Genomic DNA, 72089 nt, shown 5'->3' on the forward strand with positions numbered 1-72089 from the left:
ATTTCTTCCTGAGTTAGTTTTGGGATGTTATATGTTTTCAGAAATTTAACCATTTCTTCTAGGCTGTCCAATTTATAGCATATAATTTTTCTTTTTTTCTTAAATAATTCTTTATATTTCTGTGTTATTGCTGTTTTTCCTCTTCTATTTTCTGACTTTACTTGAATCCTCTTTTGTTTTTTGTTTTTTTCCTTGATGAGTCTGGTTAAAGACTTGTCCATTTTGCTAATCTTTTCTTTTTTTTTTTTTTTTTTTTTTTTTTTTTTTTATTGGTGTTCAATTTACTAACATACAGAATAACACCCAGTGCCCGTCACCCATTCACTCCCACCCCCCGCCCTCCTCCCCTTCTACCACCCCTAGTTCGTTTCCCAGAGTTAGCAGTCTTTATGTTCTGTCTCCCTTTCTGATATTTCCCACACATTTCTTCTCCCTTCCCTTATTTTCCCTTTCACTATTATTTATATTCCCCAAATGAATGAGAACATATAATGTTTGTCCTTCTCCGACTGACTTACTTCACTCAGCATAATACCCTCCAGTTCCATCCACGTTGAAGCAAATTTGCTAATCTTTTCAAAGAACTAGCTCCTGGTGTCGTTGATCTGTTCTATTGTGGGTTTTTTGTTTTATTTCTATTTCATTTATTTCTGCTCTCATATTTATTATTTCCTTCCTTCTACTGTTTTTGGGTTTTGTCTGTTATTTTTTTCTCTAGCTCCTCAAGTATAAGGTTGGGCTATGTATTTGAGATTTTTCTTGATCCTAGAAGTAGGCCTTTATTGCTATAAACTTCCCTTTCAGAACAGCTTTTGTTGCATCCCAAACATTTTGGACCATTGTGTTTTCATTTTCTTTTGTCTCCATGTATTTTTTAATTTTCTCTTTGATTTCTCGGTTGAGCCATCCATTGTTTAGTAGCATGTTATTTAACCTCCATGTATTTATGCTCTTTCCAGATTTTTTCTTGTGGTTAATTTCTAGTTTCATAATTGTGGTCAGAAAAGATGCATGGTATGACTTCAATCCTTTTTAATTTGCTGAGACTTGTTTTGTTGCCCAATATGTGATCTATTTTGGAGAATGTTCCATGTGCACTTAAAAAGAATGTATATTCTGCTGTATTAGGATGAAATATTCTCAATATATCTATTAGAGCCTTCTACTCCAATGCATGATTCAAAACCACTGTTTCTTTTTTTATTTTCTATTTGGAGGACCTTACTCATTGATATAAGTGGAGTGTTAAAGCCCCCTACTATTATTATATTACTATTGATTACTTCCTTTATGTTTGTTATTAGCTGCTTTATGTATTTGAGTGCTCCCATGTTGGGTGTGTAAATATTTATAATTGTTATATCTTGTTAGATTTTTCCCTTTATGATTATGTAATGTCCTTCTTTGTCTCTTGTTACAATCTTTGTTTTAAAGTCTATTTTGTCTGATATAAGTCTTGCTACACTGGCTTTCTTATCATTTCCATTTGTGTGATAAATGCTTTTCCATCACTTCACTTGCAATCTTCAGGTGTCCTTGGTCTGAAATGAGTCTTTTTTAGGCAGCATGTAAGTAGGTCTTGGATTTTTATTTATTCTGTCGCCCTATGTCTTTTGATTGGAGTGTTTAATCCATCTTCTTCAAAGTAATTATTGATGGGTATGTACTTATTTTCATTCTGTTACCTGTTTTATGGTTGTTTTTATCATTCTTCTCTGTTCCTTTCTTCTCTCACAGTTTGCTGACTTTCTTTAATGATATACTTGGATTCCTTTGCTCTTTGTTTTTTGCATATCTATTATGGTTTTTTATTTATGATTGCCATTAGGTTTGTATATAACATCTTATGTAGATAGCAGTCTATATTAAGATGATGGTCACTTAAGTTTGAACCCATTCTTTACTTCCCCCATATATTACTGCTTTTGTATTTTCTACTATTCCTACTAATACTTATGGTCTTGCTTTTCTACTCAGATTCTCCTTTAACATTTCTTATAGGACTGGTTTAGGTCATGAATCCCTTTAACTTTTGTTTTTCTGAGAAACTTTATCTCTCCTATTCTGAATTATAATCTCGCTGGGTAGAGTGTTCTTAGTTACAGATTTTTTTCTTTCAGCACTTTGAATATGTTATGCCACCCTCTTCTGGCCTGCAAATTTCTGCTGAAAATTCAATTGATAGCCTATGGGTTTCCCTTGTATGTAACTATATTTCTTTATATTTCTGCTTTTAAATTTTCTCTTTACTTTTTGACAATTAATTACCATGTGTCTTGGTGTGAAACTACTTGGGTTAATGTTGTTGGGGTCTCTCTTTGCCTCCTGGATCTAGATTTCTGTTTCCTTCCCTAGACTTGGGGAAGCTATTATCTGTTCAAATAAATTTTCTGCCTTCCTTTCTCTCCTCCTTCTGAGAACCCTATTATGCAAATGTTATTATGCTTGGTGGTGTTGCTGGGTTCCCTTAGTTTATGTTCCTTTTTTATTATTTTTTACTCTCTCTTACTCAGTTTGATCGCTTTCCATTACTGTTATCCAGGGTCACCAATCCACCCTTCTGCTTCTTCTAGCCTATTATATTCATCTAGTTTATTTTTAATTTCAGGTTTGAGTCCTTCACCTCTGTTGGCTTTTTAAAATATTTTCTATCTCGTTGTTGAGGATCTCCCTCAGGTCCTCCACTTTTTTCTCAAGTCCAGTGAGTATCTTTATGACCATTACTTTAAATTCTCTATCAAGCATATTTTTATGTCCATTTCATTTAGCTCTCTTGCTGTGACTTTTTCCTGTTCTTTCACGTGGGACATAATCCTCAGTCTCCTCATTTTGTGTAACTCTCTGTTTTTGTGTGTTAGGGAAGTCAGCTATGTCTCCTGCTAATGAAAGTAGTGGCCTTATGAAGGAGAGGTCCTGTTGCGCTCTGCAGTACAAGGTCCCGTATTCATCAGAACCTACTACTTAAGGGATGTTTCCTGTGTGTGCTGCATGGGCCCTACTGTTGCAGCTGAGCTGCTTTTGCCTTTAGTCCAGTTGTCTTCGATGGCTCTCTTTGTCTCTTGTGGAGTGGGTTTGGTTCCTGTGTTGTTATTCAGCTAGTCTGGCCCACCTTGGGTTGAGTCAGACCAGGTGTTTGCCCAAGATGCAGTAACACCAAATGCTGCCTTTCCCTGTGTTGTCCCCTGAGAAACTTTTGTTATTAAGTGGGATCTGACATTGGAGTAGATTTCTGTCCCCAGCCTACTGCTGGGCCTGCAGTAGGACTGTGTGTGTGGTTATGTTCCTTACTCCCTGAGGCACGAGTCATTTTGGAGTGGTGCTGTCTCCTATGGGGCTGCTTGCACACTGCCTGGTTTATGACACCATTCTGGATGAGTTCCAGTCAAAGCCAGGGAGGGCAGGAGGTCCACAAGAGAGCATGGGGGTAGAGAACACAGAGTGTTAGCAATGCTTCTGCTGGTTTATAGCAGAAGGAGACTTGCAGCCACCTAGAAAAACTCCTGCCAAGGCCAGTTGTGTTGGAGGGGGTGGATCAACAGAAGTGTGTGTGGGCAGGGCACACTTTTTAGCAAGCAAGGTAGAGAGAGTTGGTGCTTTACTGGTTCCAGCAATTGTCCATGGATCTAGGGCTGGATGGCAGGGGAGGGAAATTCCTCTCAGCTCTTTTATTCCTGGAGAAGTCTCCAAAGATCCCTGCCCCTCCAACACAGGCTCTAGGATTAGCAAACAAATCTCCCTCCCATATACCCCAGACATTTTTCAAACTACTGCTTCTATGCTCTGTCACTATGGAGCTGTTTGTTGTGCTGTCTTTTTAAGGGCGGGGACTGTTTTCTCTTGCCCTCCCTGTGCTCCCAGAGCTGAGCCTACTGATTTTTTTTAAAGTTCCTGGTGTTAAGCCCTACTGATTGTAAGAACTTGCAAAATTAGGCCGCTCTAGTTTTCAAAGCCAAATGTTATGGGGATTCACCTGCCCCATGTGAGTTACTTGTGTCTGGAGGGCCTAGTGTGAGGGTCCATTTCTTTCCTCTCTCAGTACTCAGTGTCCCTCCCTCCTGCAGACAGTTCCATGGGTCCATTTAGCTCCTAACCACACCTCTGCCCATCCTGCTCTCTCTGCTGTGGCCTCTTCTCTACATTTAGCTGTGGAGAGTCTGTTCTGCCAATCTTTGGGTCATTTTCTGGATTGCTTACATTGATGTGGGTGTTATCTAGTCCTATCTGTGGGAAGGGGTGAGTTTAGGATTCTACTCTGCCATCTTCTCCAGAAGTCCCTTGGCATTACACTATTTTTAACACCTTCTCTTCTATGTTCTTGGGCAGAAGATGTTGGAGAAAATAATGGAGTCTCAGGATAATCTGAGCAGCACACGTTGACTCAGTATGTATGGAAAAGAGAAACTTGGATAAGCAAATTAGAAGTAATCTCATGACCTTCAGAGCACAGAGGAAGCAACAAATTGGAAATGGATGGGGATAGATGGATTGAGAACATTTATGCATATCTTCAGATTTTGTTAAACAAGTGTTATGCTGAGTGTCTATTGCTTTGGGAGGAGAATTAGGAAGAAGAGGGTTTTTGTTTTGTTTTGTTTTGTTTTGTTTTTAAGATTTCATTTATTTGAGAGAGCAAAAGAGAGAGCTCAAGCAAGGAAGAGGCAGAGGGAGTAGGAGAAGCAGGCTCCCTACTGAGCAGGGAGCCCAGCATGAGACTTGATCCCAGGACCCTGGGGTCATGACCTGAAAAGGCAGACACTTAACTGACTGAGCCACACCGGCACCCCTGGAAGATGATATTTTCTTAGTAAATCCCTGTATCACCTGACACATTGTAGTGAGTAGGTACACAGTTTATGTTTGGAGGCTAATTTACCCTAAAAGACCCAAATATTATATGGATTGAATTAGCAAATTGGAGTACAAATAATTAGATATCTAGCCGATAAAGTTACATCAAGTAAATTAAAGTTTACAAGTCCCAAACACTTCAGAAGAATTTCAGAATAACTACTATTTGACAGGCTAAGACAATATCAGTTCATTCTCATTAAAATACTGAAATCAAATCTTGTTAGCTTTTTTAATAACATAAAATTAAATGTTTACTTTTCAAAATTTGTTGTAATTATTCACTAAAGAAAATTAACTGTTTCATTATTTATCATTAGTGGCACATTTATGCAATGTGACTAGTTGACATGTTTTGTTTTTCATCTTTGAAAAATTAACAATGAATAAGATTTCTTTCAATCAATAGACCCTTCTATTTATATGTGAAATGGTCCACAGAATCTAATTTATGCTATTCTTTCTGAATGAAATCTTAAATGAACATTACTTAGCACTTTCTTCCTAAAACCTTTTTATATTCTTATAAAATTCTTATCCAGATGATTTATTCTTTGCTGATTAAAAGTGAAGAAGACCATAAGTTTATTAATTGTGAGATTTATATCTGCTACCGGAAAGTGAGTGAATCAAATGTAAATTCCATGTCATATGCAAATGTACAATAGATTTATATAATCTAACAAATCATAAATGAAATTTAATGGTATGTACTAAAAATTATTTTGCAGCACACATAACATAAAATTTACATTGTAAACCAAGGTATTATCTGCGACTCACATATGCACAGGAACATGTCTGTAGTTGCCAAGCCACTCTAATCCTGCCACTACACATAGTGAGTTTTACAGTATGGAGGAGGCATTGCAACTCCTTTGAAGGAAAATTATTAATTTTAAAACACAAACCAAACCAAAGTCCATCATACAAAAAACCTAAAATTTAGAGGCCGTTCACCAAGTTTGTGCCAAATTCAAATATGACATGGCTGCATACATTCTCTTGTTTAGACAATGTATTCATTCTAGTATTATATTACGTGAGGGCCAATGTTCTCAGAATTGTACTTGCAATTTTCACACTTTTCTCACCTTTGTATTAATTTTGTTATGTCTGCTTTAGAAGTAGACAGAGGTGATCATTCAGTTAGATGATACCTAGCTTATTTAGAGCAAGTAATTTCATACTCCATGAAAATTAAAATATTGTGATTATGAGGCTTTTAGTCAAAATCAAGATCTATTGTTAAAAGACACTCAACTGACACCCTATAACTTCATAGTTATCCAGCCAAAGGGTAGTGGTTTCATAGATAACTCTGTTAATGATCATTTTAAATTTTCCTATTATTAGTGTAGCTTTATATTTAGAAGAGTTAGTGAAAAAAATAATTATCCATCTTGAGTTCAGAGCTCATCTTTCTAACTGTCCTACATAAAATCTTTAGACAGAAAAAAAAAATAAAAGCTTTGTAGAACAAATGAATTAATTGTGAAATTAATTGGGCCATGTTTCTACTTTTAAAAATCAAGTTACATTTTAGTAAGTATGTGAAAACTTTTACCAGAAAAATCTTTAATCAGGCTGAATATACTAATAAAAATCAACTCCCTGTACCTTTTGGATATAGTTTCTGCATCTTATCAAGGATGCTTAATATATTAAAAGGATAAGTCAAGAAAAAATATTGATAAAAAACCATGAAATACTTATTATGGTTTTCTATAGATGAGAAATATCAATTTGCTATGATTCAAATAGTTTTTTGATGAGCTTTAAGATCGGAAGGCTCAATTTCCAGACATTTCACATTAAGAAAATGTCCCGTTCCCATAAATACTAAATCCACTACAATAAGCATAAGAGAGTATGCTTTGCACCCAAATTGTATGATATTCCACTCATCATTTTTTTTCCTGATTTTTTCATCTTTCTTTAATATTTGCCTCACAGCCCTGGAGGAATTAAGTCAGATGCTATAGAAGAATTTTGCAACACTGTAAAATACTTCTACACTTCTTTTAAGAATGGAATCAGAGTGTCATTTTTGTGCCTTTTAATTAAGTAAACACATCATCTTTATTTTTTAGTGAGCTTCACGGTGCTGAGAATTAGAACGCTTACTTTAGATATAAAGATCAAGGTTATGGCATACAAAGAACCAGAGCTGTTACAAAGGGAGGAAGGAGGAGAAGGAGGGAGGAAGGGAGAATTTATTCCTTGTCAAAATATCTATCTTTTTTCTTACATGGCTACATATGGTGTTTTAATTTTCCTCCTTCAAATTTGTTTTCTTGCGTGATTTCTATAGAACATGTTCTCAGAGCAGCACCTTCCTAACAATCTCCTCCATTATCACATGCCCTAAAAATGTGATGTCTGGAATACTTTAGCACTCCCACATACACAAATGTAGAAAATAAATAACTCCCTATATTCATATAGTTAGAGTGCAACGATTCATAAATATTTATTGAGAGAGTGAGTAGAGCTTTGAAATGAGAGTGTGGTTTTAAAATTGAAGTCGATCTGAGTTGTGTTCTGGTGTCAGGACTTAATTGCAGAATGACTCTGACCAAGTTTATCATTCCCACCCCTGCTATATGGCAGCATCTCCCTCTTCCTGATTTAATTCTTGTTTTGAGTACAGTAGAAAGCCTGGGTCTCAGTAACTATTCACTGAATGTCTTAATGTAGGAATGCATCCCAAAGTTCTAACCCATGTAAGAAAAATATAACTAAAATTGTCTGTTCCAGACTTCTAAGTGGAAAAATCAGGGATTTCTGGGGGAAATAGTATTTCACGGTTAATAGGACTGGACCAAGAAGACCCGGATGACAGGTAAGGAGTTTTGGCTGCTGTCTTAGGCAACTTACTGAACGTTTTAGAATGTTGTCTTCATTTCTACTTCATCTGTTACTTTGTCGGGTGTGCAGACCCAGGGAGCAGAAGTGTCAGACAAAGAGAGTGAGGCAAGGGAGGAGAGAGGTCCAAAATGAAGAAGCGTGTCTGGTCAGCTTAAAAGAAAGAATTGCTCCAGCTTGCAGGAACTTCCTCCACCAACTAGACTACAAATCAGGTGAGTTGTGTCTACAGGAAGAAATGGGGGGAAATTAATCCACTTGTTCCATGAGTCGAAGGTGTGTCCAAGGCTCATTAATTCTCTTGAACTTCAAAGTTTAGCTGGCAACCCTGAGGGAGACAAGAAATATCTTTCACCCCTGCATTAACAGAGAAGCCCCGGAGCAGTATGCAAAAAGTGTGTTTGCCTTGCCTTGGAAATTTGCAGGTATTGTGTAGAGAAGGTGTATCCATGAGGTTGATATAGCTGGAATTACTGCATGAAGTGACTACACAGTCACTCCAGCTCTCATCTAAAATTTTGAGACAGAAATCAGATTTCAGGAATTTGATTCTACTGAGATTCAAGGGCTGTTTGCTCCTGCAGCATGACTTAGTTTATATCAACGAATATAGAAATTGCATGGGGAGAGGAATGTTCCAATAGCAGGAAATTAAAATATGAGGCATTAGCTTAGCAATTGGGTCGGGGAGGTAAGGAATCAGATATTGAAATTTGGAAATATGGCAATCCATATTTTGCAGAAACAAAATATTTGGCAAAACTATTGTATGCTGTGATTTGTGGAGTAGCCTGTGTGTTTAATGAACTTGTAGCATCAGAAAAAGAGTTAGAGAGCAAGCTGTTCAAAATGTACATTTTGTGCAAATGGCTGCATTTGGTATGATATTAGAAGAAGTGGTACCTTCAGGAAAGAACTATCTAGATCAAGGCAGAAGTGAAAAGTAATCAAGAGATTCCAAAAACTGAAAAACTCATAATTTTAGAACTGATGACTTAGAGAACAAAAACAGAAGGTCTTCACACAACAAAATCTGATTAAGTAATATTTTGTGACAAAGATCAAACTAAGGAAATTGCCTTCACACCTACTGTTAAAACAGCTCACACCGACTCAGGTAAAGCTCAAGCCAAGGAATGAGTTTCAGTCAGGAGCTGGATGGCCTCCGAGGAGCCTCCTCCAAATTGAGAGAGAAGTAAAGAGATGAGAAAGCAGAGAAATAAAACAGATTTCTGAACTATTTTAAAAAGAAATATTTGTGAGTGTGGTAATTGGCCTATGGAACTAACCGGAATCAATTTTGGGGGGAAGAGTTATACTGCTGAAGAAACTTGGAGCCTAGACTAAAACTCCTGTCTGTGACTATTAGGGATTTAGGTGTCTCAAGCTCCTTACCTTTCTGGAGCAACAGTTGCCTGAGAACACTGTTAAGCTATCAGGTACAGCACATTTCCCAATACCATTTTTTGATGTGGCCCAAAAAGATTAAAGAAAAGGAAGAACCTCTTACAGGGTGGAATTGTGGAATTGGGAGCCATGGAAGAACTTAGAAAAGTTAGATCCTCTCAAGAGAGTAGACTATGTCACAGTCTCCCCAGGAGGTCACACATTTGCTGTAGACCAGAGACTGCTGCTTGTCTGCCATCCTTCTCTTTCCAAATAGAGCATCCACTGCAACTTTTCTGCCCCATTGCATCATCATATATTGTGTACATGTGGAGAGGAGGCAGGCAACTGCCATATTGGTCCCCAGGAGTCACCCAGACATCCCAGACCTCAGTCTCAACAGTGTGACTGGATGGAGTTTAGGCATGGAATGTTGGGTGAGAGTTTCAATATTGTAATCAACTCAGTAGCATTTAAGTAGCAGCATGACCTTGGCCACTCCATTTATGAAACTTTCTAAGGTCACCAATGCCCTTCTGGTTTCTTAGTCAGATAAACTATCTATATTGTATCATTTGAAAAAAATGTCATGATTCCTCCATGTATCTATACAGTGTAGATGGCAAGATAAAATAAAATAGCCAAAGTCTCTGGTTTCTTGGAACTAAGATTTTTATGGGAGAAAGAGGCCACATGCATTTTTTTATAAATTGTATAATAATAACAACAATAATAATACATTTGTAAAAATACCATACCTGAATGGACATATGGGTGGGTGGATGGGTGCAAGTGTATGAAAGAATCAGTAAGTGCTGCGAAGATAAATTAAGTAAAATGTGAAGACAGGAGCAAAAAAAAAAAAAGGAGTCAGTAAGTCTCTGAAACTATAGTTGATCACATTTAATGTGACATTACACTTGTTTACTTCTTTTACTTTTTATATGGAGATTTTTCACAGGCATCTCTACCTTTTCTTTCTTTTTTTTTTCCTTTAGCTCAGTCTTCTTCTACATATTAGTGAGCCTTGGTGTTCTGTCCTTAGCCTATTTCCTTTTCTACTTCCATCTTCTCTCTCTGGTCAATTGCATCATGTATTTATTCATTCATTCTATAAGTATTTTTGAATTGCTACTATATGCCAGGCACTGTGCTACGCTCTGGGGAAATAACATTTGTTCTTATAATGTTTACAATAAAGTAGGACATACAGCCACTAAGTAAATGATTACATGAATAAATGTTTAATTAAAACTATAATAAATGATGAAAAGGAAAATGTATGGGCTTATCTGAGAGTGTGCTAAGGATACCTGGAGAAGATGAGGTGCTGAGAGAGCTTCACAGACAAAGAGAAGAGTCTGTGCAAAGACCCTGTGGCAGAGAGGGACATTTCTGGATCAGTAACCTCATGAAGGTAAGGATGCAGAATGCTTTTAATTCCTTTTTTTTAATTCCTTTTTTAATCTCCAGCATTGCCACAGCATTTGGAATAGAGCAAACACTTAGCAATTTTTTCTGAAGTAAATATTTTAAATAATTAGTAATGGGAGAGAAAAGCCAGTAAGAAGGTAACTGAGAAGTTTTCAAAGATTATATATAGTAAGATATATAGCAAAATTTGTGTAATATCAACTAATGAGAATCTGCTAATTCTTTTTTTAAGGAAAAAATATTACTTAAAGGCAAGTGTTAACTTTATGAGTAACCCATGTGCTGTATAGAACTAAACTAATTCTCAAGTTCAAATTCAATTCTCATGCCTTATAAAAGAATTACTTTTTCTTGCTATCTGAAATGAATGTATGTTAAAAAGAAATATGAGCTGGGTTTACTTATGTAGTACTTCTAATATAAAATTGGGATTTATAGCCCACATTAATTATATAAGCTATAAAACAATGGTTCTGTGCTCTGGTTTTAAAATTCACGTCTGCTCTAAAGCAGCATAATGGTTTTTTGTTGTTGTTCCCTTTTTTTTTTTTTTGGAAAGCCATAGGTAGATAGAATGAATTTGAGAGTCCTTTATTTTCCCAATCTGAGACCTGCTTATCACTTTATTCTGTGTCATAGAATTTCATTTAAAATTCTTTTTCATATATTTGTTACCTCAGTTAATCCCAACTTGGAAGAACAGTATATTTTTATCCTGTTTTATAGCATATTGTTTTATAGATTCAGATGGGGTTATATGTTTGCCAAAGTAAATCAATATAGTAATGCTAACTTCTGCATATCTCTTTGAGTTCTCTGCCTCCTATCATTCCCACTGCCCTATCCTGACAGATAACCAGCCTCTGGCTCCTAGACATCTGGATAAGTGTATTAATTCCTGTTTCCACAAGTAGTTTTGTTGCCTCTGCAACAAGAGTGATTACTTTTTTGACAGATACCATAGAATGTTACTATTCCTCTTGGAAATGTTCGATGGAACCAGGAACAACACACTCTGTATTGTAGGGAGAAGGGGAGAGGAGTCTGATTGTAGTGAGTGATTTTAAGTAGATGTTTATTTCCAGTATAGTGAGTGAGGAGTAGATCGAAAGAGCATGAGGACAATGGGATGAATTTGGGGTAAGTTTGGCCAGGAAGGAGAGGAGAGAAAATGGGAAGTGGATGAAACATGGAACCAAGAGAAAGATGTGTTAATTGTTGAGAAGAAGGTCTTAGAGGATTTGAATGAATGAGAGAGAAGGCAGAGATGGAGTTGTTAGTTTTAGAGAAGAATTTGGATAGGTTGAATATTTATAATGCTCATAGAAGAGAGAAAGAGCAAGAGATAATGGAATGACATTAAAAAATTGAAAAAAGACAAAATGAGGAAAATCGTGTTGGATGATCTTTATCCTCTCATTAACTAGGAGGCAAGATAATCTACAAAGATATATATAATAAAAACTGTAAATGATCTCTAACAACATGTATTATGATCCCCTAATATCAAGCAGTTGTTAAAATTGCACTAACTTGATTTTATAAACTGAACAAAATGTTTTGAAATTTTACTGAGACCGATACCAGACAACTTCTTCAGACATCTTTCTCAATAAACCTACATAATAAGGAACACAAACCATGAACATAATACAGTTAGGGATGAATTCTATACCTATGTCTTTACCATAAAAAAATAATCATTATAGAAGTCAGGGTTATGGTCAAAGACTTTGAGTCTAAATTGAAATTATGCCCAGATCAAATGTTGGAAACTCATAAGGTCATTTAAAATAATTTTAATGATTGCACTAATAGTTAACATGTTTTAAAATCTTATGTTAGGGTAAGTTATTTCTTTTGAAAAGGTAAAATTATTGCCATTTGTGTGATACAAAAAAAAATCGAACAACAAATTCTGAGGGCAATGATGATAGATGGTAATAATATCATTTAAATTAGCATAAATCATTGGAAAAATCTGATTATAAAAAGGCAAAGCAGTATAGCACATGGTCATATTCCACATCATAAATGTGAAATATTATAATTCTATTGTCTATTCTTTCTATGAAAAGTTAGCTCCTTCAGGAATGTCTTAATGAATAATAAAACTGACTTGATTTTTCCCACTGCAGTCAACTTTTCTGTCATGCTATTAATGATTAATAATGACGGTATGCTCAATCGTTTCTTCTTCCCCAGATAAAAGTAGTATTCTAACATAAGAATTTTTATTTTTTTAGTTGTATAAGGGGTAAAAAGAAACTCTGAATATACAGAACAGTTGAAATACAAAGAAAAAATGTCAGTCGATATCTCCATTTTACTCAAAATAGTTATAATACCGAGGCTTCAATAAGTTATTTTATCATGTTCTAGAAGAGATGGCATATTTTTTGCATGTATTACATTATCTTCATAGGTATTTATATATTATAATACAGTGGATTTGAACTTAGAGCTAGACTTTTTCAATAAGAAAATACAGTACCAATTCAAGAATATCTTCGCTGAATAAAAAATGACAACCCATATTTTTTAAAACTGTAGGAGTTCATGTATAAATGTTTCTCTACACATTTACAAGAACAGCATCCTTTGACAAAGGTCTAAAAATGCCTGTGAAAGCCAAACATAATAACATTGTTATTCTGCTACTTATTAACAGAACAACGCATCCTATAACAATTAGATATGAATATTGCAAACTGAATTTAATATTAAGCTGTCTTTGAAATGCCACTTTGCAGCAGGTTTTCAAATGCTTAAAGCACAGCAGGAGATTAACTCCGTCTTCAAATATTAAATCAAAACCTTTTTTTAACCTGATAAATCTTACTGAAAGCAAGGGCTCCTTTTCAAAAGAAAATTATTCAACCAGCAGAAGAGAAAACTAAACTTTCCAACTATTGCTGCCACATGGTCTATTTCCACATTGAAATACAAAGATAGAAAGATTCATGATAGATGATAAATAGATAATGATAGATGGTAGATAGATGATAGATAGATAGATAGATAGATAGATAGATGATAGTTAGAGAGGTAATGGTAATCATACTTCCAAATTGGTTTCAATGAACACTTTTGCGTGCACCTTTTTATGAGTGCAGCACAATTTTTGTCTAAAATGATAATTAAGTACTTCACCATTTAACTTTTCCTATGTTTACATGTTACTTCGCATCATAAACTCATCAAAGGTCTTATATTTCTTTGTATTCATCAGGAATGACCAACATTTATTAGTTTGATACTTCCTCATAAGTTGTTACAAACACATCTATGCTCCGTATGAACCTATTTACGAGGTAATTTTCAACCTACGTACCTACCTACCTATCTAGTTCCTATCCACCCATCTAGCTAACTAATTACTATCTACCTACGTATCCATCATAAATTTTCCCTTCTTTTCAAAGTGGAATTTCAGCCAAGGTGACAGTATTCAATTCTCTAATTCATCGCATAACTCTAAAAGTCAGCTGTCAATCACACTGCACATGTGTCAAGGGAACTGTCCTCATGCTGACCGGCAGCCTAATGTGGGTAGTGTCTCTGCTCCTATTAGTTAGCTCCCTGTGGAGCTGGGATTCTCTTCCTAAACTAGTCCTAAGGAGACAACCACTAAGAAGCTTGAAATAACTATTTCACTTGGATGACTGAAAAATGCAATAAAAAGCCAGAATAAACACATTACCAAATATGGCTAAACATCTTAAATAAGGAGTCATACCTAACTCATTTGGGTTTAGGGAGAATTGCTAATATAATGTTGCTCACCATCTAAATGGCACTATTTTTCTTTCTCTGGCTTTGCTAATCTTTACTTTTAATTTTTTTCTATCAGAGAAATGCCAAGTGTGGGCCAAACAAGAAATTATTTTTAAGTAGATGTTTATTTCCAAGAATTTATAATGAGATAATCAGTTTTATTTCTTAAAGCCAAGCAGCTCAATGATAGATAGCAACAACTCACCCCTAACTTATCAAATATAGAGAGGCAGATTTGCTCTCTATATATGGTTATTTGCTTTCTCTATTTTATGAGCATTGCCACTCTCTTTAAAATTGAGTCTATAAATAATATATAAGTGGAAATCTATCAGATGTTGCTTGTTTACTTGTATATTACTAATAATTCAAGATTTATATCTTGTATTTTAACTGAGAGAGTCTGATTAAATCATAGACTTACTGAATATAATTTTTCAATTCTATAGATTTGGCTAAAAAATTAAAGTTATAGAGACTCAATAGATTTACTGGTGGAAATAAAATGCTGTAGTGGAAATGTGAAAGTGGTTTCAGAGAATGTTAAATATGATTCCCAATCCTAGCAAAAGCAGTTTTCAACTGTACAACATGAGTCAGATTCCTTAACCTTCAAGAGACCCCAGTTTCCTTATCTCTAAAACTGGGGTACAAATCATATCTACCTCATGCAGTAGAGCTAAATATCAAACTTAGTAATATTTTAATGGAATATTGAATGGGATTTTTCACATCCTGGAACTGGCCATTCCTGTCCGATGCTCAGATGGATAGTCTTCTCAACTAAAAACAATCCCATATTTAGATTTTCTGTTATTATTTAAATTACCCCTTTTACCACCCTTTTAAGCAGTCATGAGCTCTTTTAAAAAGATGAATTATGGGAAGCCTGGATAGCTCAGTAATTGAGCATCGGCCTTTGGCTCAGGGTATGATCCTGGTTTGGGGACTGAGTCCTGCATCGGGCTCCCTGCAAGGAGCCTGCTTGTCCCTCTTTGTCTTTGCCTCTCTCTGTGTCTTTCACAAATAAACAAATAAAATCTTTTAAAAAATAAATTATTTCTTTCTTAAAATATTATTTTTCATTACTTTGAAAAAAAAGATATTTCCTGTTCTAGTGATTTATGGCATCAGAAGAGATCTCAGAATGAGAAAAGTGAGAAATTTCCTGGACCATTGTTTACACTCTGATTAAATTTTCATTCTGATGAGATAATAAATGAGCATCAAACTGCTCATTTATAAGCAACATTGAACAACAAAATGCATGTTGCTGACATCACAAAACGAGAGGCACTTAGATAGCCTTCTGAACCTAAAAAGGTCCCTAAATCCAATTATTAATATACAAGAAGGACAGAGGAACACATGAAAGGATACCATGGGGATGCCATAGTGAAACCCAGAAAGAAGATATTCTACCAGAAGTATGATCTGGTTTTCTTCAACAAATAAATTACAAGACAAAAGAAAGATATGGATAGAGATCTATAGATTAAAAGACACTTAAAACACGTGTCAATCATTCATAATGTATGGATTTTATTTGGATTCTGGTTAAAACAAACGTGCTGAAAAAAAGACAATGAAACAAAAGGAAAATGAATAGTAGTTAGATATTTGATGATAGTAAAGTATTATTTATTAGATTTTTAGAGGTATGGAAATAGTAAAGTGTTTCTATTAAAGAAATCTTTTATTTTAGAGATACATGCTAAAATATATAGGGACAAATTTTTATGAATGTGAGATTTGCTTAAACGGTATGTAGTTAGGAGAAAACTAAGGGAGGGAAAGGTAAAACAAAATTGACCATGAATTAATATTAATTGTTGAGGCTTGGTAATGGATACTGAGGGGTTCATTATATTAGTTTGTTGACTTTATAATTTTCCATAGTAAAAAGGTTTTTTTTAAAGAAATAACCTCTGATCTTATAAAAACAATATAGCAAATTTATAAAAATTAATTTTTTCAAACTTAGAAGAGCCTTGTGTTTCCCTAATTATAGTTACAATCTGTATTTGAGGGTGGCCGATCTAAAACATTTTATGCTGATTTTTAGTAGGCTAAAATCTAATGTGTCATATTTTTCTGATGGCAGTTATGGAATGGTGATGGGAAAATCTTTGATCTATGCCTTAAAAGAAGTTACTGATGAATATTTATCAATAGAAACTTATCAGGTTACAGTCGAATATGGTGTAGACCAAAGTACATTTAATATATTACTCTTCTATTTTACTTCAATAATATATTCAGTATAGTTGTTGAAAATGCATTATGATAAAAAAAGAGAAAATATATTATGAGATCAAAAATAAATTATATGGGATGCCTGGTGGCTCAGTTAGGCATCTGCCTTTGGCTCAGGTCATGATCCCAAGGCCCTGGGATCAAGTCTGATGTCTTTAAGCTGCTGCTCAGCAGGGAGTCCACCTCTCCCTCCAGCTCATGCTCTTTTTCTCTCGGCTCACTCTCTAGCTCACTCTCTCTCTCAAGTAAGTAAATAAAATCTTTAAAAATAAATTAATTATATGATAATTATCCATCATTTTGAATTAGATGCAATTACTACAATTTTTTTTTTAGGAGAAACATATTAGAAGTGAGATTTAATAGAGCTAATCCAAGATTGTTTTCGTGGAGCAGACTGAAAAAAAAAAAGACAAATTCATAAAAACAAAAAGTTGAAGAATGCTACATGTATATATATACACACACACACATGTATTTATAATAATATACATCATGATAAATATCTTGATGTGTATAATTCAACAAATATATATTTGTTTAAGTTACTGCCTAAAATGTAGGGTTTTTAATAAGGCTAACATTAAATATAATGTTATGAATATATTGGCTTTGTTTCTAATTAATTAAAAATTATTATTTAGACATATATAAATTGTATTTTAACAAGGTGCTATTTCTTTCTGGGGTTCTGAGGGAGAATCTGATTTCTCGTCTTTATCAGTTTCCCAAGGCTGCCTGTTTTCTTTGGCTTGCGACTCTCTTACATCTTCAAAACCAGCAATGGTCAATTGAGTATTTTTAACATAGCATCCGTCTTACACTAACTTTTTTCCTCCCTCTTAGACATTTAAGGACTCTTGTAATTACACTGGGTTTACCTGAGTAATCCAGGATAGTCTTACTAGTTTAAGGTCAGCTGATGAGCAATCTTCATTCCACTTGCTACTTTAATTTTCCATATAATCTAACATGCTTATTGGTTCCAGGAATAAAGGTGTAGATGTGGAGATCTTAGGAGGCTATTATTCTGCCTACAATATAGCCCAACTAAACCCCATTATTCTTAAGGCTTTTTTCCCATGGATACTTCTTTTTCATAAACAGTCTATATTGTTATTTTATTGGTAGGAAAATAGGGCTGCTTAAAATTAGTCATGTTGAGAAGTTCTTTTAGGTAACTCAAATAAAAAGATCTATAAAAGCCATTTTGAATGCACATCCAAACCCTGAAGAAATGTTTACTGGTGTATTCAAGTGACACATCTATAGTTTCAAAACACAGAACAAAGTACAATGGACTAAGGAATACCCTTACCTCAGCAGCATTTGTTTATGACTTAGGCATAATGTATGATGCAGTTTCTGAGCTGTGTGATTTATCCAAACATCTAAAAGAAGACATAACATTGCCAGAAGCCTATTCTAGGGTGTCAAAGCAGATTCAGGTCTTTGTGTCAATGGCTGACAATCCTGGATCTTTTGCTGAAGAGGCTGTCAGAGCTTTTCAGAACTTGCTCTTTTAACAAAACTCACTACACACGATAAAATGTCTTAAAAGAAGTGATGGAGAAATTCCCATTAGTCCTCAAGATAAAAAGACCAAAATTCTACACAATGGCATTCTTTAAAAATATTATTTTTTCATAAGATAGGTATATGCAAAATCACAAACTATGTCATGGATTAGCATATCTTTTGAAAACTATTTTGATGCCTGAATCAAGAAGGAGTCACTCAGAATCCTGCCCACCTTCTTTTTTAGACAATTATAGTTTTCTATAACTCTTTCATTTTTAGATTCAACAGTCATTAGAACTGCTTTCTGAACTACATTCCTTACATGGGCCTAAAGACCTGCTCCTCAAGTATTTGTTCAATAGTAACACCTGTAGGTCATTTGGTGACATGCAATATAGAAACACATTATATGTTTAGCTAAGCCCACATTAAACATTCAGTATATGGATAAGATATCAAGTAGCTTAATGGATATTAAAATAAAAATTAAAATTAGAATTAGAATAAAACTAAAATTAGAAGCTTGATTTCATAATACAGGTCCTTTCCACCATTTAGTCTCAGTGCTTCTGTGTCCATTTTGTTTGTTTATCTTGTTTTATTCAGAGAGATCAATCAGATTCCTACTCCAAATATACTGCTTCACTATGCATAGTTGTGCTAGCTATTGAATAGAGGTAAATTAAGAAAACTAGCATTTGAACTAATTCTACTTTTTGCCTCAATAGTTCTATCAATGGCAGTGCAGTTCTACCAATGCCTGGGGTAAGGACATCATCCATCTTCCTTCTTCCCATCTCATCTTCCCATCTTAGCCCCATAGATGACAGTCATGAAATATGATGTTAATCACTGCTATCTGTATTCTATATGCAAAGTTGTATATTTTCTCTTGAAATATTATAATATTTCAAGGTAGATATTATTATTCTTTTTTGACAGATGAAGAAAAAGAGGATCAAAAAGGTTAAGTGACTTGCCCAAAGTCATACAGCTGGTACATATTTGACTTAAGATTCAAACTTGTCAGATCTATTTTGTTCAATGGATAAGTCAGTTCCATTGACCGATGATGGCTCTAATCAGCCATACCATGTCAATTATCTTTCTACAGTTGTCTGCATTGTTTCCTTCTTCTCTAATCTGATTGCTTCATTTCCTTGTCCAGGCTTTTATCACCTTTTATTTAGACTCACGAAATAGCTTCTCAACTAGTTTCTTGATTTCCAATATTTCAACCCTTGAAAGGCAGATTAAACAACTTTGATCACGTCCATCCCCTGCTCAAAAACCTCCAATGGTGCCACATTGCCTGAGGTGGGTTTTCCAACAGGCTGATCACAGACCTTTGCCAGATGGATCATAAAACCACAATACCACATTATTCTTTGCTGGCTTCCTCCTCCCCTAATATTGTGACTCACACATTTGCAATGCACAGGGAGAGCTCCCCTATCACTCACTTACTTGCATTTCAAATGCCCCAGATTAAAGAGAACCGGGATGACTAGAAGCTTTCAGCACAACCCTCTTCCATAGCCCATTCATTTGGGGAAGTTGTTAGAAACCACACAGATTGAAATACTGAAGACTGCCTACAAACTCCTAATTCTTCCCTTGATTCTTGTGGTATTCTGACAGAATTTTCCTTTTATCACAATATCTGATACTTTCACAGTTTTCATCCAGAAGAAATACTTAAAATATCAGACTGCCCAATTCAAAAAGCATGCTCACAAAATTTCAGAGATGTCTGTCTTTATGTTGCATGCAAATGCCTTACCCTGTATTCAAAGCTCTTTATAATTTAGCCCCATTTCCCTTTTAGCTTATTTCCACTGTTTTATAGCATTCACCCTGGTCAGTGATCCCTGGTTACTTTCCCACTACTTTACCATCATCCACATGCACCCATGCTGCTATACATTTGTTCAAAACATCTCTTCTGCCTAATTTGTCATCTGCATTGTTCTGTACTTATCTGAATGTTAAACACCTTTCTCTGTTTAACCAAAGCTATAAAAGAGAGAACCAAAAGGTAGTATTGGCCCCAACAACTCTAGCTTGATCCTGAAAATATGAATTTCTCAGTATGCCCTACTACAGAAATGACCATTTTCTAGAATGGTCACTCTCTACTGAGAATAGCTAGAGCACTCCTTGTTCATAAACTCAGTGACACAGTTTCAAGGTTATAAAGTTTGAAAAATTTTAGAGCTAATTTTATCCAACCCTCTCACTCAACTGACTCATATATTATAATTTTTGGTGTTGACACTGTGTGTGTATATGAGTTTGTGTGTGTGTGTTTTATGTCTTAAACTAGATCCTTCCCCTAAGGGAGGAAGTATGACTTATACAACGTTGTACTTCCTAACAATAGATATTTAATTATTTGATATAAGATATATTGACTGAATAACAAATTCAAGATAATAAACATTACTAAATCTACATAGAAGGCTAAATCTAATTTGAGAGGGAATTGTGGCCACAAATAACATGGAAATGGTCAAGGATGAAAACTGTGCAAAGAAATAAATCTCCCATTTCTTCCAAAAAATCTGAACCCAAGAATTACAGAAAAGATAGCATAAAGGATAGAGTTAAAAATTAAAATTTTTAATTATTTTTCCGAGATATAACTTTAAGTAAAATCATAGAATAACATCAAAATAAAATAGTAAGAATGCAGTTTTAGAAAAAGTCCAAGGGTAGCACAGAACCTGGGGGAAAAAAAGTTTAAAAAGTGAAGTCTCTTTATGAAGCTTGAAATTTTAACAAAGCCACACACCAAAAATTCGAGAAACCATTATCCATAATTTTCACTAAACTACTTATTTTAAACAAACAGTTGCTATTCTAAGGTGAATTAATTAGGAACTATATTTGTTTTCTTTGGATGTACAACTGCAGTCAAGTCATGCGTAAAGTTTATTAAAGCTTGGTAATTTTTTTCAATAGCTTTCAGGCTCTATATTCAATCCAAATATCCATATACCAAAAATATACACCTATATTTCAAGTTTTTAAGTATCTAAAAAGGGCATAATTGTACTTTAATTACTCAAGGGTTTGTCAAGTAAACACTAAAAAGTTGATTGCCAAATTTATTATCTTAGAAAGGCAGGGACTGAATATCGAAAATTGACCAACAATGAACCTTTCATCACTGAATTCTAAGTATGCAATATGGGGAAGCTATGCTGTGAGAAATTCAGAACCATTCTTGTTTTATGCTTGGAAAGAAGAGCCAAGGATAGAGCATGCCTCCTTTGTTGAGACCAGATGGTGAATGCTAGACATCAGGAGGCTAGGAAGTGACTGTTTGCTGAATGATCTTACAGGCTGAGTTTCCATTTCCTCCATCTACACATTGGTGAGATTTTAATGTTTAGTGTTCTTTTTGTTGAAAAAAATCCTAATTTCATTGAGCAAGTTCAAATACAATGATGTTGTCTGATGTAAGGAGTTTTAGTAGGGTGAGTCTGGGAATCCACATAAGTATTTCATTTTTTTTAAGATTTTATTTATTTATTCATGAGAGACAGAGAAAGAGAGAGAGAGAGGCAGAGACACAGGCAGAGGGGGAAGCAGGCTCCATGCAGGGAGCCCGATGTGGGACTCGATCCTGGGACCCCAGGATCACGCCCTGGGCCGAAAGCAGGCACTAAACCACTGAGCCACCTAAGGATCCCCCACATAAGTATTTCAAGGGTGCTATCAACAGTTCCTTTTAAAAGCAATGTGACCATTAATATGGGAAAAAAAATCATTTGGTTTGTTGGTTGATTTTTTTTTCTTTAAACAGAATACCATATTTAAAAACTCTAATTCTTTTGCCTCTACTTGTCATGTCTGGTATTGTGCTAGTGAGTAGAGATAATCTGATGAGTAAGAGATAACCTGATACATAAGACATGGTTTATTCCTATAGACTTATAGTCCAGTGGGGAGAAAACAGATAAGAACAGTAGGACACGATGCTAGAGGAATGCTCAAGTTTTCATGGGAACTGAAATTAGGCATGTATAAGTGAGCTTTGAGAAGACTTGCACAAGACAAAAGATCATGTGGACCAAATATCAAGAGATGAACAATAAAAGAGAGGTGGAAATAATGGGGAGGAAGGACATCTAAGAAACAGGCATCAATGTGTACAAAGTATCAAAAACACAATAACCTATGTTGTAATAGGTGGGAATTTGTTCACCACAACTACAATATACACACAAAAATGTAACTTCTGGGATTTTCTTTAATGAATTCTTTTTTTTTTCTTTAATGAATTCTTGCTCTGGATAACTTATCCCTCTCTTATTATTTCATTAATGAGTAGAAAAAAAATACTGAAACAGAATTACTTAAGATTTTATACAAGTCCCCTTACCATAGGATAAACTAGATGTATTTTGAGAAACTTGTATTTCAAGATTTCTTCCTCCTTCCCCCTCTTCTTTGCTTCTCCTCTGGCGGCACAGGGAAAGTTTAACCTCCCTGTGGAAGGGAAAGGGTGTCTTATCTCTGGTCCTTCTCTACAGGCTCTCCACCTGAGGTGTTATTTTCTTGACTTGTCTGTGGATGCTATTCAGCAACTATAATTTGTGGGAATTCTCTCTGTATGGACTAGTGTGAGTGAGTGCAGCTTCTGGAGAACTCATTTGCTCCCCCTGTGTTGAACCCCCTGAAATTCAATTCAGTCTTCATTTGGCCAGTAATTTTGGGCGGTTGACCTCCTCAGAGCATTTGATGTGGGATTCACTCACCCCATATGGTGCCTTCTCTTGGCTGACACACTCAGATACTCACTGAGACTCCCACACCATCCCATGACAACCTCTGAATCTCTCCCATGACATTTGGAGACCATGGGAAATAAGGGATGACCTATGTCAGGCTCTCTCACGCTCTCTGCTATATCCTGTCACCATTTCTGTTCTGATTTAGGTTTTTATATTGGTGCAGGGCCTCTCAAATGACCTTGAAATTTTTCTATGGGCTTGAGGTCCAGAGGAACAACCTCTGGAATTGCCCCCAAACCATTCTTGTTGTTTGACAAACTTCACCTTAAGTGGGTAAAGGAAACTGAGACAAGGCTAATTGATTGACCTGCTACTATCTCTTACTCTCATTCTCACTTTCCTCCTCCATCCTAGATAAAGAGAAGTGCCCTCTGTGCCCTTCCTGTTAAGGAAGGATTTTCTTTGTATTTTTTTTTATTATTATCTTCTTTATATTCCTTCAACTTTGCCTTAAAGTGAGAAAATGCTGAAGGAAAAGATGTTAGATTGCTGAGAAAGGAAAATATATTAGGAAATATTTCAAAAATATTGGTTTCATTAAACATATTTGGGGAATTGCAAGTAGTTTGGTATAGTGGACAATTAATTCCTAAAGCCACAGACACCTGAATTGGGAAATGATGTGCCTGGGCTATTTCAGCTGATGCTACAATCAGGAAAACAGCTTTGTAGTGACACATATTCTTGATTTAGGGAGGTGTTTAGTGGTTAAGAACAAGAGCTCTGAAGTCATATTATCTGGGTGCCAATGTTATATCCACCACCTACTTACTGTACACATCCTGGGAAATTTACATCAGCCCTTGTCATGCTTTAGTCTCCTCATCTATGAAAGAGCAGAAGTACCACTATCTACTTTGGATGGTTATTATGATAAATTCATTGATTCTATACAAGAAATTAGAATAGTGGTTAACCTATAGTTGGGCAAAAAAGATGTATTAACATGGATATACTGAAAATAAAACCCCTTCTTTTCTAAAGACTTATTTATTTATTTATTTTGGAGAGAAAGCAAGAGAGAGATAGAGAGTGAGTGGGAGGGAAAGAGGATGAGAGAGAGAATTCTCAAGCTAACTCCCTGCTGAGTGCAGAGCCCTACTCAGACCTCAAGCCCATGACCCTGAGATCATGACCTGAATGGAAACCAAGAGTTGAACGCATAATCAACTGAGCCACCCTGGGCCCCCACACCTGTTATTTTCTAATCTGGTAAGAAAATCCATCATGACTCACAGTGACTGCATGGTATGACTCCTTGACCACTAAGTTTATCTCGTGAAATTTTAGCCATTTTTCTTTTAGCAGCATTAGAACAAATAAGCACCATACTAACTCTCATTAATATTTAATCATGTAACCTAGTGAGGCGATTTAGTCAAATCACTGTTAGATTTTGAACAATTATCATATGCGTGTTTTTTTTTTTTTCTTAATAGGCAGCAGCCACAGAATGCTTTCATTTTCTCTTTCTTGTATTGGAAAATAAATTTTTTCTCTGCTGAGTGTTCCCAACTTCTGTTACAGTTCATGGAAACTTTGGAGTCAAGCCGGAAGGCCAAATTTGGTCCCGAGGGACATTAAGTAACTAATCTGACCATTTGTTCAGATTTAATCATGTAGGACAACTTGAACAAGTACTATTATTGGCTAGTTTGTTCTCTAGATGCTACTATAACCTTGAAGTTATCCTACAAATTATGTCTCAATAAAGATCTAAGTTTGACTTGACTCATCTATAATTATACTTTAAGTTTTCTTCACTGCTTTGTTTTCTATATGGATTTGATTTTAAAATTAACAAATTTTTTGTATCAACAAACTTGTATCTAGTATCATAGTTTCTAGTGATTTCTTATGACAATTTCTTGTGGCAATTTTTTCATGCATGTTGATCTCTGAAAAATCTAGGAACTTATTTAATGAAATGTCAATACAAAAGGAAATGTATAAAAAAAATAATGGCCATTCAAAAGCAAACATGGTAAAATGTGGTAATAAACCTCTATGATGTTCACGGGTTCAAAGGAAGACAACTAAGTGACATATTTATTTTAACATGTTTAATATAATAGTGATTGGAAATTAAATGTCAATGCACCAGATTAAAAATAAATAGTGCATACAAAAGATATTTTGAAGTTTGAAAAATAAACAACAAAGATACCTGTATTATCTGTGACAAAATTCAGCAACTTCAACTAGAAACAATAAGAGGCATTAGGAGATGTGTAGCCAAACTTTAAATTTGTAATTGCTGTAAAAACCTATATTATTTCTAGAGAATGGATGATTTGCTGAATAAAAGATTTACAGGAGAGAATAGCCTCATAAACACTTAAAGACATTTTAGCGTGATAAAGTTCTTTTATTCTCACAGAGAGTAAGGAAATTCTCAGATTTGACACAGCAGGTTTAGAGTGGGCCAGTCCCAAAGTGAACTTTCTTATCTCTGGATCAGTTTTTTCTTTCATATCATATTTTGTAAATGCCACCAGAAGACTTTGGGAAAGTTTTATTTTCGCTTATACGAATACTGGAAATTGCTGTGTGAAAATGACATAAAGATTATTGCCTCCATTCTTGAGCAGCATTTCAGACTCTTCCTCACTAATAAAATTGGTAACAGACTAGAAGTTTCAATATAGCTCTATGCTTAGTAGCAATAATCACATGTGAAGTATTTTTGAATGACACAATGAATGAGGAAAAGTAACACAGGGCTGTAAAATTTGATACCAAAATGCAGAAGCATCAAAATGAAGACACATATTTAGAAGATTTACACATAACTTTAAAAAATTGGGACTCTAGAAATCACAAGTATCTTTGGATACTTGCCATTTCACCCTGAAAAATGCTACATGCAATTCTACTTAATAAAACAGAATGAGCCAATGGGTTACTTTGTTTGTGTAATGACTTAAGACAAAATTTTGATTAATGTCTTAGGGTCTATAGTATGCTGAGAGTTTGCCTACAGCTGCAAAGTGGTCTGGGTACTCAACAAAATGTGAGACCAGTAGAGTTTGCTAAACTGGAAACAGCTACATTTTTTCTCCAGCTATCGCCCTGCTACTTTCTTGCTCCTACTCTCCAAAAAAGTAGTAAAAGTGCATTAGGTGAAATGCTTAAATTAGACATTTTATATTAGTTAAAGTTTTCACTTCCAACTGTCCATGTATTACCTTGTTTGCTCCTTTGTAGATTTACATGTTGTTTTCAAACCCCAACATATAGCAATTTATGTCTTTCATATGCTTTCTTCTAAAACAGTCACTCTTATCATTCCAAAAAGAGTTAAGACAAGTGAAGATACAAATATAAAAAAAGACATACATATAAATGTGACAATGCTAACTAGAAACATCATTCTAAAAGAAGTTTAGAAACTGAGAAACATAGAAACTGGGACTTATCTCAAAATCATTTCTCCTAGTAACATTATTTTTTATAGAAATTGCACAGAAATACTTTATAAGCTGATGCAATATCAAACAAGATTTAAAAATTTAAACATAAAATAATAATAGCGAATTTCACAGAGCCAGAACTACTTGCTGTCAGTACAATTTTCAAATAACAGGCTAACAGGAAGATGTAGGTAAAGGTGTAGACAAAACAGTGAGATCACTTTGTTATACCATGTTTATTTGCATCCAAATCAGAAAAAAAAAATAACAAAGAATAAAGAATAATGAAATCTGAAGGGAAACACATTTCATTTCTAACATTTTCTTTTAATCTGAAATAATTTCTCAATACTGCATTCAATTTATGTGGAAAAGCCACTATATATTTCCTATCTATAGATATACTTGCCTGCTATCCCAGGTTTATCATTTTTTAAGCATGTAAAAATTAAGATTTTTAAAATGTTTCTTAAACTCGTTTGATCAAAACAGTCAAAAACACTAAGAATTATTTCATTGGCCAATTACTCTAACCTTACTCTATATATTACAGCTTGGACTAACCAATCAAAATGCAAAATATTAGCAAGGTCATACTAGTATAACAAAACATACTACTATATTTCACAGATTACAAAAGACATTAAAATTCTGATACCCCCATTCATAAGGAAAAGATTGTAATGAGAATAGAAAATGGCACAACATTAATTCATTGTGTGACAAAGAATATAATGAGAATGGGAAATAGTACAAACATAACTCATTCTTGTTACAGTTTTAAGATTGTAATGTCATGGTTCATATCACATACTTAGCAAGAAGGTGGTAGTCAACGGGTCGCAATATTCAATGGCTATTCTGAATTTAGTAAGACCTTTATTTTAAATATATATATGCATATATACACACCGTGTTTAATTTTTTTTTCAGGAATGGGCGTGTTTAAAATTTAAACAGTGTTGCTAAAAAGTTTTATTTTAATAGATAGCATGTGTATGATTAAAATATGAAGAGTACTGTCATAAATTCACCGGACAAGTGAAAATATGAAACTAAAATGTGCTATTGGATACATTCAAGTTAATATTTTAAAATGGAATAAAATATATTGTAAGCAATTGCCTTAAATCATTTTATAAAGCAATGCGTGATTTCATAAAATATTCAACTATTACATCGCAAAGTCGGGAATGTTTGCCGCATGGTTCCAAGTCATCACCTGATAATCAGTTCTGCTCTCTGACTTTTTTGAGGAGAACAAATATGCTCTCTGCTAGTATTGGAGGCAATCGTCTAGTAACTGGGAAAACAAAGTTGTTTTTTTGTGATACAAATATATTCTTTGGTAGCCACATAAGATATCAAATGAGCACATGTGGCCAGGAATGGCTTCAAAGAAAGTTTAAAAAGTTGCTTTAAAGTAATTACAGGGTTTAAAAAATGACGACTCCATTTCATCCGTTTTAAATTATACACCCTAGTGGAAAGGCATATTATGGATCATCACAAACATTCCCTGTGTGTGTCTGTGTGTACTTAAAAATACATTCCTATTTCCCTCTAGTTGATTCTACTTTTTAATTACATAAGCAGTGGTTAATATTAAGATTACATTTAAACTTATTTGCATTTGTTAAATAAATATCCAATAACATGCTGGGATGTGGGGTCAAATTTAATTAACCCAGGATTTAAAAATTGACATGAATTATCCCAAAAATAGATAACCCACACATTTTTAATTGAGTAGTTGGCATGGGAATATTCCACTTTTAAACATCCTTAGTTTATGGGGAAAGTTGAATGTAAAAAGAATTTTAGCAAAATGAATAATTACCTCTATTAAAAATGTGTTCATTGGGAAAAAAGTGCTAGTTCCATTATTAAATAAAAATTCACAACTAAGAGCATGCTTAAAACTACATTAAGTATCTCTACAAAATATAGTTAAATGGTGTTTTTTTTTTAATTTCACAAAATCTAAAGTTCTAGTACCCTGCCAGATTTCACTGATTATTTAGCACATTGAAATGATATTTAAAACAACAATCTTTTTGTCCCATAAATTAGGTTTCGGTGTGATATCTGAAAATGACAGGGAAATATGGACAGAGAGTTTTATTGGCTATAAGTATGAATATTAGTCATTAATTAGATAGGTTGTAAAACTGTGATTTGGTGAAACTAAATAGTACGGGTCTAAGGGGAATAATATCTTAATAGATTTTAAGGAGACTTTAGAATTTAGGGAGTATATTGTCCAAAACTAATTGTGTGTCCGATGGATGGTCAGGATCTCTTTCTTAACAACTCACTCTTTGGCACAGAAAATTCACATCTATGTTAGTAACCCCTCTACTGATTGTGGTATAAAGAAAATGAAGGAAATCTACAGAATTCAATGTTATAGGGTTTATAATTTTTCAAAGTCCAAACGGATTCCAAAAAAAAAATGAGATTTTGATATTTAACATAGCCCCAGAAAAGCAAATTATTTGGTCTAAAAAGTTTTAAGAAAAAAAGGAAAATATATCAAGATTAATTGTGATGAATTTAAACTATGACCAGGTCAGGGAATTCAAAGGACAACTTTGATGTGTTGTTACAATGCTTAAAAACAAACATGCTTTTTCAGAGTTTACTCTGTGTGCATGTTGTGAATCCACTTTAGACAATTGAACAATTGCTCTGTATTGCAATATATACCTAAATTTTTATTCTAGTTTTCCTCATTTCACTAAAAACAAGTTTGAAAACAAGTTCCGAATGCAGAAAACACTGTGATGCTTTCTTAACCATGGAATATTGTGCTATAGTTTATGCACATAAGCAGCTTTATGCATCTAACGTGACTTTGACTCTTTAACTTTTAATGCACCAATTAAGATGTTCAAAACTCAGATTTAAATAGCTGTCTATGACTGCTGATGGTTGATTTATTTCCTGATAATCATTGGAGCTGCTAAGTGAAAAACCAGAGAAAGCATCTCTTTGAGAATACTGCTCTTGTGTATAACACCTGCTGAAGGCAGACTCTGTGATTGTAGAAAGGGCAAAGGGCTGGTGAGACATTTTAAAAATTAAATACATGGCTCTTTTTCTTGGAGAACTTTTTATATCATCTAACAAACGTTTTCAACCATTGTTAATATATTAACCATTGCAGAGTTTGGAATTCAACACTGAATTGTGGTAGTGAGATTTGGAATATAGAAGTTGGGACAGAGAGAGAGAGAGAATCCTAAACAGGTTCCATGCCCAGAACAGAGATGACTATGGGGCTCCATCTTAAGACCATGAGATCATGACTTGAGCCAAAATCCAAAGTCAGATGCTTAGCTGACTAAGCCAACCAGCCACCACCACCCCCTCTTTTAAATGTCAAATAAGGGATGAAGGTGGTGGTCGTGGTAAAACAACTTTTCACAAGGAAGAAAATATATGCATCCCACATGGGAGGCAGAATAATGGCCCTCCAAAAATGTCTATATTCTGATCCCCAGAACCTATGAATATATTGCTTTACATAGCAAAAGGAGACTTTGCTTATGTGTTTAAGATCAAGATCTTGAGATGCAAAGATTCTCCTGGATGATCCAGGTGGACCCAATGTATCCAGAGGAGAGCAAAAGGGCCAAAAAGAGATTTGACAATGCTGCTGAATTTGAAGATGGAGGAAGGGGCCATGAGCCAAGGAATGCAGGAGGCTTCTAGAAGCTGGAGAAAGGAAAGGAATAAATTCTTCATGGAGCCTCCAGAAGTAATACAGGCAGCCCTGCTAATACCTTCATTTTAACCATGTGAGATCGATTTTGGACTTCTGATCTCCATAATCTTAAGATAATAAATCTATGTCACTCTAAGTCACTATGTTTGTGGTTGGTTGTTACAGAATAAGTAGGAACTAATTCTTTCCTGGACACTTTTTAAAGAACACTGAGTGTCTTTTAAGAGCCAGTTTCAATATACATGTTTTTAAAACTGTGTAAATAGATAAAATTATTTTTAACTCCAATTGCACAACAGCTATATTAAAATAACACTACAAAAACATTTTGCATTTTAGAGTTGAAAAATGCTTACTTCTTAAAGTTCAAAGAATGATTTCATATTAGGTGTCCATTTAAGTGTCTTTCTTCTGAAAGTCAAATTGCAATTTTGCAATTCCTTCTATTTCTTCTTCAGCATAGTTAAAGGGAGAGGACATCGTAACAGAACAAACCAACTGAGAAACCAGTGTTATTTTCAATACGGCTATAACTGAGAGGACTGGAAAGTCTTAGTGTCTTCCTTATTCATTTGCTGCAACAATCCTTGGTGAATACATCTCATCACCTGATTGTACTCTTGGTAAATTTCCTTATTTTGCAGTCTTTACAGAGGAAAGATACCCATCATCATAAATCTTAAATATCTTTGCAAGTACAAGTGAAAATACAATCCCATATATGTTAACAGCTGTACAACTGCCTCTTGGGATAAATGTATTATAGATGTAGAACAGTCATAATAGCACTCACGATCTCATTTTTCCCATTTCATAGGTTTTATACCTGTGCCATCTGGGCAATACACCTGGATCTACATCAGGATACTTTCAGGGCCTGGTTTTCTAAATGGCCTTTCTTGGCCTCTGATTTTTGTGGAATTCTCTTAATTTTCTGATTCACACCAAACCCAAGTGCTTAATGTTGTGATGTGCATAAATGTTACTTTTGGAAGGAAGCATCTTTTGTTGTGATAAGAAAAGAAAAATACCTGAGATTTTATTTTTATGTAACCCCAAATGTATGAGATCAAGCAATTTCTTTCATTTTCTTCATTAACAAGAAGACTTTGGCCAAGTCATTTCACTGACTCATTTTCTCATCTATCTGAAAACTAGAGAGGCACTTGAGGTTATTGTTATGATTAAATGAGACAAACATTATCTGGAAGGCATTTTATGAAGTAAGTTTACATAATTTGTTGTATTATTTTATTGATGATATTTCTTCAAATTAAATAAAATATAGTTGAGTAGAAAGATGCTTCTATTTCCTTTACCCTTTGCAATTTTTCTTTTGTCTTTACTCCTCATACATTGTTTTTTACCCCCTCACCTATAACTGCATTATGACCATGTCAGTTTTCTCCATATTTTGGGTTAAAAAATAAGAGTCAAAATACAGGCTGATGTGACTCAAGTCAACATAAACCCACTATAAAAGAGTTCTTCATCATCTATTCTTGCTTATTTCTTTTTAGAGAGACAATTTTGTAACCTTCAAAGGTAATCTGGTCTCAAAAAATACCTACTGCATTTCAACATAGCTGTTATAATAGCCCCATCATTTCAATGGCACTATTCTTAGTAATGACAAAGTCATTCATTTTAATAAAACTGGCCTACAGTGTTCTTTCTCTTTTATTTGGGTAATCCTACTCTTCTGTAGAGTCTTTACGCCTTTACATTTTCTAGTGCCAATGTCCTCTAACTGTCCTTAAAGCGTAGAACAACCATTTGATTGTCCACCCAGGCAATCTTTCTGGAAACATTTTATTCCTACTCTTTTCCCCACAATAGCTGTATTAACAAATTCTGTTGGAGGAGATTGGTTCTTCAAAATGCTAATTGATTAACATGAAACATGGCTCATGAGTTATGTCCAATCTCATTTCCAATCTTGGACCTGGTATGACATATGACCTAGTTTTTCCCTACTAGGATTGATTTTAATAAAAAACAAATGTCCTTTAATTTCTAGAGACAAGAAACAATAATACATGGTGAAAAGTAATGCTCCTCTTTTAACAAATTGTGATTGTATTATATAAATATTATGAAGCGGGGTGGTGGGCAAATGAAAAACCAAATCACTGTCCCTGTTTTATTCAAATAAATATAGATGTGTACACATATATATATACACACACAAATATATTTAAATACAGCTTGCAGAAGAAAGTATGCACAGAAACAGCATTATACAGCATTTTAAAAATGTTTATCTTCAAGATATGATGCCTAAATGAGTGTCAGCCCTGACACTATGGTTTCTTCTCTGCGCCCTACAGGTTGAGCATACAATTGCTGGTCATTCTCTCAGCCATTTGGGGACTATAATGCTGCAAAAAACCCAGGCAACTTTTCTCTCCCTTACATGTAGTTAAGTTCCTGTTTACAAGTGTTATTTATAAGAAAGGCAGCAGGACTGGGAAACAAACCAAAGAAAGTAATGTTAGCATAAATGCTTCGAAGGAGACATGTGTCGCTAATGGCTTTCAGAAACCATAGGGAGTAAGGGAGTAACACTTCCACTCCATTGAGCTGGCTTAATTTTTTTAAGCCATGTGAACTATTTGAAGAGCTTCATAGAATCTCACTTCTGAATCAGGACTTTGTTGCTTTAAAACGGCTGTTACTATTCTAATAGCATGAATGGCAATAAGAAAATACAAAGAAAAAAATTCAAGATTTAACTTCTGGAGATGCATCTGCCATTTTCATGGTGGTCAGGCACACATCCAGGGCAGCAAGCATCCTTCCATGGTGATAAATATAAAAGACGACTTTGAGGAAAACTATGCATGTAGATGAGGATCACACTAGGACAAAGTCATAATTTTACATATAGCTTAGGAAGAAGGTAGTAGTTCAAACTTCCCTCGACACTTCTTTTTAAATGGGATACACACCATCCAAATCAGTTCTACAAATCATATCTGGGGAGGAGGATTACTTTTTATTCAATCTTCAATGTTATCATAGTTAGCATATTTAACTTAGGTGAGGTCAGTTAATGAGACAGTATGTTTGAATCTTTCATATGTGGGGCTTATACTTTATGTCCATTACATGATGGTTCCCTGTTCCTCAGCAAGGATATTTGCATGCATTTTACAAAACATTTGTAAGAAGAGTGTGTGTGGTGAAATGAAGGAGCCAGGAGATTGGTCCTAAAGAACTGCTGAAGGAATGTGTCTACTATGAACCAGTGATGTTATTCTGAGCGAGTCACTTAATTTTCCTGTTCTGGACATTTTCATCTGTGAGACAAAAATTTTAATTCAGCTATCTGTCATATTTTTTCTATTTACAGAGTTCCATGACTTTTATAACCAAGTGAATATTTCAAATTAGTATACAAGTTGGATTCAGGGCTTTAAGAAAATAAGTTTAGGAAAAAAGTTTTCAAGCCCCTCAGTGGGAACAAACAGGCCAAAAATCTTTCCTAGGTTGTCAGGTTGCTGTGAAACCCCTTCTGACTTCCTGGCCTTAGGAATCCATATTAACACCTCACCCCCATCCCAGTTCAGCCATCTTTGCCTGTGTCGTACACAGCTTGTCAGGGAGTTCTAAATAACAGTTATTGTTGTTACTATGCCTTTCTTTTCTTTTTTTTTTTTTTATCCCCTATTACTTCCCAGCAAGAATTTTGAGACCTGCATGATTTAAGCAAAAATTCCAATTTATTTCCAACATAGACAGTTGACTTTAAGAATTCTGAGCTGCTAGCCAGACATCTTCCCCAAAGCAACTTTACTTAAGAAAAAGAAAAAAGCCAAATCAAAGAAAGGAAGAAAGAAGAAAGAAAGAAAGAAGAAGAAAGAAAGAAAGAAAGAAAGAAAGAAAGAAAGAAAGAAAGAAAGAAAGAGGAAAGGGAAAAAAATGAGAAGTAGATTGTTATTTCCTACTGTTATCACATTTCTGTCAATTTCTCCCTTTATGTCTGCTAATATTTACTTTACATGCCTAGGCACTCCTTTGTTGGGGCATAGATATTTATAATTGTTATACCCTCTTGTTGGATTGTTCATTTTATCATTGTGTAATGCCCTTCTTTATCTCTTATTACAGTCTCTATTTTAAAGTCAATTTTGTCTGATATAAGCATTGCTACCCCAACTTTTTTTTGCATACATTTTCATGAAATATCTTTTTCCATCCCTTCACTTTCGATCTGTACAAGTCTTTAGGTTTGAAGTGAGTCTCTTGTAGGCAGCGTAGAGATGGGTCTTGTTTTGTCTTTTTTTTAATCCATTCAGTCACCCTATGTCTTTTGATTGGACCACTTACATTTAAAGTAATAATATTGTAATAACTATGTATGGTGACAGATGGTAACTATACTTATTGTGGCAGGCATTTGGTAATGTATATAATCATTTAATCACTATATAGTGCACCTGAAACTAACATAGTATTGTATGTCAACTATACTTCAATTTAAAAAATAAGAAAGAAGAAAAGATAAGAAGAATAATGGAAAAGTCAGGTTATTTTGTTTATGAGTAACTGCAGACTTCTTGTATTCATACTAATCAAAGTTTACAGATCCTCAATTCATTTGAAAGCAAATAATTGAGCTGAAAGCAATTGAACTTCCATAGGTCCAGATACATGGCACATTAAAGGAATTAGCACTAAGGAAGATCTGCAGCCCAAAGGTATAGATTTTAATCTCTTCAGTTCCTGAAGAATTGCTTGTAACTTTGAAGTGGGCAATTCTTTGAATAACCTCACCTCTAACTAGTAAGGCCTTCTGCACATCCATTTTGACTTCCAGGTCATTAATTCTCAGCATTCTGTTCTCAGATATAAAGTCAAATCTGGTAATGGTTATTTGAGAAAAAAAAAAAAAAAAAAAAAAAAAAGATGGTCTATCTGAAGTTCAAGTGAATATGGACTTTTAAGCTTTTTATGGAGTGTCTGGAATTTCCTTTCAGTACTATACAATGACAATAATGACATTCTAGATTCTGTTAAATGGAAGATAACTGAAGAAATTAGAAGAGTATTTATCTTTTCTTGGTTGTGAAAGCTCAGTTTCCTAATAGTAGAAACACTTTGATAGTTCAGTGGAACATTGAGAGTACTTATTTTATGATTTTAATTGAGCTTCTCAGGTCATGCCTACTGAATTTTGGATCTTCCCCCAGACATTCATCTTTTGATCTTATGGCTAGTATTGTTTCCAGAGACTTTCAATAAAGTCAACACTGAATTGTTCACTTGAATAAGCTTATTCTTTCCTTTTGATGAAACAAAGGAATTTCTCCAAATCAAATAGTTAAAAAAAAATGTTATGAACACTTAAAAAGGGAATTTAAAGTCTCACATAAGTATTAATGATTAACAAAATGGAACTTGCAATAGAGTTATGTGGGTATTCCACGTAAATGGGAGCTTTAGAGATAAATTTCTATTTTAAAGAAGATACTATATGCTAATTATTTTTAAGTGGAAAGAGATGGATAAAAGTATATCATTCCCAGAGAGTTATATTGAAGGAGCCAGGGATTTTTCAGGTTTTACATATTCTCCTCTTTCCTGCCTAAGATTTTACCACATCTCTGGTTGGCGAAAACTAAGCAACCATTTCAGAATACTACAACTGTCAATAATGAGAGTCTGTGATAACCCCATGTTTAATGATGGAGCAAGACAGTTGAGAACCACTGCACTCTACAGTTTGTGGATCTTTAAATGCCTGCAAGAACTAGACACACGATCTAAGTGAAGGATTTAAGGGTAGGAAAGAAAATTTTTTTTCTTGAAATATGATTTTGTTTTTCCTATTTTAAGAGACTCATGGGCACAAAAATTATTTCCATTTCCACATAAATCTATTAGAAAAGCAATAGTGAAGGAACAGAGAAAAATGAGAACTGCCACTTGGTCTTAGCCTTGGGGACCCAACAGGTCCAAAGTGAGCTGGAGGACAAATGCCCTGTCTAAGGAGCATCAGCTGCCACTTATTTCCTACTAATGGTTACCATGGGGAAATATGGACTCAGGATTGCTGTTTATTTTTTTTCAAAAAATGCTATTAATATGTATTTTATATGAAATCTCACACATTTTTAATGTTGATAACCAATTTAGGAAATATTTTAATAGTGTGAGCCAAAGCTCAACCGCAGGATACCCATTTGGAACTTCTGGTCTATAATCTTATTTTTATTTTATTTTATCTTGTTATATTAAGTACAGATATAGATATATATGTTATACCTAACATATATATGCTATATGACCTCAAAATCAGGGGTCAAAGACCAAGAAAGTACGGTATAGGAGAACAATAAAATCAGAGTTAAAAAAAATTATTTGGGTTATGGGTTACCTTAGACAAGTCACAATTTCCTGTCTTGGTTACCTCTCCTGTAAGTTAGAGTTGGATTAAATGACCTCTAAGCTATATTCTACCGACAAAGTTATCTAATTTTAGCATCCTTGGGGAAATCTTCACAATGGATTGGAAATCTCTGAATGTCTAGGTGAATATAAGCACGTGTTTCCACTGTAGATTGGGAATTACAAGCAGAGATGTATTTAAAGATGTAATTAATAGCAGCTATTGGTCCAACCTACTCCACTATTTTTCTTCCATAGTAGCCAATATTCTCCATCACTTAGACCAACATTCTTAACTACTTTGCTATATTGCATTGCCTGTTCAAGCATTTGTGGTGAGAAAGTAGAATTATTTATCTACAAAATATATCACTCCAGAAAACAAACAAAAAACTATTTTAGGAAAATTTTATATTTTTCCTTAACTCTAAAGCTGACATTAAATAACTGCAATATTTTTAAAAGTTATTTTGTATATCATTGTTTAAATTTAAGATGTTTGTATGTTGCTTTAGAACAACTATCAACAGTTCCATAGGAATCACTTTTGCAGCTAACAATTGGTTCTGTCCATTTCCTCTCTTAGAGCAGATTCTTCAACAGGAAAGCAGAGAAGTACAATTATTAAACCTCCACAGTGTCATAAGACATTAGAAATGTGTTACAGTTGTATTAAAAATAAGTATACATAATTGGTAATGGGTATATTTAGATATCACTGTTAAATCTCATCTAATAGCTCCCAAAGTTAAACATAAGTAAGCCATCAGGGTATTGTTAGTAAATTCCTGATCCTCATCCCTGGAGATTCTAACTTTTGTTTCAAGTTAGGAAAACCACTGTACTAATCTAATACATTTATTTACAGATAAAGAATTGTTTATGTAGATATATTCAATGGTTTGAAGATAGAAATTGATCTTTGGCTTTTGACTTGAGCACGATGTTAGTGAACAAACTGAAGGCAATATTTTTGGACATATATTAGCTTCACATTCAGTCTTAATCTAGACTTCTTTCCAGTGCTTTCTTTTTTTAAGATCCAAAAAATTAATTTCCCAATGTGTAATTTTTGTTTGTTAAATATAACCTAATCACACTCAAAGGCTTACACTTACAGTCACTGTCCAGTGACATAAAAATTGACAAATAAATATGAAATGTATAAAGTATTTATTATGGACTGAAATATGTTATCCTAAAATTCATATGTTAAAGCCCTAGCTGGTCAATATCCCAGAATGTGACTGTATTTGAAGATAGGGCTTTTCAGGGTGAAAGAGCTAAAATGAGATCTTTAGGGTGGACACTAATCCAATCTGGCTGGTGTTCTTATAAGAAGGGGTTAATCTGAAAACACAAAGTGATACCAGACGTACCCATGCACAAAAGAAGGACCATGTGAAGACACAGTGAGAAGGAACCATCTAAAAGCCAAGGAGAAGGGCCTCAGAAGAAACCAAACCTGCCAACACCTTGATCTTGGATTTCTAACCTCCAAACCTATAGTAAGAAAATTAATTTCTGTTGTTTAAGCCACCCTGTCTGTGGTATTCTTTAATGGCTATCCTAGCAAATTAACGTAGTATTCTTTGGTGAAATCAATAATAGATACATATAAATTGTCTTCTATATTTATTACAATTTTTCTAGATCTCTGAATGTTTATTTTCCAAAGAAACTATGCTACTGTGAGAGTTGTACACTCGACAAAAGATTCAATATCAAATTAAACATAAAACAGACAAATTGTAACACAGAGATGCCATCATAAGCAGGTCAGGGCCAGGGTAGGTGGGCAATGTAAATAAAACGACCAGGTTGGAGATCCAGATGAGGCCAGGACCAACCCATGTGAAGATTAGTAGTTAATTTGTTGTTCCTGAGGAGCTTGAGCCCTTCCCCCCACATGTATTCTCTGAGGCACTGAAATTAACTTTTCTTTCAATTTGAAATAATAGCTTTATGACAAAAAACATAGAATGTGGAGGTGGAGAAGGAGCCACAGAGAACTTGGTTAAATGTTTGTCTCACAGATGAAAACATCCAGGACAAGACAATTAAATGACTTGTCCAGCATAACACCATTGGCTCATGGCAGATGCATTCATTCAGGAAATATTTCAAAACCAAGTCTTCTGATTCCTCCTTTCTATGTTCTTCTCACTTCAGTACATATAGCTTCCTTACAAATATTGTTAAAGTGGGTACACACACTCTTGCCCTAAACAGGGAATTTCCATATAACTTACATACAGTGTAAGCACCACACACAAAAGGTTCATGCTCACTGTTCATTACTGACTTCACCTAAGTTTAAAGATATTAGCATAGCATTGAAAATTGAATAAAAATAATTTTCTTTTTCCCTTCAAAATACGAATAAATTCCAATGCACCTGAGATTATTAGGCTGAGGAGTAACCTGGATGAAAGGGACCCCGGCTAGTCCCCAGGCCTGCCTGCTGGCTGCTTCATCTTGAACACAGGCAGAACCAGCAAAGATCGGTGAGAAAAAAGTAATTCTGGTGTCAAGTTCAAGTTCTGAGTTAGTATGTTATATAACAAAAACCAAATCTGCTTAATTTAAATCCTGTTAAACAGGACTTTTTAAAAAATCATATACTTAAGACCTTCATAAAGAGAGAAGATACTTTGACCATTTAATAAAAATGTACTATTTAAAAAAAGATGATAAAAAGAAGAAAAAAGTTCTTACTTAGAAATTATAAAATAACCAAACGAAATATTCGATGGAAGCCTTGGAAAATAATATTGTCAACTCACAGAAGTAAAAAACTTAGGGAAAATTGGAGAACAAACATACTAAATGAGAGGATTAATCTGAGAAGTTCTATAATCGATTTTTTAACAAGTGTTCCAGAAAAAGAAGTCAAAACAGAAACAACCAGAGAGACTTACAGAAAGAAATCTATGATGTGAAAGGACACATTTATCCAGACTGAGAAGGTCCACATGATTAGCTTAAAAAAAGAAAAAAAGAAAGAAAGAAAGAAAGAAAGAAAGAAAGAAAGAAAGACCCATGCCAAAGGCTATCATCACATTTCCTAAACTCCAGAGAGAAGAAAAACAGGTCATATATACATGATCATTGATAATAATGGCATCAGATTTCTCAACAGCTACTCTGGAAGCTGAAGATTTTTGGGCAATGTCTTTAAAATTTGGAGTCAAAATTATTTTTGACATAAAACACTATATACATCAAAACTTTCAATCAAATGTGAGAGTAGAATAAACATAGGTTTAGTGTGCAGTGGCTGAAAAGTACCCCTGTGCTTCCTTTGTTAGGCAGCTGCCAGAGACATCTTTTAGCAAAAGAAATGAAAAACCCACCAAGGAGGACACTATGATATTCGGGAAATGTGGGCTCTGGGATAGCAGACAGCTCTGAAGATTGGAGTTGGAGAACAAAGGATGGGGGAAAGAGATGTCCAGGGGAGAAAACGAAATAGTAGAAATCACTTTATTCGTGCATATGGAAAAAATACTAGGTCACCCTTAATAGGTCAGTTGGAACATTTAAAAAAAAATTGCAAGAGATCCAAGAAAATCTAAGCAAAATTTTTAAATGATAATCTGCAAGAGAAAAAAGTAAAAAGAAAATTAATCCCATGGGACGCCTGGGTGGCCCAGCAGTTGAAGGTCTGCCTTTGGCTCAGGGCCTGAATCCCAGGATCCTAGGATCAAGTCCCACATCAGGTTCCCCACGGGGAGCCTGCTTCTCCCTCTGCCTATGTCTCTGCCTCTCTCTGTGTGTCTCTCATGAATAAATAAATAAAATCTTTAAAAAAAAAAGAAAATTAATCCCAGGCTGTTTTTATAGGAAGAGTTTCCCAGTATAAGTTTAGAAATAATCATAGAGGAACAATGTAATTTTTGCCAACATCTTTGAAACAGAAGTGATTTTTGGAGAAAACATAAATTCCATGAGGGTGGGGATTCTTTTTCACAGATGGATCCCCTGTGCCTAGAAGTGAGAATTAATCGTGTTGAATAAAAATTCATTAAATTGAATGGAGGACTATCTGGGTTTACAAATACAAATGGCTTGCTACCTCTTCTGATGAACAAACTTTTCTAAGTGCTTTCAAAATGAATTACACCATTCTCTGCCGTATTTAAAGGAGTTTAGATTATTCAGTAATATCTGTATGATGATCAATGATAGTACTCTTTGTATGCATTATCAGGAATAAGTTTCTTTCTTTTTTTTTTTTTTTTTTTTTTTTGTTGGAAGGATCCAGTTTGCTCTGCTTTTTGATTCATTTCTTTGCCTTTCATGCTACTCTATTTGCTTAGCACTTATTTGCACACCTGCTCTGTGTCAGGCACTGTCTAGCACCTGGGGATATAATATGGGGGAGAATAACCCAAAGATATTCTTTGTGTCATTGTGAAGTCAAGCATTAATACTGGGAAAGACAGACATCAAACAAATAAATAAAACAATGATAAATATTGTGGAAGAAAGTACAGGACACAGAGAATGTAACATCGGGCATCATGGTGGTGAGCGGGCACAGAGAAGGCTTCAATCTGATGTATATAACAGTATAATTGCAGTTTCCTTTAATATTTTTGAGTCCTTACTCTGCACTCTTCTAAGTTTTTTACATGTAACCATCATGACAACTCTATGAGGTAGGTATTATCATAATTCCCATTTTACAGATGAGGAAAAGGAAGTATAGAATGTGCTTGCAAGTTTGCATAGTCAGTAAATAGCTGATGTCAACCCAGCTAATCTGCCTCCAGAATATGCTCTGTTGCATTTCTAGAATAATCTCTATGAAATAGCTAACATTTGTAGTGGGCTTATTATGTTTAGGCGTTACATGAAGGCCTTCCTTACAGAGATATCTTACCTTTTTTTTAAGATTTTATTCATTTATTCATGAGAGAAAGAGAGAGAGAGAGAGAGGCAGAGACTCAGGCAGAGGGAGAAGCAGGCTCCATGCAGGGAGCCCGATGTGGGACTCGATCCCGTGGCTCTAGGATCACACCCCAGGCTGAAGGCAGGTGCTAAACCACTGAACCACCCAGGGATCCCCGAGATATCTTAATTCTCACAAAACCCTGTGACATGGACACTATTGTAATAGATTGAAACACATGAACACAGTATTTTCTGGCTCCTCGTATCAATAGTTGGACTCTATTAACCACCCCTTAATCTGAAAACATTTTATATCCTCTAGTCCCACTCACTCCACCTGCTGGCTGCAGCTACCTGAGTAAGCCAGGAAAAACCAATAAAAGAATTACCCGTCAATCCACAGAATGTTAGGAAATAATAAATTGCTTTCACTAAATTCTAAAGCAGAATGGTACGTGGCAATAGAGACTTGCTATAATGATTTGCATCCCCAGTTAGAGAAAGAATGTTGTCCAGAGTCACAGAGCTGGTCGTTGATATAGAATTCCAATCCACATTGCACTGCCAGAGTCCAAAGTGCTCGACTCCTATAGTCTACCGCATTTCTACCAACGTATGGACTGGCCTTAGAGATTTGCTCCTAAGGAACAGTGTGTGGCAAAAGTGACTTTTAAGGACTAACTATTTATGACCCCCTCTCAATTCATTCCTTGAATCCCTAGTCCCCAGTGTGAGGGTATTAGAAAGTGGGTATCTTAAGAGGTAATTAGGTTTATATGAAGTCATGAGGGTGAAGACCCCATGATGGGATTAATTAAGCTCCCATAAGAATAAGAACAGAGACCAGAGTTTTCTCTCTGCCATGTGAGAACACCCATAAGGCAGGAAGAGGGCTGTCACAAAAACCTGACCATGTTGGCAACCTGATCTCAGCCTCCGGAACTGTGTGAAATATCTGTTGTTGAAGCCACTCAATCTGTGGCATTTTGTTGTAACACCTTGGGCTAAGAAGGTGAAGCTGGTGTGACTTCAAAGGCTAGGTCATAAATGTCATCCAGCTTCCTCTTGGCACCACCCCCACCCCCAGGACATACTTCATGGGATCCCAATGCTAACATGTATGTAATAGGTCTGGCTACCCTGGAGCTGCCATGCTAAAGAGATCACATATAATAGAGAACAAGTCCCAGGGAGCACCTGCTGTTTCAGCCCCCCTGTCTGACTGTACCCAGCCCAAGTGCTAGCTGGGTGACTGAGCAGCCTTCAGGTAATTTGGACCCTCACCTTTGAGCCACCTCTGATACCAAGTCGAGAGCAGATGTCCCATCCTCACTGAGCCTTACCCCGATTGCAGGCCCATCAAAATAAATGCGGTTGGTGTTTGAAGCCACTAAGAATTAGGGTGGTTTGTTACACAGCAATAGGTAACTGGAACACTGTTAGTGTGTTTGCTCTCAGCAGCCCTCTTCTTCCTTCTAATCTGCTATTTTTAATAGGGTTTAGGAAGCAGATAAACAGACATGTTATAATTCTGTGTAAAAAAAAAAAAAAAAAAGGTAAAAATAAGCTAACAATAGACCCAGCATTCTCTTTTTCTTTTTTTTTTAATAAAGTGTGTGACTTTTATGTTTGAATTGTTCAATATTGATTTAGATTTTCTGGAGCACTTTTGTGCTTGTGTGCTAGATCTTAGTTGTTTTTTTCCAGAAGCAGATAGCTGAATTCTAGATGGTAAGACCATAATATTTGTATGACATTCTTTTCCACAAAACTTTAGTTTTTTCAGACTGCACTTAAGATAGTTAAGAGCAAACCTAATTGTTAATAGCAATTCTTCTTTTTATGATGTAAAAACAATCTGAGATGGAAATAATTTCTTAAATATAGAGCCCACACAGATGCTAATTCCAGCCCCCTTTGATTTTTGGAGCGGATTCCACAATGAGTTTACAAATGCTGAGAGCGCTGAAATCCTTGCTTTTATTCAATTAAGCAGTTTTAAGGACCCAGTTAAAACATGAAAACAGACTAAGAAAAAATAACTTTCCTGTGGGACTCAAGCTCTCCACAGCAGAGTCATTCACTTTTTATGATCGTTATAATTATTAGTAGTGATGGTGATAACAATATATCATTTATATAGCACTTTAGAATTGCACGAAGCTTTCCTACCATCATTTATTAGCTAATCTTCAGAACACTCTTCAGTAATAAGTCAATATTTCTGCTTCCATTTAACAGGTAGGAAATTGAGGTACAGCAGGCTTGAGCTACCTATCAGAAGTCGGTCAAAACATTAGTTCATGGCCTGAGGTGAATACTGTCTCCATAGCACAGCTGAAGGCACCATTCTCCCTAACCAATCGGATCTCATGCAACAACCTTGCCTATTGCTTCTGACCACCGTGACCTTAAGCTTGATTTTTAAAACAAATTCTCTCAGATTTTAGGATGCCATCATAAAAAGATTTCCCCAAGATAATTGGAAGACAAAAATAAATGACAACAAAAATAGTTACACCTCTATCTGCATAAGTTACATCATTTAATAAGTAAGACATTCAAGGTTAATGCCAGAACTCTCGAAGATATTGGGGAAGTTGAATTATGTACCTGAAATATACCAAGGAGAACCTGGAATGATGGTGAGATTATTCTCCTTAGTTAATTTTAGGAATGGCTTACCCCCAACAGTGTCTAAGTACAGCTAAAGAACATATCACACTGAATAATTAAATTTGATTAAATGGGAAATGTCAGATTCAATAGGAAAAATTACTACAATTTTCAGGTCCATAGCAGAAGCAGATTTTAAAATCTCATTGTTAGAAATACCGAGGATGGGACAGCTGAGTGGCTCAGTGGTTGAGTGTCTGCCTTTGGCTAACAGGGTGATCCCAGGATCCAGGATCAAGTCCCACATTGGGCTCCTTGCAGAGAGCCTGCTTCTCCCTCTGCCTGTGTCTCTGCCTCTGTGTGTGTGGGTCTCTCATGAATAAATAAATAAAAGTGCTTAAAAAAATACTGAAGATGCCTAAATTTTACTAACACAGTTCTATAGCCATTACTGTAATTATTCATTTCCCTAGAGATCATGTAAGAATTACATATACCACCTTGGGATATATTTCTTCCTAGAGAGGTCTCTACTTCTCCTTTCTCTTTCTCTCCTTCATGTCTTACTTCCCTACCCAACTAATGTAACACAGTGTCTGGCTAATATGGATCACCTTGGTTTTCCCCAGTGCAAACTGACCTTTTGTTCTCAAGCAGTGCAATAAAATAGACTATCTTAATATGCTTTTACAAAACTCATTGAAACTTGTAGTTTGTGCTTCTAGCACAAATATGACAAAGCAAGGACCCATTCTCCTGGCCTCTCCTTAGAAATGCCCATCACCCAGCATCCATTTCATGTCAGGTCCTGCCAATTGTGCCCTGTGGCTGACACACTAGCCCACACACACACAAGTATGGCACAGTCTCTGTGAAGTCAGAAGACTTCTTTTCTTTTGCTGGCTTCCTCATCCTCCAAGCAAGAATTCAAATGTCAATCACTTTTAGTTAGATTTCATGGAGAGCATCATAAAAATGGTAACCAATCCAATTGCAAATCACTTGATGAATCTTCTTTGAAGAGTTGCCAATAATGCTAATCGTCAAATGGTTGAATCCAGCTTTGTAAAGATGCGTTTGTGAAGAACAGCAATCTCTGTGACTTTGACAAAGGAACTGCTGACTTGCATCACTGTTTGTCTTTTGATGTGAAAGAGCAAATCGATTTATAGAGCTTTTGCTTGCAGATGTAGGATATGATTAGTATGCAGAAAGACCTTTCCACAGTGTCATTTGTTTATTTAGCTGCCTCTGCACTCAGCTCTGATTGTGTATACCTAATTAATGTATACAAAGCGAAAGGAAATAAAACCATGCATCCACAATCTCAGGATACTGTATAGCATTTCATTTGTCACTCTTGGGTTGAGGGACACTCCCATTTTACTAGCTGCGTACCAAATAAAACGTGGAGATTCATCAAACAGAACAGTAAAAATGCAAGAATTCTTCTCATCAAAGTTCTTCTTGGCTATTTATAAACTCAGAAAGATACAAATTAACCCACTGAAATATGAAAAGGTTTCTTTTTCTTTTCTATCCTGGTATTTGAATTTTTATTCAAAGCAATTGTTGAGTCTTTAGGAAAAGTACCTGTGATTTCTTCCAGAGGTCAAAGTACTTTGTAAAACATCCTGTGAGACCTGAATCATCCCATTCTTCAAGGCCTCACTGTTCAGATGCCTGGAAATTTTAGCTGAGAAGGATTTTAAGTGAAAAAGCAAAGACGCTAGAGACCTTCATGTCAATAATGAATGATCAATAGAAGTCACACACTCGAACATTGACATTCAGTCAGCAATTCCCTGTTATTCATGCACATTTCACATTGTCTATTCAGGTTCTGTAAGAGACACTGGTAGCAAAATGGCAAAGCTGCTAAAATCTTTAGACTACCAAATAATGAAATCCAGAGTGACATCTAGTGACATCCTACATTAGAAGCACTTGCTTTGCATCTCATACACCGAGCCACGTTCTCCAGCACCAACTAGTTGCCCTTCCAGAATAGGGATCAGCACTTCCTATCTAGTCACTGGCTGAACTCTACAATAATTTCTTAAATACTAGTTGCCTCCAATGTTTGCCTCAGCCTAATACAAACGTCTCTTATTTTCAGCCCCCAAACTATGAAAACTCCAATCGTCGACTCCAAGTTTAAATGGCTCTTTGAATTTCTCCACAGCTTTTCATTCCATGGCAAGCAAGCCTTTCACTACCTCCCACCCCGCTCTGTCTCTGCGTTAGCGTGAACAGCACGCCAGAATCACTGCCTTAAATCATGCCAGGGAGCTGCCACAGTAGTTCAAACCTCTCCAAGAGCAGAAGCCAAGGGAGCTGTTATCTTATTGCTGAAATCCAGAACATGCTATCCCATCTAAATCACCGGTGTCATGGTCTCATTTGCAACGAAATTTCTTTGATCTTTTTTCCTAGTGGATTGGGGATTTTTTTTTTTTTTCCGAAAGGGCTGGTTCTGAATAATATGGCCATTTTAGAAACAGAGAGAAGAAAATTTAAATCGAAGAGATGAAACTGACATAGCATTCAAAAGAAAAGATCAACATATTTGCTTCTCATGGACTTCAGACATTTTACAACAATTCTTTGACCTGGTGCGAACCTCATCTGGAGCATAACAAAGGCACATTCAGTAAACTTTTCAAGACAATGAATATGTCTTTTTTTTTTTTTTCAAAGTAAGTGTCTTTTAAATAGAACTATTCTCTTTTCCCTAGGCTCCTCCTCACATGGGACACGAAAAGCGTGTCACACATAAAATAAATAAGTTCCCAAGCAGGAAGTGCAATCGTCTGTGGGCAAGAGACATGCTTCCTGCAATAGTCAAAATTAAAAATAGAATGATGTAAATCCATCTTGTGATTTCATAACAAAAAAAAAAAAGAATTAAGTGACATACCCACTTAAATATGACAAAAGCTGATGGATAAAGAAGACTGATACTATTAAAAACAACATCCACCTACGTCTTCAAGTATGAGATGCATACATTAATTAATAGTGATATGCCACGTGCACAGTAAGGGCTGAGGGCAAAAGAGGGAATAAGCCAGGCAAGTTCCTTGAAATCCTGTCTTTAAGTTACATCTTAAGATATCAACTGCAGCCAGGACTCACACTAAGAAACATGCAATCCCATCTGATTACTGAGTTTCAGTTTATCTGTTAGTGAGTTCCTTGTTTCTGCCTTCAACTTCACGAGATGGCACTTTATTTCAAATCATCCCAATATTTCCATTCAAGTTCATTCATTCAATCCCTTCATTTTACAGATAAAGGAACAGAGATCTGAGAATTGAAACACTTTCCCCCAAGGTCCCAGTTTTAGCACATAACTGATCTGGGTGAGAATTTAGACTCACTTAGCAAATGATCAATTGCAAATTTGAAAATTGATCAGGATTTGCTGTCAGATTGTCCCACTATATCCCTTGGCTTCATGCTGTCACATATTAAGGACAGGCAAAAAGCCTGATGATTGTCAGTAATATAATAATAAACAATTTCACAATTTTGTTAATCTGTTTTTTTTTCTTTTCTCTGGATTTCTTTGGAATTAATTTACAGATATAACATATGTTTCAAGCAAATTATAGCTCCTCTAATTTGAGGAAGGCAGTGTTTTATAGGGAAAAATACTGACACGAGAGAAAAAGATATTTAGGGATTTTTAAAGCTCTATTAAATATTTGGGAGATTATGAATAGCTATTTTTTATATATTTTTTAAAAAGGCAGGGCAGCCTGGATGGCTCAGTGGTTTAGTGCTGCCTTCAGCCCAGGGCGTGATCCTGGAGACCGAGGATCGAGTCCCACATCAGGCTCCCTGCATGGAGCCTGCTTCTCCCTCTGCCTGTGTCTCTGTCTCTCTCTCTTCCTCTCTGTGTGTCTCTCATGAATAAATAAATAAAATCTTTAAGAAATAATAAAATAAATAAAAATAGTAAGTAAAGAATTTTAAAAAGGCATTCATACCATGATCTCTAAAGTCTCTCCTAGCTCTAAAAATTTTACTCAAGTTATAAACATTTACCTTTTTGTAGCTAATTGACCTATTTTGGAACACAATTCTATCATTGTCCAGTACAGAAGATTGTTTCTCACATAATTAGACAATAAATTTAAGTTCTATGTATTTTTAATACAGTAGTTCAATTTTTTCCATGATATTTCTTTCTTTAATATTTAAATTAGAGCTACCCACCAATTATTGAAAAATTTACTGTATTTAAGAAAAGAGCAGCAATCCTCTTTTCCCTAAATGTAACCTTGCCGGTTTATTCCACTCACTTCTTGGCAAAATAACCCACAAAGATACTTGTTTAATTTTTAGGCATGTGTTTAATATTTAGATATGCCATTCTCATTTTTCAATATCTTTAAAGTAAACTATGGAGTAGTAGTACCACTAAGCTTTCTTTTCATCTTTACATCTCTACAATTTATAAGAGTGCTGGCTCTTATACATGGCAGGTATTCAATAATGTGCTGTAATGATAAATGCTTGCACAAAAATTAGGGCTAAAAAGAAGCTTAGAGGTTACTAATCCAGCTGCCTCATTTTAAGGCCATATAGGCTCTGAGTCTCCCAGATATTCAGTGATTTACCCAATGTTACCAGTCAAGCGAAGGACCCAGAGGCCTTCTGAATGATAATTCCATACTCTTTCTAATATCCTTTTCTTTTTTCAAAGGTATCTTGGAAACATTCTTCTAAAGCATTTATTCTGTAAATGATGTTTGGATACTTTTCTTCACAGTTAGTTCTCATGTACATCTCACATATGATCACCCCCAAATGGTATGTTCTCCAATTCATAATTCATAGGCTCATCCATGCTACTTGATGAAGCTGGAAGCATGGTACATGTGGTAGGCTGAATAATGGCCCCAGAAGTTATCCAGAGTGTCATACTCAGAATCTGTGGATGTTCTTAAATGACCAAAGAGACTTTATAGATATAATTAGGTATTTTGAAATGAAGAGATTTTCCTGGATTATTTTGGCAGGCCCTAACTGTAATCAGAAGTATCCTTAGAGAAGTGAGGTAGGAGGAGATTTGACTACTGAGAAGAAGGCAACATAGGACTGAACCAAGATGGGACCCCACTGACTTTGAAGATGGAAGAAGGGGCCAGGATTATGTTTAAAGATGATATATGAGTAAAGTTAATTTTCTTTCTAAGGGCTAAATAGTGCAGGGTAGTAGGGTGAAGTTTCCCATAAAATAAGTAAATACATGCATTCTCTGGGCAAAATTGTTCCAAAAAGAAGTGCTGGGAGAAAGAAAGCACTAGGAGAATGTCTGTTTTGTCTAGAGAGGGCATGCATGCAAGGAATGCTGTTCTAGAAGCTGGAAAGTGCAAGGAGATAGATTCTCCTCGACCCACTGGAAGAAGGCTCTAGAAGGTGTAGATACTTTGATTTTAGCTCAGTGAAGCTAATTTTGGACTTCTTATCTCCGAGCTGTAAATGTGTGTAGTTTTAAGCCATTGTTTGTAGGAATTTGTTACAGGGGCAATAGGAAACTAATACAGCAGTCTAGATTGGTCAAGGAATGGAGAATCTTGGCTTGGACGTGGCTGACCCACATCATCTCTCTGCTTGTTATTTCTACGAATGCCTCTCCGTGGCTGCTAGAAGAATAATGAAGTGTCTCATCAGTATTGCATTTGCATTCAAGCTCAGTGAACCATCGAGTGCGAGACAAGACTGTTCTGCAGAATTCCCATGTAGAGTCTTAGGCACAACTGATGTAACTCTATAGAAATCTTGGTGTAAGATTTTATTTTTTATTTTTTTTAAAGAACTTATTCATTCATTTGAGAGAGAGAGACCACAAGCAGAGGGAGCAACAAAGGGAGAGGGAGAAGCAGACTCCCCGCTGAGCAGAGAGCCAGACTCAGGGCTTGAGCCTAGGACCCTGACCAGAGCCGAAGGCAGATGCTTAACCAACTGAGCCATCCAGGTGCCCTGGTATAAGATTTTAAAAGTGCCCTCCTGGGACGCGGTGGCTCAGCAGTTGAGCACCTGCCTTTGGCTCAGGGTGTGATCCCAGAGTCCCAGGATTGAGTCCCACATTGGGCTCCCTGCATAGAGTCTGCTTCTCCCTCTGCCTATGTCTGTCTGTCTGTCTGTCTCTCTCTCTCTGTCTCTCATGAAAAAATAAATAAATAAGATCTTTTTTTTTTTTAAAGTGCCCTCCTAAGAAGATAAATTAGAAAAAAATGGAACTTTTAGAGGAACAATGAAGTCTATTCCCCCTGAGACAGCACAGTGTTGGAACAGAGTCCAAGTCTGGACTAGTGAAACAACTAGATTTTATTGCCACTTGCTGCCTGGGCCTTTGTGCAGTGCACATGCTATGCTACTCTCTTCAGTATCCTGATCTGAGGAGGGTGAGAGAGAAGGAGTTCAACTCAGCTTCCTGTGGAAAGATACAACCTCTCCGCCCCACTCCCTCTTTCATTAGGGACAAATACTCTTGAGAAGAATTGCTAGCTTCTTGACATCAAATCCCTACAAGTCTTGAGGGCATAAAGAGTAATATCCATCAGACAATGTCAGTTACACAATGTTTCCAAAGTCACTTTTTTAAAGATAATTTGTGGTTAAATGTAAACAGGTTGTATTTTTTTTCCAAGTTGTTTGCTCTCATATATAAAGGCTACAATTATAAAAACTCTGCACCACCTAATACAGATGATTTAAATTTTAAACTGAAGGAAAATGCATATGCCTGTTAAGATAGAAACCTTCTCCTAGACTTCTCACTAATGGAATTAAGTTGTTGTGCCAGTTAGGTTTCTTTTTATATCATCTTTCTGAATGTTGTTTTCTTTTCTTAGAGCTCGATAAGAAAGTTTCCTAAATTGTGCCCATCATGAAATTAACATTGGGAAGAAATTAGTATAGCTACCAAAATACTAACCACTGTATAATCATGTGCATGGAACAATTCTTAGCCCCTTGTTAACAGTATTGTGAAAACTTTGTGTGTGGGGGGAGGTTTGTTTCAAAACAACACCTCTTCATTATAGAAAATTTAAACTATATACAAGTGAAAGAATAAAGCAAAGATAACCTATAATGCTACAGCCAGACATCTCCTCTGATAATAATTTCATTTCATTTTTTAAATTATTTTAAAGATTTTATTTATTTATTCATGAGAGACAGAGAGAGGCAGAGACACAGGTAGAGGGAGGAGCAGGCTCCCCTTGGGGAACCTAAGGTGGGACTTGATCCCAGGGCCCCGGGATCATGCCTAGAGCCAAAGGCAAACACTCAACCACTGAGCCACCTAGGCGTCCCACGATAATAATTTTAATAGCGATAGTGTATAATAATGAATAACATAATTTAATATCAAAATATAACATAGGTTACAGAATATACATACAAAATTTATATTTGTGGTTGAGCAAATAGATACGAAGTGACTCTCATGTGATAACTCCACAGATCCAAGAAATCATACATGGTTTTCACTCCAGAGGGCTCCTATGTCTGTATCATAACCCTATCTCTCCTTCTCACATGTAACCATTACCGAGTTATGTCACACTTATTCCTGGCTTTCCTTTAGTTTTACCGTAAATATAGGTCTCCTTAAACACTGTAGTTTAAACTATTTCTGAGGCATATATAAGGGAAATCACACCTTATGTATCTTTGTGTTCCTTGCTTGTTTTATCCAATACCAGATTTGTAAGACTTTTCCATGTTGTTCTATGGAGCAATAGTTCTCTTATTTTCACTGTACTCTATAACATCCCATTATGGAATATCCCACAATTTATTTGTCCATTCTATCAGTAATAAATATTGGTGCACATTCCTCCAGTCTTATTTTATAAAAAGAGCATTGCACTATACATCCTGTTTTGTAACTTGTTATTTTTCAATTAACATTGTTTTAAGTATCATTCCATTTCTTTAAGTACCTTTCTACTCTTATTGAAAATGTCTGCATAGCCCATTTGGTCCACATTAAAATTAAATCTTTAATGTTCATGTAATTACTTCCAATGTTTTATAATTTTAAATAGAATTTTAATTGTCATACTTATACATACACCACTGTGCGCATCCGCAGTTACTTTCTTAGGATTTTTTTTAATAATTGAAATATTTTCCTTTGTATAAATTCTTAGAGTCAGAGGGCATAAACATTTTTAAAGATTTTGACTTGTATTGCCAAATTCCCATACAGAAATTTGTCTCTCTCTACTTTCTCAAGAGCAGAATACAAAGTATCTATTTTTCAACATTCTTGCCAGAAATGGATATCATATGTTTCTACGAGCTTCATAAAATTAATAAAAGAAACTGGCGTGTATTTGAATTTGCATCCCATTGATTCTCAAAAGGTTAAATATTTCTTCAACCCTAATGGCCATTTGTTATCAAACACTGTCTTTTAATCCATAATGGGTCATCTTTTTGGAAGACCACCACTTATACACTAACTAATAAATAACCATTTTTTAAAAGTTGTGTTTTCCAGGGCACATTTATCATTTATATCACTCCAGGCATGATGAACTTCCTTCAAATACTTAGAGAAAGGCAGCCACGTGTAAAGCAAATGCCTCTAACAATTCAATTGTTGATTGGTTGACTGGGAAGAAAACCTTCCCACTTGATCAAAATTATATCATACTAGTCATCTTCACCATAGCCTTGTCTGATCAGCCTCTGTGACCTTCATAGTGATGGTAATGCCCCATGACCTGCTTCTTTAGGAGAGCTAGTGAAGTCTCAAAATCTAGCTCTACTATTTAAAAAAAGGCAAAAAGGATGCCTGGGTGGCTAAGCAGCTAAGCAGTTAAGCATCTGCCTTTGGCTCAGATGATGATCCCAGGGTCCTGTGATTGAGTCCCGCATCTGGCTCCTGCTCCACGGAGAGCCTGCTTCTCCCTTTGCCTCTCTCTCCCTCTCTCTCTCATGAATAGATAAACAAAATCTTCTAAAAAATTTTGTTTTGTAAAAGGGCAAACAGCAGTTACATGCAGAACACTACAAAACTATACTTTATTTGGAGAGACTTACCTAGGCCGGTAAGGATAGGAAAAATTGATGATGTGTTGCACACTACAATGTTGGTTCCTCGGGACTAAAATCTCCTCTACTGTCAACATGTTGAACTACGTGAAACCTATAAACCTCATTCCCTAATCTCAACCACATATTTGATTTAGAACAGCACTCTACTATGGAGTATGATTTCCGAGTGATCTGCCTGAAACAGATAAGTTAGGGACAATTGAATGAAATTAATGTCCACTGGTTCCATAAATGAAATTAAAACAAGTACAGTAGATACCAGAAAAATAGTATATTATAAGTAGTAGACACACAATTGTTATTTTAAGGAACAACATAGAATTAAGAATACCCTAAGAGGGCAGCCCCGGTGGCGCAGCGGTTTAGCGCCGCCTGCAGCCCAGGGCGTGATCCTGGAGACCTGGGATCGAGTCCCACGTCGGGCTCTCGGCATGGAGCCTGCTTCTCCCTCTGCCTGTGTCTCTGCCTCTCTCTCTAGCTGTGTCCCTATGAATAAATAAATAAAATTAAAAAAAAAAAAAAAAGAATACCCTAAGAAAGTTTGAGCGTTAGTTTTCACTACCAGAAAAAGTTGCTTTCTTATGCAAATGTACACTGGATTTTCAGCAAGGTTTCTTGGCCAGGGTTCTGGAAAAGTCAGTCCCTTTGACAGGGTTGACTATATGATCTACAAATGGTATTCTGTATAGATCCCTTTCAGTATTGTCAATATCACAGCCAGTTCGAGACCAATATGCAATCTCCGCAAGAAAATGACTATGTGATGACCATTTTCTAAAAGAAAAATACTGGGGCAGCCCGAGTGGCTCAGTGGTTTAGGGCCGCCTTCAGCCCAGGGCCTGATCCTGGAGACCCGGGATCAAGTCCCACGTTGGGCTCCCTGCATGGAGCCTGCTTCTCCCTCTGCCTAGGTCTGTGTCTCTGTGTGTGTCTCTTGTGAATAAATAAATAAAATCTTTAAAAAAAGACAAATGGATTTTTAAAAAAAATAATTAATAAAAAAATAAAAGAAAAATACTGTTTCCTTCATAAAAGACATTGCTAATGGGATATTCACTCATTCTAATATTTTGAATACCATGGAGAAATTATTTTTAATTCAGTTTGAGTGACACACTAATACGGTTTCAATTTCTCAGACAATTTATAGGCATTGTTTCCATACCTAAGAAACAAAATATCTTGTAGTTACATCATTTGCACTCAATTTTAGCAGCCTGGAGGGGAAAGTATGAGGTGTTCTAAAATCAAAGCAAGAGATGAAAAAGTATTTACTAATTCCCAGAGAGTGTCCCTATGGGAGGATGGGGGAGGAGTGCATACAATTTACTATCCAAAGTCTCATGGAACCAAAGTCTATAATTTTAAGGAACCAAAGTCTATAATTTTAACATTAGAAATTACTAAGATACATACGCCATTTAAAGAGTAGCAATGTAGCTGAATACTCACTTTTTTAAAAAATAGTTTGTTTATTTATTTATTTATGAGAGACACACAGAGAGAGAGGCAGAGCCATAGGCAGAGAGAGAAGCAGGCCCCATGCAGGGAGCCCGATATGGGACTCGATCCCAGTACTCCAGGATCATGCCCTGGGCCGAAGACAAGTGCTCAACCACTAAGCCACCCAGACATCCCTGAATACTCACTTTTATTTCCTTACACTACAGTATTCTGTTTTTGAGTTTGCCTTGGAAGAGAGAAACAAAAAGCTGAGATTAAGAAATGTGTGTAAAAATCAGAAATTTGAATGTCTGTGTTACGTGCACTGATTTGTTTTTGTGTTTTAAATGCTCTTCCAGTTTTTATTTCCCATAATTGTCAGAGTCCTTATGCTAGTCCATGTTCTCTTCAATTATTCCTATGTTAATGAAACTCCCTCTAAGAGTTCGAATATGATTTAATATCTAAAATATTGTGTGAGACATAAAGTATTCATTGGCAACGTTTTTAAATAAACACCTGTAAATAGATTCATATATACACTGTGAAAATAAAAGCTATTCCTAGGGGAAACATTGAAATGAGTTGCTATCATTACTGAAAACTGTGTATTAGACAGTGGGAAAAATATTTAATTTTGAAAATAATATCAAAATTAAATTTTAACTGATCTGACAATATGAGGAAAACACTCTACAGAATACATTAACTTTAATAAAAGTTTGGAGAAAAGTAGAATTAAGCAATGCTTGTTAGTATACGATGCAGGAAGACCTCATCACCTTTTCTGCTCACAGCTCATGCTTTGGGAGCCAAGAAAGACAAGGTGAGAGCAAGTGAGGAGAAAAATGGACGATGGCTTAACTTCGGTGTCTTTTATCCTTCTTCATTGTCCTCTGCTTCCACCTTCATCTGTCTCCCTTTTTTTCATGTACTTTTCAGAAAGGTGACAAGACAGAGCCTTCAAGACAGGCCCCAGTAAAATTTAATATGATCCCTGAAAAATGGTGAAATTAAAGCAGAATGGCCATGCTCCTTGACTTATGTAAAGTTTATTCAAACCTGTCTTGCTCTCCTTTTGAACCTGATAGTGCACGGATTTCTTAATGATGTGCAAATTAAAAGGACTTTATCAAAGACTCAATAAATCTGTAGTCAATGCAAAAAAAAAAAAAACCTCTGAAAAGAATCCTATAATAATTTCAGAAGAAATATAATATACTGCATCATATGTATCTAGAAAGATTTTCAAACAAACAAAAAAATCCCAGCTGAATAGTTAGAATGATTGCATTTCTTATTTATAATCACCTGGGAGGAATATCAAAATTAGATATTCCCAATTAGTCTCCTTGCTATTTAGACTCCATTCCTTAGATTAGCAAGTGAAATAAAGATCTTTGGTCTCTGCAGAATTAGATACCAAAATAGTAATGTTTTCAGGAACATGCCCGCGGATCCTCTTACAGTGATTCTAGTCCGTCGTGTAATTGAATAAGGCTTATTTGAATTATGATATTAAAAGAGTGATTCCACATTTCAATATTACATAGAAATGTTGTGAGGGAAGTTGAGAGCATGGGAGAGGGATTGGGTAAATTGATTCTGGAGACATTCAGGATCGTCAACTGTGGAGTTAAGAGTTCACCCAGAAATATCCGCAAGTGACAATCAAAACTAAGAAGAGTACTTGTTGAAGCAACACCATGAAAGAACTGACAAAGAGGATGTAGGAAAGAACACAAAAAAGGATTGATCAGATATTTAGAGAATCTAAAAGTGCAGTATCTTAGAAGTCAGGTGAGCTAGACAGGTGTCCCTTTGCTTCACGGCATTTTGACTGTTGAGAATGTGGACCATCTCCTGCTCACTGTTTGGAGAATGTGTCACTCTGTGGTCCTGGTAGTTGGCAAGGGTTCATTCTCAATATAAAAGATAGAAGGGTGTATTTATTTCCTCTCTTAACCCTGGCAGCAGGGTCAAAAATGATGACTTGTTCTTGGCAAACCAGAATTTCCTAACTTAGAGTTTAACTGCAAGAGAATGACTCAAAGAAGCAGGCACTGTTTAGATTCCTCCACTGGTGGCAGTGGCAACCTGTGTTTAGCAGTGGGGACAGCAGTACTATCTACCCTTTTCCCATGGCAACATCTGGACTGTAGTTTGAAGTACCCGGTAGTGCCCAGCATTTCCCAAGATTGTTTCTTGAAGTTTACCATGACCACTGGCCACTAATATCCTTCCAAACATTTCCTTCTCTGCTGAAATTTGTATCCCAGGATGCTGAGTGGTACAAGCCCCAGTGTAAAATAAAAGTGCAGGGCCTCATGTTAAAAAAATTATTTAAACAGTCAAGCAATAAAACAAGCATGGGATCCTTCTAAATGTGGAGTGCTGTGCAGTTGCATAGGTCATACACCCATGAAGCTGGTCCTGCTGCTATGTCACAGAAGGAAAAGCACTGATTTAAAATATTAGGTCCAGAAGAAAATCCCCCTGAGAAAATAAATCTTCAGCACTTTTATTTTGCAAGTGATTGGTAGCCAAAGAATGTTACAGTCAGGATCAAGCTATCAGAGCTCATTCAAACCTAATTGACTTGCCAGGCTACTAGTAAGCTTTGGCAGAATTTGCTGTGTCTTCACAAAATGAAAGTTTTCTTCTGTGTGCACATTTCATTTGGAAAGTTCTTGGGTGTGATTTATAAACTTTGAGATGGAAAAATAAAAAGTGAGTCAAGGGTATTTTTAAAGGTCTCCCTCTTACCCCACCTATGAGAGAGCCACAAGTAGTAGTGCCATTTGTCCTGTCACTGAAAGATGGCTGTGCAGGTGTTGTGTGGCCACACAGCTGCTGTTGACGCACTGTTCGTGGGTCCTCTCCAGGGATGCTGAATCCCTGAGTGGCCAACACATTCAGCCAGGGCCCAAGCCAGATTCAACCAGCAGTCTTGCTTTTTTAGAGAAAACCATCTGTTTAGATTCCTACCCTAGTAAAACTGCCCAGCTTTGATATGTTGACCCATAAATTTTGAGTCTGAGCTTAGAATTCCTGAAGACTTTGAATTTAGTCAAAGGAAAGATCTCACAAAATGGACAACTAAGTAAGAACATTCTGGACACAGCACTCTCAATCATCTGGTGGCAGCCCACTGGTCACGCCCTGGTGTCACACTCTGACCTAGTGCATAGCACTACCTGACCTGAGCGGTCCTGGGGAACGGATGGTTGTCTAACAACATGCAAGTAGTCAAGTAGCTACCATTATACATTCTGTTGTCAGACAAAAGCCTTCTGTTTGGTCCCTAGATAATTTTAGACTAGGTCTGGCAATTTTTCTGTTAATGGAGAGGATAGGGATGTCAGTGGCATGTGGAAATCATTGGTAGGCTGGAACACCCTTGTGGTGATGTGAAAAAACTTTCCATTGCATACATAGTCTTCCACATGGCAACATGGGCCTAGCAGACCCATCTGAAGCAACAAGCTCTGTTCTGCAATCAGAAAATAACAAAAAATTACCACTCCTTGGCCCATTGGCAAAGCCACTGAGATTTTCAGCCCAGAATAGAAAGACTGCTTATGTGCCTACCTAGCCTTTTCCTCTACCTCATACACCTCCCTGAGTTGATGTTAGTTTATTCAAATTAGTACATAATTGGAAGCAGCTGCTATTTCATAGATGACTGGAAGTCTTAATATTCTTTGGGAAACATGCAAAATTAACTGAGTTTATATCATTTGATATCCATTTTTTCACATTCATCTTTCTTAAGTTGATTTTAGTTACATAACACCTTTGTTTATGAGCACCTACTACATGTTAGGCCTCATAGTCTTGAATACCAAATCTCTCTATATTCATTTCATCCTGCCAACATCCTATGAGCTAAATATTATGACATTCAACAATGTGGAAATTTGAAGGTAGAGAAGATATGTAACTGATCTAAAATCACACTAATGGATAGAAATGGTAGGATTCAAACTCAGTTCCTAATAGTTGGAAAGCTATTTTTTCTACCTCCAACATTTTTGGAATATTTCTTTTATAAAAAACATTGTGATAGATGAAAAAGATCAATATAAAAAATATATATCGTAGGCCTCAAAGAGCTTTTACTAGAGCAAGGAAAAGTTAAGATTATAAACACACACACACACAGCCAACTACTTCTTGACAAAGGTCTAAATGCAATTCAGTAGATAAATGATAGTCTTTCAAAAGGGGGATCTGGAATAATTGGACATCCACTTGCCTATTAAAAAAAAAAAACTTCTGGGACAGCTGGGTGGCTCATTTAGTTAAGCGCCTGCCTTCATCTCAGATCATAATCCCAGGGTCTTGAGATCGAGTCCTGCATCCAGTTCCCTGCTCATCGGGAAGCCAGCTTTGCCCTCTCCTACTCCCTCTACTTGTGCCTCAATCTCTCTCTTTCTCTTTACCTTTCTCTCAAATAAATAAATAAATAAAATCTTTTAAAAAAATACTTCAAGCCATATTTTGAACCATATATAAAAATGAAACAAAATAGTTCAGAGATCTAAATGTAAAACCTAAAAGTATAACATTGCTAGAAGAAAACATAGGAAAAAAACCTTTGAAGCTTGTTTTAGACAAGGATTCCTTGGATACAACACCAAAAGCCCAATCTTAAAAGAAACAATTGATAAATTGTACTTCATCTAAATTGAAAACCTCAGCTCCAAAGATACTGTTAAGGAAATGAAAAAATAAGCTACAGATTGGAAGAAAATACTCACAAACCCTATATTGAACAAAGGATTTGGATCCCAAATATATTTATAAGCATATAAACTTAATACCACATACACAACTCAATAAAAATACATAGGCAAAATACTTGATGGCCATATCACAAAAAAAAGATCTATGGAAGTGAAATAAGCATAGAAAAATATCATTAATCATTACAAAAATTTGAATTAAAGCCACAGTGCTATATCAATACACACCCTTTAGAATGGCGATTTTTTTCTAATGTCAATACTGAAGTGCTGGAAAACAGTTTGGCAATTTTTTTATGAAGCTAAATGTGCCCTTACCTACCATATGACTCAACAATCCCACTGCTAGTCCCAAACAAAATAAAAACATATTTTACACAACCACCTGTATGTAAATGCTTGTAACAGCATTTGTTCATAATCTCCCCCAAACCGGCACCACCCATTGGTGAATGGATAAACAAACTTTAGTACACCCATAGAATACACTCCTACTTACCAGTAAAATTAACAAACCAGATACTCGCAATAACTACATGAATCTCAAAAACATTATGCTAAGTAAAAGAAGCCAGGTTTGAAAATCTTGAACACTGCATGATTTCATTTATGTCCCATTCTAGAAAATGAAAAGCTGTTTGAGATAGAAAACAGATGAGTGGTTTCTTGGAGGTGAGGGTGGAGAACTGGTATTTGCTACAAAGGGACATGAGGGAACTTTTGAGGTGATAGAAATACTCTCCATGTCAGATTCAAGGGTGGTTACATGCATGTTTACACCTGTCTGTCGACAGAGGGCTGTGTGCCAAAAAAAAGGGTAAATTTTGCTGTATGTTAATTACATTTCAACAAAGCTGACTTTAAGTATTCAGCACGTCTAAAACTGAGGCCCTTCTCTTTCTCACTGAACGTTGCTCCTTCCCCATCATTCCTGTCCAACCAGTCTGCAGCGAATGGGTCCCTCCTTCTCTCCCTCCTGGCACTGGGTCAGCTCTGATGTCCAATAAACTCAACCCCTTTTTATATTTTTGGAAATGTTTGTTTCCTCTCCTTTTGTATTGTCACTGCCTTGCTTGTGTCCCTTCCACATTTCTAGCCCAATTTCTATCTCTGCCTCCTGACAGATTTTCTGCCCTCCCCTATGCTTTGGCCTCAGTGACCTTTATACAATGTACTCCTCATCAGAGATATCGTGTGCTCAAAATCTTTGAAAGTCCAAGCTCCTTCAAACTGCACAGAAGCCCTGTCCTGTGGATCCCCGGCCACTCCTACAAGCATATGTAATGTCCCAGCCATATCGTGACACGCAGCCCAGTTTCTGAATGTGCATTGTTTGTTCTCTTCTTCATATCTCTGTAAATTTTGCTCTTTTGCCTTAAATGTCTTTTTAAAAATCTTGCCTCTACTGAAACCTACTCATCCTTTGAGACTCTCCTTGACTTGGCATTTTCTCAGTGGAAGCTTCTCTCCCACTTTCTCTCATCAGCTGAGATTTGGATGTCCCAGCCCTTTGCTCCAAAAACACACACTTGTATCTTAATGAAGGCACTCATCTCCCTGTCCTGAAACTGTGTGCAGATCTGGCTAGCCCGATAAATTGTGTGTTGCCTAAATAAAGTGGCCGTGTGTCATATACTCTCGAATCCTCAGCAACTAGAGGTGTTTGGTAAATATTCTTCAAATTATGGAGCAAATGAACATAGAAATGTATTACATATGCAGCATCAGAAAAAAATTGCTTGAACAGTTTACCCTCCTGACCTACATCCCTTGATATTTTGGCTCTGGGTAGACTGCTTCTGAGAAAAGATCACCTAATACATGCATCAGCAATGGCACAACATGATCCAAACAAATCCCTGGGGCTGTAAAAGAGCAAATGTGCTGAGACAGGCATAATATCCAAAGCAGATCAGTTGTGGGAAAAATACAAGAAGGGCTATAAGGTCACTAGCCTATATTTAAAGTCCTCAATAGAGGTTTTTGTAGGATGTTCGTTTTCATCATAGATCATTTCTACTTCTGAGGGAGACCAAACCAGTTTCTGAACTTACTATTTATGGAAACGGGGGAGTCAGTGTGGAGAGATTCCTGTGGAATGCACTCATGTTTGCTATGCCCTTAGAAGCATGGGGATTTGCTGCATTTGGCCAGAGAGTGGAAGATGATGTTTTTGGAATGTGCTCATGTGGCTGTACACTGGAAAAGGGAACGGAGGTGAGGTGAATGGGGGCATGGCATGCCATCCCAGACTCTGCTCAGCTTGCATGCTGGCTTCCTCATAACACAGTAAGGAGGCAAACACTGAATGCACTCAATAAAATCAGGGTTCTTGTGCACAAGCACAGGACTACCTCAGTGCCCAGAGGCAACAGTGACCATGAAGAGGGGAGAGGAGAGGCTGTTTGTCCCCCTAATGCCTCTGCAGACCACAAGGACCAGACAGAAATGATAGGTACAAAATCACTTACCTGAAAGTAATATAAATGTTCCATACTCACAGATAGTTTTTCATTCTCTCTCTCTCTCTCTCTCTCTCTCTCTCTCTCTCTCTCTCTCCCTTCGAGGGGAAAGGAAGGACTACTTAGGACATTTTAATGCACAGTAGGGTGGTTTTGCCGCACTTTTATTCTTCTTACTCATTTTCTTCTCTTGTTTCCAGAATTGGGGGAGTAGCTTCTCTATCTTTTGTGTTGCTATTTCTAATTCATTTCCAGTCAATCTACACACACTGTCCTATTCACTGGAAACAAATTAGAAATTACAAAAACTATAGATTATTCATTTTCAACCGCATTCTTGTTTGCAACAAACTGTTGTGCTGAGCCACCTGCTGAATTTTAATCAAATCACATTTTGTCAAGTTGGAGTCAGTGAAATTGCATCACATGAAAGTTTTGGGGGGCAAACTGATTAGTGATGAATCACCAGGAGACTTAGAGTGGACCCTGATGGAGCCCTGTGGGGCCCACCGTGTTCATCAGCCAAGCATCCTGATCACAAATGGCACTCACAACTGGGCAGTGACAGGAGCCCCTTCCAGAAAATAAATCAAAGCGAAAGGATGAGAGAAAGCTTGTTCCTGTCTACTCACAGCAAACCCAAGAATATCTGAGAGTCTACATTAAGGAAGACGATTGGCTTATTTTCTATCCTTCTCACATTAAATGATGCATATCCTGGACATGGTGGTTATTTCCTATGCAGGGCCTTTTCTCAAAAGAACAGGAACAAATGATCTTCAAGGTACTAAAATATAAGGCTTTTCCCCCTTCTTCTGTAGTCTCTCCATTTGTCATAGTGCATTCATTTGCTGTTTAATGTCAAAGTGAGGAGAAATTAAAATTTTACATTATTAGCATGGACTTTACCATTCTTCCTTACATTGTGCAATGCTGGTGTTAATCCAAATATGAGAATTTATAGTGGAATCACTAGAATTACACAATTTATATTTAATACATTGTATGTATTTTGTTCTTACCAGAACATGGGAAAACTGTACCAAATTAAGTCAACTATTTTTATTTACTCCTTGATAAATTCACATTATTCCAAGAATCTCTACCTTCAACTTACTAATGAGTAAGAAAATCTGAAAGGAAAGGGATTATGAGTTGCTGCCCTATTATTCTTCTAGATTGTCATCATTTTCATTATACGTGGTTGGTGAGTATAGGGAAGGAATACATATTAGAAAAAAATACATGAAAGGGGTTCTTAGTTGTTTGCATTTGTTAGAATATCACTGCTTGCTTTTTACATTTGGAGTGAGTTCTGAGAAAGCATAGCCTCTCAGAACATCCTGCACTCCCAAGCCTACTCTGTCTCTATGTAAGGATAGACTAGAGATCAAAAGAACAGATTAGAGACACTCCAGAAAAAGAGCCCCAAACTGTAACAACCTAAATATTTTCCAACAGAAGAGTACAGAAACTAGCTATTCATGCAGTGGAATATTACACAGCAATGAAAATGAATAAACTACTGATATGACATCAACAAGGCTGAATCTCAAAAATGTTATGTTGAGCCAATGAAGTGAAGACAGACACAGAATAGCAGATACTCTATGATTCCATTCTTGTGATGTTCTAGAAGAGGCAAACCTAATTTATGATGATAGATAGTACAACACTGATTCCTCTAGAGGGATTGAGGGATGTCTGGAAAATGTCTGAGGAAACATTCCGGGGCCCTAGGAAAGGTTTAGAGCTTGATCGGGGTGTAGGTTACCTGTGTGGATTCTTTGTCGACATTTGTTAAAAGGTACATTAGAATCTCTGGTTTTCACTCTATATAAATACCTCCATGAAAAGTAAGTTACTTTGTATTTCTCTTCACACATAAAAATTTTTTTTCTTGTACTTTTTATCTTCTAAGCAAATTTTAAGATCAGATTACCAAATGTTAGAAGGATTATGTTGGGATTAGGATTGGAAAAAAATTCAATTTTGTGCACTTATTTAGGGAACAGCCATTCTCATTATATGAAATAGTCTTAGTCATTATATTTCTTGCCATTACAGTTTTTATACATTCATTTTATTAAATTTCTCTCTATAGAGAATTTTCACAGTATTGTTAGGTTTATTTGTGCTAATTGCAGATTGCCTTATTTCATGTGTAAATTTGATTTTCTCATTAATTTTTATTGGAAAATAAAATATTAATGATTTTTTAAAAGTTTGACCACCTTAGTTCTAATATTAGTCCTAATATATTTTTAGTTGATTCTCTGCATTTTCTGAATAGCTGATTTTACACAATTGACTTGAATGAAATAATAACAATTTTCTGATATCATATATATTTCATTATTATTTGTTTTTTAAAATTTTATTTAAAAAATAAAATAAAATAAAAATAAAAAATAAAATTTTATTGTACTGACTAGAATGACTACAATATTAAATAGAAGTGATAAAAGATGGCATCCTTGTCTTATTTACGAGAATATTTTTATTATTTCACTATTAAGATATTTTCTCTGAATGTGTAACAATAAGCATATATGAGGTTCAGGAAATAACCTCCTATTTCTAAGAAAGTTCTTTTGAGATTTCTTATTGGTTTAATTAAATCGGGTGATAGAAGGGAAAAACCAACAATAATTCTATCAAAACGGGCAGCGGACCTGAATAGACATTTTTTTAAAGAAGACATACAGATGGCCATCAGACGCATGAAAAGATACTCACATCACTAATCACCAGGAAAATGCAAATTAAAACCACAATGAGATGTCACCTTACACCTGTCAGATGACTAGAATCAAAAAGACAAGAAATAACAGGTGTTGGCAAGGATGTGGAGAAAAAGGTACCCTTGTGCCCTGTTGGTGGGAATGTAAATTGATGCAGCCACTGTGGAAAACAGTATGGAGGGCCCTCAAAAAATTAAAAAAAAAATAACTACCATATGATCCAGCAGTTCACTTCTGGTTATTTACCCAGAGAAAATGAAAACAGTAATTCAAAAGATATATGCACTCCTATGTTTATTGCAACATTACTTACAATAGCCAAAATGTAGAAGCAATCCAAGTGTTCATGGAGACACATGAATGAATAAGGAAGATGTGGTGTCCATATACAATAGAATATTACTCAGCCATAAAAATGACTGAAATCTTGCTATCTGTGACAATGTAGATGGATCTAGAGGATATCATGCTAAGTGAAATAAGTCAAAGGCAAATATCATAGGATTTCATGGATATATGGAATCTAAAAAACAAAACAAACAAACCAGCAAAAACTAGAACCAGACCTGTAAGTACAGAGAACAGACTGATGGTTGCTAGAGGGGAGGAGGTGGAGGGGGTGGTATAGCAGAGATAATATACAGCAGGGACGGCACAGGGAATAGAGTCAATGATATTGTAATAGTGTTTGCATGGTGACAGGTGGTCGCTACACTTACGATGAGCATAGCATAAAGTACAGACTTGTCAAATCTATATGTTGTATGCCTAAAACTAACATAACGCTGTGTGTTAAACATACTTCAATTAAAAAATATGTGACAAATGTTATTAAATTGTTTTGGTAACTATTGGGATAGTTAAATATTTTTCTTCCATAAAGTGTTAGTGCAGTCATCCATATTAATAAATATATTAGTATTGAAACATTTTTGAATTGCTAAAATTATCCTGACTTGTTGGTACTGTATCTAACATGTGGATGGCTTCCATTTGTTAATTTTTTACTTTGGAATTTTGCATCAGTTTTATAGTTTAGATTGCTATTTGATTTCCCATTTTTCCTCAAATTATGTCTGGCTTTGATGTCAGGGCTATGCATGCCCTCCCTTGGCTTTGGGAAACTCCAATTTATCTCTATTTCTGAACGAGTTAAAAGATTAGAAGAAGACTTGGCACAACTTGTTAGCAAAATTATCTAGGCATTCATTGTATTTTTGTTAGAAGTCACCTTTTTTTTTCAATTCCCCCATTTGATCATTGGCCTAAATGGATTTTTTAACTCTTTTTAATCTATATATTTCTAGAAAATATTCCATTTCATCTAGATTTTCAAATATATTGAAATATGATTGTAGATATGATTATGTCTCTTAAAAATAGTAGTACTATTTTTCTTTTTCTTTCCAGAAAATCTTGCCAAATGTTAGTCTAATTTATTTGTGTTTCTGTGGAATAACTTTTAAAGTTTATTAGTCGAGTCTGTGTTTGCTTATCTCATAAAATTCTGCTTTTGCCTTTATTACGAGTTTCCATCTACTTTTCGCTATTATTTTTGTTTTTTCTTATTTATTGAACTGAAAGTCCTAGTCATAAATTTCTAGTCTATTTTAATCTAGGAAATGCATTTTAAGATTATAAATTCCTTCTTGAATACTGCTTTGTCTGCATCACATGGGTTTTAATAAGGGTCATTCTTTATAATTTATATTTTGAATCTTTCTTGATCTCAAGAGTTCTTTAGAAGATCGTTTTTAAAATTTTATTTGGGGACGCCTGCCTGGGTGGCTCAGTGGTTGAGTGTCTCCCTTCAGCTCAGGTCATGATCCCAGGGTGCTGGGATGGAGTCCTGCATCGAGATCCCCCAGGGAGTCTGCTTCTCCGTCTGCCTATGTCTCTGCCTCTCTCTGTGTGTCTCATGAATAAATAAAAATCTTTTTTAATTTTTATTTGTTTGGATAGAAGAGTTTTATTACTTTAGTATTAATATATAGTCTTATTACAACGTGGTCACAGAATATAAGTTTTATGCTTTAAAACTGCAGAATTTATTTAGATTGTCTTTGTGATACAGTACATGTGGAGAGTTTCTGTGACTGCCCCATCATGTTTGAAAGGATGTACTACATCCACTTTTGAGAAATCTAGTTCCACATGTAAATTATTCAAATTCTTTATATTTTATATGATTCCTTTTTTTCGTGACCTAGACCCATAAATTATGAGATGTGTACTAAAATCTCCCACAATGACTTTGGATTATGAGATCCTTTTAGGTTTCAAGCACTGTTGACTTTCTAGGTTTCAAAGCTATGTCATGGGGTTAAAGGTTGCTTTCTATCCTTTAACACATATACTTTATTTTGTATATTCCTGGTAGATTTTTAACTTTTATTAATGCAAAATATGACTTTTATTTGAACTCTTTCTGGTGGTCCATTTTTGTACCTGCTTTCTTCATCTTATATTTGCCTAATACAACTTTTTGTAACTGTTTTCAAATATTTCACATCATTGTATTTTAGAATTACCTCTTGAAATGATCACATATTTGTCTTTATTCTTTTTTTTATTATACCGAGTTTGATATTCCACAAGTTTACTGTTTAAAGCCAATAAAATGTTATCCTTTCTCATCACATTCTTCAGTTTTTTATTTTTATACATATTAAAATTCTTAAAATACAAATTGTATATGTTTAAGGTGTACCTGATTACTGCAGTCCTTCACATGCTTACCATTTCTCTGTGTATGTGGTGAGTACCTCTGAAATCTGTTTTCTCGCAAATTTCCAGTGTTCAATACAGTGTTATTAATGACAGTCACCATGCTGTACATTAGATCTCTATAGTTACTTATCCTACATTAGTGCAACTTTGTGACCTGTCATATTCTTAGAAACTTCTGACTTCTTATGCTTTATTTATTTTTTAAAAGATTTTATTTATTTTTTCATTATAGACAGAGAGAGAGAGAGAGAGAGAGAGAGAGAGAGAGATCAGAGACACAGGCAGAGGGAGAAGTAGGCTCAAGGCAGGGAGCCTGATGCGGTAATCAATCCTGGAACTCCAGGATCACACCCTGGGCCAAAAGCAGGCTCTAAACCGCTGAGCCACCCAGGGATCCCCATTATGCTTTATTTTATTCTTTAGAAATTTGTTTCTTTTATTCTTCAGTTTCCTGGTGGAATGCGTTTTCTTTGTTCCTTTTTTTTTTTTTTTAATAATTTTTAGGTTTTGTTGAGAGACAGTTCTCCAGGGATCTCATGCATCTCTACACATTTTGTGAGCAAGGCATAGTTGCTCTTTGTTTCAAGCTATCTTCTTCAGGATGTTTATGTAGTAAGCAGCCTTAGAAGATAGAGGTAGTATCTCCCTCCAGAGCAGAAGGCAGAATTGATTACCACCTTAGAAAGGAGAAACCAGGTTTCTCTCTAGAGCAAAGGAACAGTTTGCTCCACAGTGTAAAAGACTCAGGTTCCCAGAGTTCATGGATCCTCTTCTGTAATAGGGTCCATTGCATGCGCTTCTGCAATGGGCCATCTAGCCCCTCTTCATGCCACCCTCTGGGAACTGGGGTGCAGGTAACCAGAGCAAATATTCAGATGTTTATTCTACTTGCTGAGAATAATAATGTCCTCTGTCTCTGACTGTGACTTCTATGCCTTCTCTCAGTATCCATGAAACTGTGACAGGCTAATTTGTTAACTTCCAAGGCAGGTACCATCTTAGATCCTTCACATTTCTTGATAGCTTGCACATACAATTTCTAGTTCTCTATTGCAATGCTTCTTAACATAGTATCTGTAGAGCATGGGAATACTTTTTTCATTAAATGAGGACACTTTGAGTGCGGTTTCTTGAGATGAAATTCTAATTAGCACCAACAGATCCTCTTGGGCTAGCTTCCGATGGATGAGACATACTGGCAACAAGAACAGGTGTGAATTTGAAAGTAGGAATTGTCAGGAATGGGAATGTTTAGAAATCCTAAAAGGGGAGACAGCACTGGGATGGATAAGGCAGGAAGTGGCAATTCTACTTGAGAAGTTGCAGAAATCACCAGATCGGCAAGGAGCACTGTGACATACTAAGAGATTTGGAGCCCACACACCTCAGGTCAGAGAGCTCCAGATAAGAACAGAGTCTCAAGTCCAGTCCTACGATTGGTTCTGATCCTAGATTCAGACATCATCACTGACTTGGACCTAACCGTCAACCAGCCATACCCAGGACTCCTTTGTAAAAGCCCCTGTGGCTTGAAAGCCCTGTGGCCTACAGTTATATTTATGGTCTAATAACTTTAATCTAGTTCTTGTAAAAAGAACAACCAATTTGAGAGGGGCAATGTAAAAAATGAGGCAGATAGTAACTGCAGAACAGAAATATAAACTGGGACTGAGTGAGGGAAAAGGCAAGGTCCTAAATTATTGGTGAAGAGTCACCCTCGGGAATGTCCACATGGCACAAACCAAAGGTTCCTAAGAGGAGAGTGCTGGGACCAGAGAATCCCAGATTCACTGCCTTTGTTCTGCAGCAGGTGGCCCCAGCAGTACTAGCTATAGTCCCAAACTTGGGCATCCACACCAGAACCTAAGTATCAAAAGGAGATGCCTGGCACCCATCTCCTGCTGACTCTAAGGGGAGTGATGCCACTGTTGCCTGGAGTTCTTGAAAAATAGGTGCTGAGCAATGATGGCTTCCTGCTGTTCGAGCGCTAACACTGGCCAGGTGACCCTCGTACCACTCAGAGGTGCCAATTTCCAATGGCCCCTACGGCCTGAAGACACACATTCCACTGAGTGAGTGAGTCTCTCCATCTGGTGCCTTCTCTGCTCCACGTGCTTATGCTAGTACCTGTGCAGGTACCAGACAGCACTACCAGTTTCCACACCTGCTGGATAACTGGGAATGAAAATCCGAAGAACAGTAAGGAGTGTAGCAGTTGCACACTCCCAAAGTATTGGGAATGAAATAGACCTCTTCCTTGCTGCCTCTGGAAGCAAATGTCTGAAACCCTCGTTTCAGTTCCTTTTGGCTCTGAGATGTATGAACACAAATATCTGAAGGCTTTGGCTTTGGAATGGTTCACCTGAACTTGATTGTGGTCACTTTGGGCCAAAGAATAGGGGTAAGACGATCGTGCCCAATGGTCAATAGTGATTGTTGGAAATGGCAGCCATGAAAACGAAGGAGTTGATTGGGATGGTAGGTGAATCATAATGACCATCGTTTCTTGTCATTACTGTAGCCATCACTATTGGATCCGTGGGGCTGGGGCTCCTGCCTATCTGAGGAAATGATGGACTCAGGACAGGATACTATAACTCCCCCAAATTTTAAAGATGCCTTCTCTCCAGGATAGTTCTTGTGTCAGTCCTGCTACAATTAGTGTAGAAACAGAAATGATGAGGTGGAGGTCATGGTTGATCCAAATTATTTGGGACTGAGAGAAGGCACCTGTAGTGTGAGCCTTAGGAATGCTGTGGCAGTCTCCCTGCAGTGTTCAAAATGACCAATATTTGCTTTGTGTATCTGTAAAGTATTTTTAAGCTTGGATTTCTTTCAATACATAAAGGAGACATTTATAAAAAGGAGCTTATAGCCATGAACAAAAATGAGCAGAAAAAAATTGTAAAGAAATTAATCAAGAATCAGAGGTACAAACTTACTCATTTTTTTTTTCTATTCGTGTTTAATTGTTTGGGTTTGATTTGCGGGAGCACAAGATTGCCTCCGCTTCAAATGGACTTATTTTCCATATTTTTCTCATTTGATATGATCTTGGGAAAAAACATAGATATCCCTTAAGAGAGACAAACAATTCACGTCATGAAAATGGGCTGCATAAAACTGTAATAAATACATATTCGAGGGCATAAATATGTAGTAACACATTGCAGCTAAAAATCAAATATGTGGTAGGATTTCCCCTCGGGATAGAAACAGCCTGCATCAAAAGCAATTTACCCTTTCCCCGAAGGCCCCAAATGCCCCACATTCACAATTCACACATCCTGCCTTCTGGACCACTTTTGGCTTTAGGAATTGGTGATATTTTCATGTGTTTTTGTTTTCAAATCAGGGTGTCACTTCCAGGCAGGTGGGGTACAAATCTGTATCTCTTAGAGTAACAGCTATCACCCTGCTTTTTCTAAATGCCCAAGACAGGAATTTACATCTTTTTTTGTTCCTCGGGATGCACAGAATAGATTTTCATCTCCTACTCAAATGAAGTTTTATCTTTCTGTCTACAGTGACAATTGGAGGAAAGCTAAGATCACTTTGCTTTGCACGTTCTCTTCAAACATAAATCTTGTCAATACTTTTTAAATTACAACTCCGGTAACAAAACAATTATTTTGCCTTAACTCTGTGTTCCAAGCTCCAATCTTTCCATCAAATGCCAATTTCTAAGAAATTGCAGTTTAGTTTGAGGGATGGGTGAAGAAAACAAGGCACAGGAAGGGCCTAGATCTTTGTACAAATAAGGCAGAAAATGTTGATGGCCAGCCCCGTTGGATCTTGCACCCAAGTTGTGTCCTCTGCTACTTGGGCTTCTGTGTCACTCCCAAACTTCCCAGCCTCCACCTGAGATGGTCCTGTGCCATCCTTACCCAACCAGCAAGGAAGTCAAGGTGAATGCCTGGCCCCAGAGCTTCTCACAGGACTGCTCTGGTGATGGAAAAGGTCAATTATGTTAAACTCTTAACACAGAGCCCAGTAAGGGTTAGCTGCTGTCATCATCACCACTATGGCTATTGTTACTGTTGTTATTATTTCACAGCCCTCTTGAGTTATTTCTGTGTTTATTTTATCTCCTTTTTTTTTTAAAGCTATTTCTTGTTTCATCCCATCACATTCTAACCTTAAAAAATAGACCTCTTTTTATTTTTTTCTTTTCTTTCAACTTTCTGAAGTGGAGGCGGGGATGGTGCTTCACAAAGTTAGCCTAATGTCCTATTTCATCGGGTCCAACAAAAGCATGCCATAACTTCAGTTTTTCAATATCTTATCATTTCACAAGATATCAGCCTTGTTTCCTCACTTGGGAAATATTCATCACTGTGCTCAAATAATGACAGATGGATGGATGTAGCAAACAGCTTTAATTTGATCTTAAATGTTTTCTCAAAGAGGAGGCAGAGAAAAAGTAGTAAAAAGTAGTCAGTAAGTGGAATAGCTGTGCCTCAAATTTTTCCGTTGCTAAAGTAACAAAGAAAGCTAATCCTACAATTTGTTAAGGAGAGAGAGTTGTTGAAATAGTTAACAAGCTTATGGGGGAAAGATCTGAAAGCTAGAAAAAAAAAAGTTCACCTCTTAAAAAAAGAATGCATCATGAATTTACCTTTTTGAAAACAGGAATACCTATGGGGTGAACTGAAGTGTTGTCTGCTTAGTTTTCATGTTATTTAATTTCACTTTATTCAATTAAAAATCTACACAGTCATAGTGGCCAGGTATCAGTCCTGTGTACTGGTTAATTGCATCATCTTTAAATTCAGAGAGCCATAGATTCTACTAGTTTTACTATTGTTGGCATCATTTATTAGCCAATCTTAAACAAGCTACTTATCCTCTCTGTGCCTCAGTTTCCTTAGTGTAAAATACAAATAGTAATATCATTTACTTTATAAGGCTGATTTAAGAATAAATGGA

Source organism: Canis lupus, chromosome 22 (assembly GCF_003254725.2).
Source record: "Canis lupus dingo isolate Sandy chromosome 22, ASM325472v2, whole genome shotgun sequence".
In the NCBI taxonomy this organism is placed as follows: Eukaryota; Metazoa; Chordata; class Mammalia; order Carnivora; family Canidae; genus Canis; species Canis lupus.